The sequence below is a fragment of the Carya illinoinensis genome, chromosome 5, assembly GCF_018687715.1.
Source record: "Carya illinoinensis cultivar Pawnee chromosome 5, C.illinoinensisPawnee_v1, whole genome shotgun sequence".
In the NCBI taxonomy this organism is placed as follows: Eukaryota; Viridiplantae; Streptophyta; class Magnoliopsida; order Fagales; family Juglandaceae; genus Carya; species Carya illinoinensis.
This window is the reverse complement of record NC_056756.1, coordinates 18,460,203-18,528,391: the sequence shown is the minus strand read 5'-3', so window position 1 is coordinate 18,528,391 and position 68,189 is coordinate 18,460,203. Positions and strand designations below refer to the sequence as shown.

General features: G+C 35.4%; 4 protein-coding genes across 4 annotated transcripts; 3 read left to right on the top strand and 1 right to left on the bottom strand.

Moving 5' to 3' along the window:
* Positions 1–7,311: 7,311 nt before the first annotated feature.
* LOC122310162 lies at positions 7,312–13,396 on the bottom strand. The gene is made up of 3 exons (XM_043124041.1): positions 13,269–13,396; positions 11,640–12,975; positions 7,312–11,223 (listed from the first exon to the last, which is right to left on the bottom strand). The coding sequence occupies exons 1-3, from the start codon at positions 13,394–13,396 to the stop codon at positions 7,312–7,314; spliced, it is 5,376 nt and encodes a 1,791-aa protein (XP_042979975.1).
* A 6,979-nt stretch (positions 13,397–20,375) lies between these two features.
* On the top strand, positions 20,376–21,242 carry LOC122310161. The gene has a single exon (XM_043124040.1). The coding sequence runs from the start codon at positions 20,376–20,378 to the stop codon at positions 21,240–21,242; it is 867 nt and encodes a 288-aa protein (XP_042979974.1).
* A 19,822-nt stretch (positions 21,243–41,064) lies between these two features.
* On the top strand, positions 41,065–42,804 carry LOC122311794 (transcription factor MYB1R1). The gene is made up of 3 exons (XM_043126469.1): positions 41,065–41,593; positions 41,699–41,907; positions 42,029–42,804. The coding sequence occupies exons 1-3, from the start codon at positions 41,344–41,346 to the stop codon at positions 42,461–42,463; spliced, it is 894 nt and encodes a 297-aa protein (XP_042982403.1). The 5' UTR covers positions 41,065–41,343; the 3' UTR covers positions 42,464–42,804.
* A 9,957-nt stretch (positions 42,805–52,761) lies between these two features.
* Positions 52,762–55,083, top strand: LOC122310892 (probable inactive receptor kinase At1g27190). The gene has a single exon (XM_043125131.1). The coding sequence runs from the start codon at positions 52,992–52,994 to the stop codon at positions 54,801–54,803; it is 1,812 nt and encodes a 603-aa protein (XP_042981065.1). The 5' UTR covers positions 52,762–52,991; the 3' UTR covers positions 54,804–55,083.
* Positions 55,084–68,189: the final 13,106 nt, after the last annotated feature.

The window sequence follows — 68,189 nt, the reverse complement described above, 5'->3', positions numbered from 1 at the left end:
GACAACTTACCAAGAGACATTTATAAAAAAAAAAATTACTATATTAGAAATAAAAATAATTTTTTTTATATAATTTTAGTGTGGAGTCTAATTTTTACAAAGAACTTCTACGAGACTTGTGTATTTAAAATTTTTATAAATCATTATTTATATTATAATTCACATATTTCATCTTACTCTTAATTGCACAAAAATATTTGAAGAGAATAATTATAACTCCTTTCAATTCATTGTTGAAATTAAATTATGAGAAATAATTTTTACAATGACCAATAGACAAGTTTTGTATAAGTTCATTATAAAAAAGTGGACTACAACATGAACAAGTGTAAAAACAAAACATTTACTTTTTGAGTGAGACCCATATCTTTACAAAATGTCTTTACAGGACTTGTCTATTTGATATTTATACTTAACATTATTTTCAAATTATTTAATTTTTTTAAAAAGTAAATATAAATAATAATATTAAATATTCTTAGGAAGACTGTTATTCATAACATTCACATATATATAGTATACTATTAAAATTAGATCATCTCATTTAAAACACAAAATATAAAATATATTTTTCAAGCAAAACATTTAAATAATGTTTAAAAAAATAGGGATGCTAGGGATCTCGCTGGCGGAACCCGTTAAAGCATCTCGCTGGCATCTTTTTTTCTTTTCAAAATTTTTTTTACATTGTGATTAAGAAAATATTGTTTAATAATATTATAAATTTTATTTTTTTTATAAAAATATTTAAAAGTGTTAAAAAATGATATAAAAAAACACATTTAAGTATTTTTTGCAAATTATTTTTTTAACAATTTTAAATATTTTTAAAAAATGAAAAAAAAATCACAAAATTATTAAAAAATATTTTATTAATCACTAATAAAAAAACTAAAAAAATAGAGTGAGAAAAATAAACGGGATCCCTGTCATTTTCCTTAAAAAAATAAAATAAAACAAAGTTGTGATGTTGTATAAGAACCTGAACTATGTCCATAAAGGTTGGACCATGATTGTGGGCCATTGAAGCCGACCAACATGGTTGTTGAGGTAGCCTGTAGCCATGGTCCCTGGACAGGTTCGACCGCCATGATTATATATGTGCACTATGCCTGCAACACAGCCCTGCATGCGCATGAATTCAGCGAGATGGCATTAGCTGAAAACTGAACAAAGACTCCCAGGTTTTTTTTTTTCCTCAGCTTCTCTAAGCCGTTTTTATGGAAATCAAACCATGTTCCCGTCAAATTAAGAAGTTACTCAAGTACATCTATTCATGAAGTAAAACGGATTTAGGGGAAACCAGCAGTTGTATGCTCCAGATGGTATACATTGTGGTTAATATCCACCAAGAAAAAGATAATCGCAAACACACATCCAGTGGAGGACTTAATTGGTTAGGGATGTAGAAAATAAATAAAAAATAATAATAAAATAAAACATAGAAAAGATAAGGGAGATGGAAAGAGAGAGAGAGAGAGAGAGAGAGAATGAGGGAGAAACTTTGAGGACTATCTTTGCTATTTTGAATTGTACTTTTTTTTAAAAATAAATAAACCTCAATATTTCATATATAAAATCATTGCATACTTCTCCTATCATGTTCCAGACCATGAGCAATACAATCTGGATCCTCTTCTATGCAAACTTTTTCCTCAACAAAGCTTAAGGTAGCCTTTGCCAAAGTATGATTCACTTTGTTCCTTTCTCTATAGACAGATTGTAATAACCAATCCTTTCTATTTTTCAAAACATTCCTAATATCATCAATTAAGGGACTTAGAACAGACATATTCTCTTCTACACTCTTCACAGCCTCTATAACTGTCTTTGCATCTCCTTCGAAGATCACTTTCTGCACATTAAGATCACTACTGCATTGCCTTCCAAAGAGCTTGACATTCTACTACCTCTGCTGTATGAACATTCAACCTGCTGTCACCAATTGCAAGTAATGCCTCACCATACTTATCTCTCATAATCACTCCCATTCTCATTTTCCTCATCTTAATATCTAAAGAGGCATCACAGTTCACCTTAACATACTCTACAGAAGGCCTAGCCCATGTCGCCATATTAATTGTTTTGGATTCCTGCTGAGTTTCTATTCTATCTTCTGTTGGCCTGCTTGAAGTCTTCAAGAGTCTCTGTTGCTGATAATAACAATCGTCTTGGACATGTAAGTCCGTTCTCAAAGACAAAAACGTTCCTTCTCAACAAAACTTTTCTGAGCTGGACAACCACTTCTTCTAATTTATCTTTATCAAGTCCTTCAATCAGTTTTTCCCCAGAAAATCTCCTCCATCCCTTTTCCACTTTTGTACCCCACTCAAACTATTGGCCCAAACGTCATTAGCTGCTTGGCACTCTCATAGTAAATGCAGCACTGATTCTTCCACTTTAAGGCAGATAGGACAGTAAGAACCCTCCACTATCTTTTTTTTTGAATAAATGGTTGAACCAAAGATTCCAGATTCATGTAATTATATATATATATATATAAGAATTTTGATGATAACAAACAAATCAAATATAAAGGAGTCTCAAACTCAAACTGTCTACACAATAGAGTCAAGCATGAGCAAGAAGGGAACAAATTCACATTAAAACTTATAGAGTAATGTTGTAAATCTCTTGAAAAATTTAAAATTAAGATTAAGGTTCAAAATTAATATTTTATCATAAATCATTAAAATATATTTTTCACATGTGCATGAATATTTTGAATATTTAAATTTGAAAATTTTGAAAGATAATTGATTGTCATCCTTCATGTGTGTATACTTTATTTGAATATTTTTAAAAGTGATTGATGCTCTTTTTGACTTATGCAAAATGTAGATAATTTTGTTTGAAAATTTTGAAAAGTAAATAATACTCATTTTGTCATATGCAAAAAGTAAAAAGATTAGGTTTGAAATTTTTAAAAAGTGAATGATGTTGTTTTTGACAATTGAAAAGGAAAAAAATTTTATTTGAATTTTTTGAAAAGTGAATGTTGTTGTCTTTGACAATTGAAAAAAAAAATTATTTGAATTTTTTTAAAAAGTGAATGATGTTGTCTTTGACACGTGAATCTTTTTAAATTTGAATATGAAGTCTCATATGCCTATAAATAGATCATTTGAGAGTTTTAAATTTACAACACCAAAAACTTACGCATATCATTGCAAGTTTTGCAACATTCATTCTAAGTTTTCAATCTCTATTCTCTAAGTTTTGAACCTTAATCCTTGTTTATTTTGAAAGATATATAGTTTGTATTGTATTATTCTTATTTCACTCATTGAAGAGTGTTCTCTGATAACCTACCCACTATCAGCTCTTGTATTAGTAAAAGGGTATGTATAACCCTTGTGCGTGTAGAAAGTGTTTTACATAGGGAATAATTGAATCACTATGTGTAAGGTGATTGCGAGTATAGAGAGCGTTCTACAAGGATCATTTGTAGTAGTGTTATTCAAAGGTGTAATAGGTTGCTATCTCCACTTGAATGAGGTTGAACAGTAAATTTGGGGATCCTCAAGGGGTAGCTTGAGGCGAGAACGTAGACAGTGGGGCCGAACCTCGTTAACATACTGAGTTTGCTTCTCTCTTACCCTTACTCTTTATATTTATTACTATTTTATATTTTATTTATATTTTATATTGTATATTTGATTTATAATTTATAATTCTTAAATACAACTTAATTAATCTCCCATCTTGTGTTAGTCATCTAGGCAACATAGATTTTTCTTTTTAGGAAGCCACTCATTTGCTGCCTTCCACAAGAAGATCTTCACCATGTTTGGCACTTCAAAATCCCACACTCTCTTCCATCGATTACCAACTTCTCTCTCATTGGATGATTCTCCTTTGCTCACTCTTCTTCTATCAAGATGCAAGAAATAGGCGCTTCTCATGGTAAAGATCCCCTTCTTTGATGGCTCTCCCATATTACCTTATCTTCATTCCTTTCTCTGCTAAAAGATATGCTAAATATTTGCCTTGCTTCTTCTTTATCAAAGATAGCATTTACCATTTCCTCATTCCACTCTCATTTATTCTCTCCCAATAACTCTTCTACTTTTGAATCTGCTTTGAGTACTAAAATTGGGGACTGAATTGAGAATGAAGAATGAGTGTTCAACCATTTATGACCCCAGATTTGTATCTTCTTTCCATCCCCCACCCTTCACCTCATCCCTTCCTTAATCAAGTCTCTTGCACAACATATGCTTCTAGATATCAGAGAGGATTTTGAATTGTACTTTAATATATAACATATGTCCCTATTTATAAGGGAATGAGGCTAAAGAAATAATGGAAATCTACTTTATACAATAGACTAAATATGGTAGAGAATAAGTCATATTACCATACATACTAAAATATTATGAAATTATTCTAAGTATGGTAATATTCTATCATCTTCCCTCAACCTTAGGATGAAGAATTTTGAAATCATGAGTTTGAAATTTGAGTGTAACTTTCATATCTATTAATGTTAGCATATGAAATGGTGAAAAAAGTGTTGGAGACGAAGTGACTCACAACTGAAGCATCAAATCTAGAGTTATGGCAAACAATAGGCTCTATATGACCATAGTCAAATATAGGACCAAAATTATAAGGCCGAAATCCAATTAAAAAATGAGAAGACAACAAATAATGATACTCCTGATGCATGGATGTGATGACGTGTGGGATTAGACTTTCATAGTCCAAATGATATGTACCATGCCAACTTAATTCTAATTTTTCCCCCCTAAACAAGCAACATTGAAGGTTGGAAAGCATCGAGTGGTGACAGGCTTGTCGAAAAAGGATGCTGGAAAAATACCATGGCATTGGGATCGAGTCTTTGGTTTGTACCATGCAATCTAAAATCCAAAATTTGATTTCAAAACAAGCAGTGTTGAAGGTTGGAAAGCACTGAGAGACGACAAGCTTGCCAAAAAATGATGGTGGGAAAATACCCAACACACCATTCTCTTTACATACCATCTTTTCATACAGTGGAACAAGATTAAAATGACAAGAACATTAAGAGAATTGAGGCCACCATTGTACAAATGAAACGGTGAAGGGATTTGTCAATGGAGGTGTAAAAGCATTCACATCTAGTTTCTTATAATTTTCCTTAAATTTTAGCTAGAAATCACACTTCCTATTATTTTTTTCCTAAATTTTACCCATCTTTAAAAAACCCCCAACATCTCATTCACTATCATTTCTCTATTATATTAAAATAATATTTTTCTATTATTTCTTTATTATTATTTATACTACTTTATTTTTACATTTTTAACTATTTCTTATAAAATATATATAAAAACTAATTTAGGAGATGAATAGTAACTCCCTAAATTTTTTTTTTGAAGGGGGAAATGCATCTGCATTCATTCATAATCGAAGTTACAACTGTGACTTATCAATACAGGAGACCCGACTATAAGTCAACTAACGCAACTGCTCAGGAGCTTCCCCGTCAACAAATTTCTTTGTGACGGACATTGTCTAAACTTCTACACCCTCTCTCCTGACAACAAGTCAGAAGAGAAAGCGCTCTGTCAAAACCAGAGCTTAAACAACCTTCCTTCCGAAGAAGAGAGGTACACACCTGCTCCATCCTCCCAAGGAGGAGGAAAATAACCAAACTCTCTCCTCCCAAGGAGGAAGAGTACTAACACCTACCTTCCTCCAAAAGAGGAGTAGGACTAACACCCACATTCCTCCAAAAGAGGAGTGGGACATAAACCTATTTTATTATTTATAAAACTAAAGCATATTTACTACAAAAAAACTAAAAGTAAAACTAAGGGCCGGTAAAACAAAATAGCCCAGCCTGAACTACAGGCCCTGCCCGAGCTAGGGATCCAGCCCGTAGGGCCATGGGGGCCCAACCCGATTAGGGTTTCATCTCAACACAAGCCGCCGCCACCCATCTTCCTCCCCACAAGCCTCTGCATCCTTTCCTCGTCCGGCCCCTGCTCAGCCCTTCATCCCTACAGGTTTCGACAGAAAGTTTGGCCGCTCCATGGAGGATGCGGCGTACTCCCTGCTCACGGATTACATCACCGTCTCTGTCGCTTGGCCACAATCACCAAACTACTGCAGCTAGATTAAACGGACACAGAGCCAAATCCAAATCCAAAACCACACAGAGACGAAAACCATACAGAGACTAAACGGACACAGAGCCACCCGAGGCTTATTCCCAACCCCTATTCAAAACACCAGATCTAAACAGATCTAACAACCAAATCGAAAATAAAGAAGAACTAAGAAAAAACCATCAACACTGCGACACCTGAGTTCCGCCACCAACCAGAAGAGTAACCACCATGAGAAGCTTCCGGATTCCACCACAACCCCTTTAAAACCTCCATGCAGCTCGGCTTGCACCCCGTAACCACCCTCTGTTTTCCATGGTAAAACAGAGATCCTTAACCCCGCGGGAAGCACCCCGAGCCAACAAGCAAACCATCATCCCCAGGAGCAAGTCACCCGATTCAAACTCACGCCGTAACCCTCTGAAAAACATCCCACAGAAGACTATACAAAACAGTCAGGGATCTCGCCCAAAACCGCAACCGAGAACCTCCACCCCAAAAGAAAAACTCTCCGCCCAGCTGGGTGTAAAAAAAGAAGTAAAGGTCTCGGGTCACAGTCTCTGGTGGAGGCCTCCGGAGCCGATCTTATTTCAGGAAAAAGCATTGAAAAACAGAAAAGAAAACAGAAAAGGTTGGGGGGAGGGAGGGAGGAGCCGAAGCTCCACCTCCCTCGGACGGTTACCTGATTTCTTTTACCTAGAGAGAGGATAGAGCTTCTCTCACTAGAGGGAGGCAACTCCCTAAATAAAATATAGGAAATCACTATTTACATCATAAACCTATAACTTAAAATAGAGAAATGGATGTAGTACTTATTTTGTCAAAAAGTTAAGTTGGTTGCCTAAAATCTAGAGTTTTGGAGAATATAAAGAATTGGATGAAAATGCTCTAACGTGAAGGAGTGGTTGTGATTTGGCTTCAGACTTTTGGCTGCACTATGCCAAAACCAACTTTTTCTAAGACCTTAACAAAAGAAAAAAAATATTTACAATCGGCCCGGGGAAACTGTCAGGACATGCATCCCACGTGGCCAAATTAAAGTACATTTATCTTTGTTTCGTCTACTCCTTCATATCCTCATAGAACTGCCGAGAAAATGGTGAGATTCTTATCACTTCCTTACATGGAACTTTCCGTGGGTTTTGTAAAAGTGAATTTCTTTTCAATTGTTTTCTTTTTTTTTTTTTTTTTGAAAAGAACCTCTGTAAAACTTTCATTCATCTTCCTGTGTTACATCTTTATCATTCTTCAGACATCCCACAATAAAGCCTGGGACCTCCTCTATCCAAACTTGTTCCCCTTTCATAACTAAAGCTCTTTTAGCTAAGCTATGAGCAGTCGTATTCTTAACTCTAGACACAAACTGTATAGACCAATGTGGTCTGTTACTAAAGTATAATCGTATGTCTTCCACAATAGGACTAAAATTAAAAGAAACATCATCCTTGTCAATCACAGCATGAACCACTACCTTTGCATCTCCCTCGAAAATGGCCCTTTGGATATTAAGTTCAGAACATACCTCAACTGCTTTTCTCAAGGCATAGCTTTCTGCTACTGCTACTTCTACCACATTCAGCTTCTGATCACAGACAGTTACCAAAGCCTCACCTTGTTCATCTCTTATCATGACTCCTATTCCCATTTTCCTTCTCTTCAAGTCCAAAGATGCATCCCAATTGACCTTTACAAAATCCCTCTTTGGTTTCTCCCATTTTACCCTTTCTGTGTCTGTTTTCTGTACCATCTCATTCTGATTTGAAGCCAACTGAGAGGCCTGAAACTCATGCAAAGCTGCCTTTGTAGCACTGAACGAGTTCTTAGGACATGCCATTCTCCTTTCAAACACCCAATCATTTCTTCTCAGCCACACCTTCCTCAACAATATAGCCATCTCCTCCATCTGGTCCTTTGTGAGTCTGTCCATAAATTTCTCCCATAGAGACATAAAGTTCCATTCAGTTCTGGCCCACTTTTTGACACAGCTTTCATCATTTCCCCACAAGTTATTGGCTGCAGGGCACTCCCATAAAGCATGCATAATTGTTTCCTCCTCTGCATCACACAAAGGGCACCTTTTTTCCTCAATCACCTTTCTCTTGTACAGATTTTCTTTTGTGGGCAGCAAGTTATTTGCAGCCCTCCAAATGAATAACTTGGTCACTCCTGGTACCTTCAAGTCCCATATTCTGTTCCATCTATCGTCCCTCTTCTCTTCTACTGAGCTTTCCCCTTGGTTTCTTCCCCATAACTCCAGCTGTAAGTAATATGCACTCTTCACTGAGAAAAGGCCTTTCTGAGATGGACCCCATACCAATCTGTCTTTTGTTCCTCTACTACTTAAGGGCATACTTAGTATTATTTCAGCTTCCTCTGTTACAAAAATTTCTCTAATCTTGGCTTCATCCCATTCACCTTTCTGAGTATCAATCAACTCCTCAACTTTAGCATCTTCCTGCAGCACCTTCACTGGAGATTGAACAGCATAAGAAGTAGGGCTTGTCAACCACTTCGAACCCCATATTTTAATCTCCTTTCCATCCCCTACTCTCCACCTCAACCCTTCTTTCAAAATGGTCCTAGCTGAGCATATGCTTCTCCATATGAGAGATGGCTGTGATCCCAATTTTGCCTCCATAAAGCTCCCATTTCTAAAGTATTTTTCTCTAAAAATCACTGCAGCCAAACTAAGAGGATACTTGAGGATTCTCCACCCTTGTTTTGCAAGAAGGGCAGAGTTAAAACTCTCCAAGTCCCTAAAACCCATTCCCCCTTTCAGTTTCTGCTCACTCAGCCTTTCCCATTTCCTCCATATCAGCCCTCTACCTTCCTGCTTTTTTTCCCACCAAAACTTGGATAACATCCCATTAATATCTTTGCACAACCTACTAGGAAGTTTGAAAACCCCCATAGTATAAGTTGGGATGGATTGCAGTACAGCTTTAATAAGAACTTCTTTCCCAGCTTGGGACAGAAATCTATTTTCCCAACTGACAATTCTCTGCCAGATCCTCTCTTTTAGGCTTCTAAAAGTGTTGAATTTAGATCTTCCTACAATAGTAGGGAGCCCCAAATATTTTTCATATGTTCCACAAACATAATTCTGGCCTGCCTCCTTTATAGCCTGTATTTCAGCTGGCTGTGAGTTGTTACTAAAGAACACAGCAGTTTTATCTTTGTTGAGGAACTGACCCGATGCCCTTTCATAAACTTGTAGCACTTCTTGTAATCTTCTCCATTCTGCAATTTTTGCTTTGCCAAATAAGATGCAATCATCTGCGAAGAGGAGATGATTGATGCTTGTCCCTCCTCGAGCCACTTGCACCCCTTTGATCCAATGATTCTTCTCATAATAGTCTAACAGACTACTTAATCCCTCAGCACATATAATGAATAGATAGGGTGACAAAGGATCCCCTTGTCTCAACCCTCTTGAAGGCCAAAATTTTAATCCAGGGATTCCATTAATGAGCACTGAGTATGAAGCTGTTCTTACACATTTCATCACTAAATCTACCCATTGAGTACAGAAACCAAGTTTATACAGCACAGCCTCCAAAAACTCCCATTCCACTCGGTCATAGGCCTTTGACATGTCTAGCTTCATGGCCATGCTTCCCACCTTCCCCTTCTTCCTATTTCTCATTGAGTGTAATAACTCATAGGCTATCATAATGTTGTCATTGATCAGTCTTCCAGGCAGGAAAGCACTTTGTTTAGGGGAAATTATTTCAGCTAAAACCCCTTTGAATCTGTTTGTGATAGTTTTAGAGACTATTTTGTACAAAACATTACACAAACTGATGGGTCGATACTCAGTCACTTTTCTAGGGGACTTCGTCTTTGGGATCAAGGCTAAGTAAGTGTAATTGAGAGTAGGATCCAAAGGACTACCATTCAGAATTGCCAAAGCTGCTTTGTTTACTTCTTCAGAAACTATTCCCCAATGATTTTGATAGAAGCAAGGTCCAAAACCATCTGGTCCAGGTGCCTTCAGAGGGGCCATTTGTTTCACTGCTTTCTCCACTTCCACTGCTGTGAATCTTCTTGACAGTTTCTCATTCATCCTCTCAGTCACCCTTCCACCCATACCCACTAAACATGCTTCAATCTCAACCTTGCTTGGCTTTATAGACTGAAAAACAATGCCAAAGTAATTTCTGAATGTTTCTTCCACCTGTTTGAATCCACAAACCATATTGTTACTTGGATCTTCTATTTCTTTAATGAAATTTCTTTTTTTCCTTTGATTAGCACAAGCATGGAAATACTTAGTGTTTCGATCTCCATGCTTGTACCAATTTGTTTTAGCCCTTTGTTTCCACCAGAGATCCTCCTTTTCTAACAGCAGATGCAGATCTGTAGTAGTCTTCCTGATCTCTTCCACATTACCCCTGCTTTCCTCAGCTTGTAGTCTCTTTAAATACTTTGTTTTTTCTTCTATTTCTTTCCCACTCCTCTGCCTCTTTGACTTACTCCATAACTGAAGAGCCTTTCTACTATTATTCAGTAAACCCATAACAGTTTGGTTATGTGGTCCATCTTCTCCCCAAGCTTTCCTTAAGACCACCTCACATTCCTTCTCTAAAGCCCAGCAAGCCTCATATTTAAAACCTCTTTTCTTTTGCCTGAGTTGTGCCACTACCCTTTGATCTTGTCTATTTAAGTGCACTAACAGTGGCTTATGATCCGAAGTTCTAGCCACTAACACTTCCACCCAAGCTTCAGAGTAGATGTCCATCCATTTGGGGTTTGCCACAGCTCTATCTAACCTTTCTTTAGTAAAAGTTGAGTTAGCATGTGAGTTGCTCCACGTGTACTTGTCTCCCCTCCACCCCAGATCATGCAAATCTCCTTCACTCATCACCTCCCTGAATAACTCCATTTGTCCATCTGGTCTAACCTTTCCTCCCCACTTCTCATCAGCAGTTAAAATTTCATTGAAATCCCCTACTATCAACCAGCCCTCACCACCCTTTGGTTTCAAACTCTTAAGCATGACCCATGTGTCTTTTCTTTTAGCTGTTTCAGGTGCTCCATAGAAGCACGTAAGAAGCCATTTACTTACCCCCTCCTCTATTACCCAAGCACTAATATGTCTTTGTGAATAATTCACAATATCCAGCTGCATATTTTCATTCCATAACAGAACCATACCACCCCCTTTTCCCACTGCCTCAACTTCAAAACAACCTTCAAATCCCAGTCTTCTTTTTATTTTCTCACATTTCATCTTTCTAAGCTTAGTTTCCATTAAGAAAACTAAGTTGGGTTTATTACTCTCTACCATTAAGCAGAGGTCCTGAACTGTCCAAGGATTCCCCAATCCTCGGCAGTTCCAGCTTATCATTTTCATAATAATTGGCGGGGCTGAATTTCAGCCTCCGCCATTCCAATAGGGACATCAAAACTGCCACTCCACTTCCCTTTCTTGTTTGCACCCCCTCCTTCTTCATCAAACATTCCCCTTTTCTTTTTGGTTTTTTCTTTTTTAACTAACTCTTCTGTTTTGTGTTTTTCTCGAGCTCTCCTCTTCCATACACCTAGTTTTTCTGACCTGCTTCCTTCCACCCTTTCACCCACTTCCTTGCTCCTCAACTCACTACCAACTTCCTTCCCCATGGTCTCAAACTGCACTGCAACATCCTGCAACCCCGTTTCCATATTTTCTTTTTGACCATGCATAGTAATTAGCATGGTTGATTCATCCCTTTCCTTTACTCCCTCGACCCCATTACTACTACCTAATTCCCCACTGTCCTCCCCTTCCTTAGTTTTTTCATTCCCCTTTAATCCCCTTTCCTTCCCTTTTTCATTCACCTCAATTCCTTCTACACTTTCTTCCCTAACTCTACTGCCCCCCTCTTTATTACTTCCCCCACTACCTTCAGCATAAGGCATATTCTCCTTCTCCTTCCACCACCCATTCCTTTCCTCATTTTTTTGCATTTTCACAAAGAAATTATTTCTATAATCTTGCTTGGCCCTCAACCATTGACCATACTGATTTTCATCCCCTACTATCCTGCCTCCTTCTTTACACTCATTTAGACCATGCTCTATACAACCACAGGAGAAACATATTCTAGGCATCTTTTCGTAACTAAATGGGATCCAGATCTCATTGCCTTTAACCATCAGAGTTCTCCCTCTTGCTAGAGGTTGATTGAGATCCATATGGATCTGAACTCTCAGAAACTTCCCCCATCCGCTGCCATCTCCCTGCACATCCACCCTTTCCACCCTTCCCACTGTACTCCCAATCTGTTCACCTCGGACTTCCGTCATACAAGATAACGGTAAGTTGTGAAACCTTACCCAAAAACTTTCTGAGGTAAAGTTCACTTGTTTCAATGGCGTAAAGCCATCGAACTCCTTCAACACCACTAACTGGTTGTCAAACAGCCATGGTCTGCCTGACCAGACCTTCTGTTTATCAGCTATGTTACCAAACACTATAGCAAAAGTATTCGGACTCACCTCAGTGAATTGTGCCTTCTTACTGATTCTCCAAATTTTTGCCAGTGTGCTTTCCATCACCTCCTTACTAATCAGCCGGTTCGAACAAAGTTTTCCGAGTAAAGACCTCTGTTCTTTCATCAGCAGATCTCCCGATACCTCATCATCAATCTCTATTACCATTTTTTCCTCTTCTCTCAACCGTAGTTCCTTCCATTTTTCCTCTAGGTCTTCCATCACGTCGTCACCTTCACTTACGCCTGAATAATCTGCTTCCCTAACCGCCTTGACCTCCAATACCTCTCCGCACCTCAGCCGCACTCTGCTTCCACAAACCTCCAGAGTTAGCCGAGGCCACCTCCAGATTCCTTTTTCCGTTATAACTGCCTCCAGCACTACGCACTCACACCTTCCACTCCTTTTTCAGAGAGAAAAAGAGTGACTGTGGCTTTTCAATTGTTTTCGGGTAATGAAAAACTCTACTAAATTAGATTCGCTGAAAAAAAAAATAAAACTTTGGTAAAAAACCTTTCCTGGACCACAAACATAACAGAGTGTTGGTGAAAAATAAAACTTCGATAAAAAAGCTTTCATTTTCTTCAATTTAGGAAAGAGCTTTCTTCAAACTTGAAGACTCACAAGTTTTTTCTCTTATTTTTTTTATGTTTATTATTATTTTTTAATATATTGACTGACACATCAGTAAATTACTTGACGGTTTCACCGCCAGTTGTACATAACAGAGCTGTTAACAAAAACATTGTTGCCAAAGAAGACAGTCCACCATCGGTAATTAAAGAACATCCTTGCAAATTCAAAGTTCTGATAGAACCTGCCATATTCCCAATCGCTACAAGAGCTTTATCTGGAATCAAATTGCACCAACTCAAATCCAAATTCGTCAAAGCTGGAGCCAAGTTTAAAAGCTAAACAATTCCAACATCCCCTATACTCTTCCTCCTCCGTTGTAAAAGTTTCAACAGTTAGTAGAATATAAAAATAAAATAATAAAATAAGGAGATGAGGAAGGAACGTAACTAAGGAAATTTTGTAAGATTAATGCTTGCGAGAGAACTTTAAAATAAACAGTCTATAGAATCGAGCATGGCCTTAGCCAAAGGTTCTAAATTCTAATACCATATAAATAATAAAAATAAAATAAAATATAGTAAAGAGAATAGAGATAGAGAAAGAGAGAGAGCTACATCTTTGGTTCTTTGCTATTCTGAATTGTACTTGAATGCATAACATATATTCTTATTTATAGGGAAACGATACTACATAAATAATAGAAATACAAAGAATCAATAATACTAATTAATATTGATTAATTTATGCAATAAACTAAATTTAATAAAAAATAAGTCATAATTTAGGGGTGATACCCGCATAGTAGCTGGGTGTGGACGAACAGAACGGGTAAATGGGGTGTGGGCCCCACTGCCCACCCCTAAGTCATATTACTGTACATATTAGAAAATAGAATATTATGAATTATATATTCTAAATAATATTCTAACAACGGAATCTTGAGATTCAAAATGGCACTAATTAATCAATTAATAAAAGCAATTACGCTATAACTCATAATCTCCAATTGGTTACACAAAATTAAAATTTTTATCTCATTTCATCTTAATTCATTATTACAATTTTTTTAAATCTTCATACAAAATATAATAAATAATTTAATTTTTTCAAATTTTAATACAAAATTAATATTAAAAAAATTATATTATAATAATATTTTATTCATTACTATTTAAAATATCTCATTTTATCTTATCTGTATAACTAAACGGAACCTAACTCACAATGGCCGAAAGCAGATAGCATGGCAAGGTCATTACCTGATATTGTTGAAAGGAATACTAAGCTGGAATTGAGCAAGTAGTATTGGAGCCAAAGCATGACCTACAATACCAAAGTAAACGTTCAAAACTACAAATCACGCACAAATTTAACCAAAATGCTGACAATTTCTCGTAATATAAATCGACCATATGCTTTAAATATAATATATATATATATATATATATATAAAACATTTTATCATAAAAATTAAAAACTAAAAAAAGAAAGAAAATCACTCAAATATTATTACTAAATTTTAATGGCCTAATAAATTTTCAATATTGTTTTTGATAAGTATATAATTATATATTAGTATATAATTTATATTAATTACAATTTACATTTTATGACCTAATACGAAATACTATCAATATAGTCTATCAATAATATAGTTATAATAAATTAAACTCACTATAACAATTAACAAATACTAATATATAGTTATTCTAATCACTATAATTAATACTAATATTTATAATAATAGTACTATAGTCTAATACTATATTACTATTAGTAGTATACTTTAAGTTTATATATAAATTAGTATATAAATCACTCTACTAAATAATCACATATAAAATAATGATATAGTAATACCAATATTAAATTACTATACTAATACTATCACTATAGCCTATCAATAATATAGTTATAATAAACTGAACTTACTATAATAATTAACAAATACTAATATATACTTTTTATAATCACTATAATTAATATATACTAATAGCCTATAATGATACTATAGTATAATAATATATTACTATTGGTAATATACTTTAAATCTATGTATAAATTAGTATATAAATCACTATACTAAATAATCACACACTACAAGAAAACTCACTTTTTCCATCGATTTTGTGAATGCCAGGAATAAATTCGTTGTTATTGATGTTTTTTACTGACAATTTTATCATTGTTGCAACATTTCGACGCAATTTATGGGAATTAGGTATTGTAAATTGTGCAAGAATTTTTTACAGCGACTTTGCAAACATTTGCAGTGGTTTTTTGGACACAAAATCTTTTCTTCTATTGTGTAAAAAAAAAAATACAATGTAAAAGCACTATTGTGGCAACCCAAAAAATCGCCACAATAAATGGAATTCCCGAAACGACATTCTTGGTATTTTTCCTTCTTCAAGAACTTTTCACATCGAGTTTTCAACCTTTTGCAACAAGTTTTCCGATACAAAATATTTCCTTTTATTGCATCGACAATAAACCCAACGGAAAAACACTATTGTGTTGAGAAAAAAAAAATCGTTGTAATAAATTGAATGTATATTGATCCCTTTGCCGATCAACATTCTGGGTATTTTTCCTTCCAATTTCGAACAACCCCTGACTTGTGGTCGAATGTACTTCCAAGTGTAGAAGTGTCAAGTTGTATCAAGGATAAGTCCAAGATCGTATTCCACAGGGACAATGGGTTATCAAAGCGTATAAGAGATTTGTGAGTAACAAATGAATCAAGTATGAGAGATGAAAATAAAATTCAAATGCAATGCAAGAAGATAATTGAAGTTGAAATTAGAGCTTCTAAAACAAACAAATTAACGAACACTTGGGTTGGGTATGAGACTTTCTTTATTTCGGATTCTAGATAATTTTCTCGATTAACAATCCAATCAAGGCATTGCTAATCGGAAGATACAAATTTAAACTCAAGTTTTGCAATATTTTCCTAATAGATTCTCTATTTTACTAGTCAAACACACATTAACAAACAACTGAGATAGGCCTTGATAGTTTTCAAGCTTTTGTTGTGCCTTACGTCAACAACAAAATAAGAGCAAGAGCCGTAATCTATTTTCAATTTAAATCCGACTAGTAATATAGTGAAATCAACAATCAATCACAAAATATTGCATTAAACTAGAACCTAAAAATAAATTAAATATCATTCCACAACCCAAGTTTAAGAAATTAGCTACGCATAATATTTCTAGCAATAAAAAGTAATCTAAGTAAAGTCATATTAAAAATTAAAGAAAATACCAACATAGAATAAATCTTAGAATGCAAAATAGATGGTCTATAAAATATCCAGCAGTTCAAACGGTCAAAGCTCAAAGAAATAAAACAAATCAAAACTATAAATAAATAAAACTAAGAAAATTAAATGAAGCTTCACGCTGCCCAAAGGAAATGAAAAAAAAAACAACAAGCCAAATCCACTAAAAGACCAAATGAAATGAATCCGTAAATGAAATTCTTATCTAATCCAAATAAAAAGTAAAAGCAAGAAGAAAAATAGAGGTTGAATAGCTGCCACAAGAAACAAAATTGAAATAAAAATAAAAATGAGAGAGTTCCACCGTTCAAGATGAAAAAGAGCTAAAAAACTAGAAAAAAAAAACTAAAAAAAAAAACAGAAACGAGAGAGAGCCCTCCGCTACTCCCTACGCCGTCTTCACTACTGCTGCTGCTTTCCCCTGGACAAAAAAACAAGAATGAAAATTTAAAGAGCCAAAAGCTAGCTGCCCAAGTCTTCCCCTAGCTGCCTAACGTCTCAGCTAAAAATAGGAAGTAAACAAACTACCCCACCACTCTACCCAAGTCTGAACAAAAAGCAAGAGAGAAAAAAAAAAACTACCAGCTAAGCTACTCAACTTTTCCCCTCCTCTGCTGTTACCGAACTTAAACGAAAAAAAGAAATGATAGAACCAACTAACAACTCCAAGCTAAGCTCCCTGCTGTCCTGCACGTCCGAGTGTTCTGCTTGTGCGAGTGTTCTGCAACATGCAGGTTGTGTGCTGTCCGAATGCTTTCTTTGCACTTTTCTGCATGTGTGAGTCTTCTTCTCTTGCTGTAGTAGCTGCTGCACTTGTATTACATGTGTGAGTCCAGATGTGTTTGCACTTTTCTGCATGTGTGCATGTGATCCGAATGTTTTGCTGTCTGCTGTAACGTGCTGCCCGAGTGGTCTTGTTGCTGCACATGTAAGTTCTCTTCTCCTGCTGTAGTAGCTGCTGCACAACCGAGTGATCTGGGTGTCTTTCTGCTGCTGTATGCTTACTGATCTGCATGTGTACATATGTGCATGCATGTGTGAGCTGGTCCACGTTTTCTGCATGTGTGCATTTTGAATGAGTGCTGTCCGAAGGGTCTTCTTTCTTTTGCTGTAGTAGCTGCTGCACATGTGAGTTTTCTGCAAGTGCTGTGTTTGTATGAGTGCTGTCCGCTGCATGTCTGCATGTGTTGGTTTGTTGCATGGTTGCATGTGTTGGTCTGCATGTTTGCATTTTCTGCATGTGTGCATGTGTTTGTCTGCTGCATGGTTGCATGTGTTGGTCTGCATGTTTGCATTTTCTGCATGTGTGCTGTGTGAGTCCACTGCATGGTCCGAATGTGTGCATGTGCATTGTGAGTCCACTGCATGTGTGTGTCCGAATGATGCTTTTGATCTCTATTAGATGAGATTCCATAAAACCATAGTTAACTTCTCTTTTTTTTTTCATAGGTCCCATTCTTTCTTTCCTTCCATAAATGCCCTACAATATATAAATGAATTGATATTATAGTTTAAGTATTTCAAGGGCAAATATGAGACTTTGATGTGCAAAAATATTGGCATCAATTAATTTGACATTCAATATTGGAATTTGATGCATAATTAAGTGTTCAATTCTTATTTGATAAAATAAATCACTCATTTAAACAACTTAATTATGCAATTCTAACCCTTTATCAACCCCTTCTAGACCTAACCCTACCTCTGTTTTTGTTGCTTCCATTCCCCCCCCCCCCCCCGAAAACCCCTTACAGAACTTGCTTCTCCCCTTGAAAGGCCTTCCTTGCATAGTTTTGTCTCTATCTCGCCTTTTCAATGGCGTTGATTTCATTTGGACAAAGGTTTACACAAACATCAAACTTGGTATTGATGTTTTTAATTGATATCTAACTTGTTTCTTAGTGAGTTCGTATAACAGTTTGAGGTTTCACAAGTGGACACTAAAGAGAGATTTGATGTTCCATAGTTTGCTTTGACGAGGAGTTCATCCGATTTCGCACCATCAAGGTATTTCTTTCGCCCAACTAATCCTACCAGCAAAAACCATTTTTGATTTATATCCCTAATCAATGCTTGATTTTGTCATTCTGTATATAGTCATAAATAATGGCGAAGTGTATTGTGAATTGTCTTCTGTTTTGGGTTTCTGTGCTGTGGTTTGCTAATTGGACATGCAATTTTCTTATAGTTCTAGCAATTCCCATAGCAGTTGTCTTAATCCCAATTGGAATTGGGGTACTCTCCCATTTCAATTTGAACTTGTATTAAAGCCAATTGGAATGTTTCATTCCTTTCAATTTAACAAATTTGTTTTGTGGCCTCAGTCCCTTGCTTAATTTATCTTATGATATTTCCTCCATCAATCCTCAATCTATCCATACTGCTGATATACATAAAACCCGAGACAGAGGATATTGTCATTGGCTTTTGTTCTATACTGTCTATTGAGTTTCTGTGATGTGGTTTATTAATTGGATATGCATTCTATTAAGTGTTTTAATGGAGTTCCCTCGCACTTGTATTAACCCCAAGTTGAAATTAGGGTGCTCCCCCATAAGGTATAAACATATAGCCAATTTGTCTTTAGGATGTTTCATTCCTTTCAATTTAACAATATTTTTTCTCAAGTCTCATCCACTTCTAATTTTTATCTTATGCTATTCCTTCCCCCCGCCCCAACCCACACTCAATTTGTGCCAACAATTTATACTTTCTTCTTTAGAGATTGTTAATTATGAATGCCACCTTAAAGTTTGGGAGATCATTGTTCATTAAGAATGCCTTAAATATATGTGTGGTAGTTACCTTTCAGAAAACTTTTCAAAGGTTTGCTTGGTTTTGATCTTTGTGATAAAGACAATGAGGAGGCTAATTACCAGTGTGATGGGAAAAAACAATCTCATGGCCAAATTGTTTGTCCTGTGGTAGCTGAATCTAAGAGGGATGATAGTAGAAACATATTATGTAGCTATTGTAGTTTAAAAAATATATATCTACTCTGGTTGGTCGTTGCCCCTCAACTTTTTTCGCTTGAAAAGTATAAAGTTGAGGCACCATTACTAGGGTCTAGAGGAGTCAGATGTGTTTCTATAGGATTAGAGTTTTTTCCTTTCTAATTTTTTCCTTTACTTTTTGGAGTGCCCTTGGTCCATTTACCCCGAAAGCCTCAATAACATGATCCTACTACTATCAATAACTACTACAAATCTAACTACTACTATAGATCTAACTACTACTATAGATCTGTTATTTTATTATTTTTTTATAAGTACTACAGATCTGTTATTTAAGCAAGGGAACCTTGAATGAGACTTCAAAGGACTGCAATTACCAATGGGTCAAAAGCAGCCTAAGCATGGTAGGTGGGTTTGGAAATTTGGTTACTAAACCTTATGTATATATGTGCAAGTCTAAGGACTATTAATATCTATAGGTTCTGATTTGTTCACTAGTTAGTTTGATGTTAGTTTGTGTGATATTTCCTTGTTGATATATACAATGAGTGGCCTAGTTTCTTAGTTCATTAGCTTTAACCTTGAAAGGGAATCTAGACATTACACAATGATCCTTAATTTGGCTTTTTGTATATCCGAGCCATTTTTTTCTTGACCTGAACCCCCTGATAATGAAGCCCCCATCTTTTTCTCGTATATCAAATATCTATTGTAGTGGGAGTGCTATTCTGAACATAAACTACCTGCACCATGTGGTACTCTACTGTAAACATCATTTTAACTTAATATTTCCCCTGAACAAGGGGGAACTAGCACTGTATGTCCAAAACGTAAACATCAACTTTATCTAGATTGTATAAAGTTTAGATAAATTTCAAGAAACTTACAGTTATTGACAGTCCAAGCATGTGTTCCAAGATATATAATTTGTCTTCTATTTATTCAATTCCTACAAAATAATATATCATGTCCATTCCTTTTTTGAAGATGGACAAAAGTTGGATGAATCTCCATGATAGGCTTAGATCAGCTGAATATGCAGAAGGTGTTGAGCAGTTCCTCACATTGGCAAGAAACCACGCAGCTGGAAGTGACCATATTCGATGTCCGTGCCGTGTATGTGCTAATAACATTTGGTTACCTATAAGTGAGGTGGAAACTCACTTGTTCATTACAGGGATTAATCCTAACTACACAGACTGGATATTTCTCGGGGAGGAGGAAGTATGGAATGTGATCGATGATAAAGATAATGTTGAGGCCGTTAGTGATGAAGCAAAATACATTGATGACATAGATGAGATGTTAGATGACTTCAAGGCTGGGACGTTCGGTGAAGGAACCTCGGGCAACCCCATCCATGATGGCCCGACTCCTATACCTAACATTAATCAAAGCAACGCATTTGAGAAACTATTAAATGATGCCCGACAGCCACTCTTTGACGGTTGTGCACAGTTTTCCCAACTCTCCTTCATTGTGAAGTTGCTACATATTAAAACAATTGGGGGCTGGTCAATAAAATCATTTGACATGTTACTTGAGTTGTTGAGGTTTGCATTTCCTAATGCTCTCTTGCCACGCTCATACCAGGAGTCACGATCATTGCAGCGGGGTTTGTGCTTTACATACACCAAAATTCATGCTTGCCGTAATGATTGCATTTTATTTTGGAGGGAACATTCCAACCTAAATGAGTGCCCTCAATGTGGGGTTTCACGGTGGATGTCAACCACACACAACAAACGCCTAATCCCTCAGAAGGTCCTACGTCATTTCCCCTTGAAACCAAGGTTACAGCAGCTATTCATGTCACAGAAGGCAGCTTCTGATATGAGATGGCATAAAGAGTAACGAACAGATGATGACATCAATATGAGGCATCCAGCTGATTCTGAGGTCTGGAAGGCATTTGATAAGGAGCATAGTTGGTTTGCTCAATATTCTCGAAATGTTCGGCTAGGTTTAGCAAGTGATGGCTTCAACCCTTTTAACAATATAGCTAAAGCTTATAGTATATGGCCTGTAATCCTCGTTCCATATAACTTGCCTCCATGATTATGCATGAAAGATGCCTTCTTTATGACATCTCTCATTATTCCTGGTCCAAAATCACCAGGAAATGAAATAGATGTCTACTTGCAGCCTTTGGTAGATGAGTTGAATGATCTTTGGGAAAACGGGGTTGGTACATACGATGCCTCTACCAAGACTAATTTCTTACTTCACGCAGCTTTATTGTAGATAATTAACAGCTTCCCAGCATATGGTAACCTTTCTGGGTGGTCAACCAAAGGGAAACTGGCGTGTCCGACATGCAATTTGGGCACAGATTCTATGTGGTTGACCTACGGCCGAAAGCATACATATATGGGGCATCAATGATTTTTACCACTTGATCACATATGGAGAACTAAAAAATGTGTGTTCAATGGTAAAGAAAATCATCGCTTACCATCACTTCCTCTAACGGGACCAGAGGTTATCAATCAATTAATTTATCTTCGAGATGTGCACTTTGGCAAGGGTGTGAAGAAGCGCAAACATACTCCAGAGGAATTGAATTGGACAAAAAGGAGCATATTCTTCACTTTGCCATATTGGTCAACAATTAAGTTTCGACATAATTTGGACATTATGCACATCGAGAAGAACATTTGTGACAACATATTGGGCATATTAATTAACATTCCCAGTAAAACAAAAGATAATATCAATTCACGTCGTGACCTGTCCAACCTTGGTATTAGAAATGAATTGCATTTGATCCATGATGGAGAGCAGTGTGGTATGCCACATGCATGTTTCACATTATATGGAGATGAAAGGAAAAGATTTTGTGAGTGGATGTCGAAAGTGAAATTTCTTGATGGCTTCTCTTCAAATATCACCAAATGCGTGTCTGCACATGATTGCAAAATCTCAGGGTTGAAATCGCATGATTGTCATTTTTTATACAAAGACTACTTCCTGTTGCAGTTGGTGGGTACTTAAGGAATGATATTAGCTTGGCGTTGATTGAGCTTAGCAATTTCTTCAAAGAGTTGTGCGCAAGAACACTTGATGTGAACCTATTGAAGCAACTTGAGAGTGATATCGTGGTCATTCTATGCAAGTTTGAGATGATCTTTCCCCCTTCATTCTTCGATGTTATGGTCCACCTAGCAGTTCATTTACCTCGTGAAGCCTTGCTTGCAGGCCCAGTACAATATAGGTGGATGTACTCTTTTGAGAGATATCTTGGTAAATTCAAGCGGTATGTCAAGAATAAAGCACGTCCTGAAGGATCAATAGCTGAAGCATACATTCACGTAGAATGCTTGACATTTTGCTCGATGTATCTTCATGATATTGAGACAAAGTTCACTCGAGAAGATCGTAACATTGATCGATCAGAAGAGGATAACAGAGATGGCTTCTCAATTTTTACCCAGAAAGTTCGACCCTTGGGTATGTCAACTAGGCTCCAAGTAGATGATAAGTTTATCAAATCAGCACGCTGGTACGTCCTCAACAACTGTACAGAAATTGCACCTTACCTTGAGTATGCATCCATCTTCTCCGCACTTTCTTTTTTTTTTTTCATTTGGGTATTATTTACCTTACCTCGCATCGTTGCATGGTTAATATCTATGTTGGAATGATATGCAGAGAACACTACAACATTTGTAAGCTAAACAACCCACATGCTCCCGATCGTATCCATGAGAAACATTTTCCTGGATGGTTGAAGCAACGTGTACGTTGACCTTTAATAATGCCCATAATTTGTTCATCATATGCATAGTTCCTTCAATGTAGTTGAAACTAGTCATAATTTCCATTGATGGTTTTGATAGGTTCAAGAACAACGAACAACCGAACCTAGTGACATCTTTGATGATTTATATGCATTAGCTTGTGGTCCTGATCCACGAGTCGCATCGTATGCCGCTTGCATAGTGAATGGCAAAAGGTTCCACATAAAGGATCGTGAACAACATCAACGAACTCAAAATTGTGGAGTGTTCGTAACTGGTGAACATCAATCCAAATCGGTAGAGTTCTACAGTGTTATAAATGATATTGTCGAGTTACATTATATGGGATGGCGTCGGGTATATTTATTCAAATGTCAGTGGTTTGATGTTGGTGATCGGAGAAGAGGAATATGAGTAGATAACCATATGATTAGTGTCAATATTGACTGGACATGGTATAAGGAAGAACCTTTTGTTTTGGCGTGCCAAGCTTCACAATGCTTTTACTTAAAAGATCTAAGGGTGAAAGGAAATTGGTATGTTGTACAGAAGTTCATAGACCGGAATATGTATGACGTGCCACCAGGGCCTCTCTCTGAAGAACATGATTTGGAGCCAAACAGTGGTGATGCATACTAGGAGGATGAGTCTACTAATGTTTACACGACTGTTGAATCTACTGATGTTGGTGTGGCAACTCCACTAAATAGGAGTGACATAGAACCAAGCCCCATTGATTACCTAGCGATAATCGGCGACATTAATCATGATGACCTTGCAGGGGACTTTATCAATGACGAAGATGCTATAGATAGTGAAGAAGATAGAGATGGTAGTGATGAAGATTCAGATGACAAAGATTTTGATGATGATGATGAAGATTCAGGGTGATCAATGTGAGTTTATCCACAAAAGATAATATATGACCATATGTTGCGGTTAGAAATCGGATAAGAGAACTGTTTATATTTACTTACATACTGCGTATGATCCTTAGGCATATACCCTTTCGTCCCCAACCTCAATTCAGACTAACATCCAAGAGGAAAATTGTTCAAATTAGTAGAGATGCATGTGGTACGATCCCCATGGTACATTATAAGTTACATAGTGGCATGAACTAATATATTCTTGCTTTAATGAACTATGACATTCGTGGCTGCTATATGCACTGATTGTCTATTCTTCTTTCAGGTTTGAGCTCCAACAAGTTTGGATTATCCATGAATACTTGCCAACTTGGTATTATTGGGAAATCATTTGATTCATGGACTCTATTTTTGTATTTCATATTGTCTAATGACTCACAGTTTTTATTTGTGATACTACCACAGGTATGTGGGACGTCTAGTGAGCTGGATATTGCACCATTTTGAACTAACTATATTGTTGTAAAAATAAAAACACCGTACCCTCACTCAATCTATTTATTGGGCCACTTAAGCATGGTGAGAAGGGGGTTGATTATAGTACTATCAATACTGTAATTAACCATTAATCATTAGTACTCATCAACCTTGTAAATATATAAAACCAGTGAGAATGTGCATGTTATATGGAATCCCGTTAATCTCAACACTAGAAGAGGGATATAAACATAGATCATTAATAATGCCTCCCATGCTTTGATTCAAATGGGAGACACCAAAGATGAAAGTTCATTACTATTATAAGTTATTGCTACAAGGATATGCATGCCAAGAAAATCTCATGACATTAGTGGACATGGATTATGCACGTAATATATTGGCACTCGGTTTCATAATTATACTAGCAATGATACCATTTTTTGCTCTATAAGTGCAATGCAAATCCAGTCAACAGTTGGTTTTTGAGGTTTAATGTTAGTCCAACATGAAAAGTGTCAGGGTTCTTCATTCTGGCCAACCCTATTCATCATAATGGGAAAATTAGAAATTTGATCAAATTAGTAGATGATATTGCCTTAAGATTGAAAATACATTAATCAAATGCAATATTATCCAGTACGTCGATTTAATATAAAATCTAGTTGGATTAAATGGTAGCTTGTTAACGGTGGAATGAAAGACCCATGCTGAAAAGTATGGGCTTGGTGATTGGGGGCTACTTATATTAAGGGCGGGAGAGGTTGGCGCCCTGGAGGGAAAATGAAAAGCTAAAAGGGCTGATGGGAGATGCCAATTTACTTTTAAGCCTTTAGAAGTGACAACTAAGTACTCAAGTGAAATGACTTACCTGCAGTAGAAGATGTGACGCCCCCAAATTCCGTTTGGGATCGAACGGACATTTGAAGTGTCGAGACATGCAACACAAGGTTACCTGCCCCCGTTCATGACATATAAGATGCAATATTCCTAACATGCATCTAACAATATGCAATATTCGCAGCGGATAAATTTTTTCTTTAGCAATACTATGCACCAAATTAAAAATATCCCAAATGCTTAAAACATACTTCATACATAAAAATCCATTGAACAACTAAGATCACAACACTAGTCCAAAATGGTTATGATCCAAAAGGTAGTAGAGATGCAACTCAATCGTACAAGTAGTAATTTACGTTAATTACTATATCAACATTTATGTCGCACCGTCACTTAGTCAACTGTGTCTAGTTGATCAGCTCCTGATTCTCCTTCAGGTCCTGTAACAAGATCTACCATTCGGGGGGAATGGTAGTTGGGACTACCAAAGTGAGATTTGATTACAAATCTTAGTAAGTTAACAAAAAACTTCCACACAAGCTAATGATGCATGGATGACAGTAAAAGCATAAATGCATAATCAAATTCATAAGTAATTAAAGCATAACTTGGAGTACAACATAGCATAATTGACATAACTTAAATTGAAACATGAACTGAACTTGACTTGACATGAACTTGATCTGAAACTTGACTTAGTATGAACTTGCTTTAAAACTTGAATTAATATGAAAAATACATACTCCATAGTTGTTGTGGCCCCATGTATTTTACGTGTAAATACATACTCCACAGTTGTTGTGGCCCCATATATTCTACGCAAACTTGACTTAACATGAAAAATACATACTCCACAGTTGTTGTGGCCCCATGTATTATACGTATAAATATATACTCCACAGTTGTTGTGGCCCCATGTATTCTACACAAACTTGACTTAACATGAAAAATACATACTCCACAGTTGTTGTGGCCCCATGTATTCTACGCATCACAATTGTAGTTAAATACATACTCCACAGTTGTTGTGGCTCCATGTATTCTACACAAACATAATGTACTCAAGATGAAACGTGACTGGAATACAAAAGGACTGAAGCCCTGACGTAACATAACGTGACTTGAACATAACTTGAAATACATGACCAACTTGAGATAGAAACATTTCGTAACATGACATAACATATAATAGACAACATATTTAACATGACATATTTGCAACAGTGAATATTACATGACTTGACATACATGTAATAGATGGCATACTTAGCATGACGTACTTGTAATGTACAGTAATACATAACAGAATATATTATGTAACAGATAAAAATTGATGACAGAATAAATTCTGTATAATAGACAATTATGTGATAACTTGGCATGGCATGACATATATGATAACACACATACATACACTGTAGTTCTTTTACTTAGCACACATACACAGTAGACTGCTAGTAAGTTAAAAGCTAACTTACCTCGATCTCTGCGTTTCTTATAAAACTTCAAGTGCGATCACGGGAAACTGTAATTAGTGATTCTAAAAGTTAGAACTAAATCACTAAAAATTTGAAATATGAAAAATACTAACTTAAAGAGTAAAATTTTTATTTTACTCTCTACATGTGGGAAAATGACAGTTTTACCCATAACTTAAGGATTTTGCATACTAACTCCAAAAGTTTCCAAAATTTACATTTCTCATGTAAATTTTGTCCTAAATTTAAATATCAACTCAGAAAAATTTAAAACAAAACACAACTATGAAGAACACAATATGGTCGAAACATCCATAGGCCATTTCCCTTTATTTTTGTTGCAATTCTTTCCAACTTCAAAACTCATGCTTAAACCAAAATTTTACAACAAACATCTTCCAATCCTAAGTTCAAAACTATACTTAAAACATCCATTTAGAAAAAGCTAATAATCAACACCAAACTTTTTTGTAAAAAGATCCAAGCACTTGAATCACAAGTTTTGACCTTAAATCAAAACATCTCCAAGAATTTCAAAAATCAAATCTTACTTCTAACATATTCATAATATCATCCTAACATCAACCATGCTTTAAATCATCAAACTAAAGTTACCAAAATCACAAAATAACATTTGGAGTTTTTGGTTTTACACTTAGTCCAAAAACAGAAACTTTTTCCTCAACTAGTTTTGATAAATCTCATGATCTATGACTTATAAATATATGATCTTCAAACCAAACCATTACATGGTTTAAAAAGATGTCCTAAAACATATACAAGCTTCTAATTCAAGATCACATGGTTAGAAATTAACCAAAACATAAATTTAGCCAAGAATATCCACACTTTGGCTTATCTGAATATCTTTTTACATAAAATTTCATATCTTTGAAACTAACATCAAATATCTTCAAAATAATAATATAACATGTATATAAGATGTTTAGGATCCTCCAATAAAATTATCAAAGTCATTAGAATAGGTTTAAACCACCAAAGAGTTAAACTTTCTCAAAACAGAAACTGTTTTCCTCTTCCAGTTTCTAAGTTTCTAAATCTAAGAAAATCTTTCATCAAAACCTTTAATCATGCAAAAATCCTCAACCAATAGTCATATATACATGTTAACAATACTCCATAAAAATTTCGGACCAATATCTATCCATTAGCTTGGTCAAAAACTCCAAACTATAACATATTCTCCAGTTTATCTCCCAGAATGACCTTTCTATAGTTTACATAATATTTGACTGACCAAATGATCTTCAAATGGGGCAAATAAGATATCCATGTAAACTAGACTAAAAAAGGAACAACTTATATGAAGGAGACTTTATGATAAAACACTTACAAAAGCTTCAAAATGGGTGTACAAAAGACCTCCTAAAAGCTGTCCGAGAGAGAGTGTTTGATATTCTTTTAATGGAAAGTGTAAATGAAGATAATTTCGTGGGGAGAGGTGGCTGGAGATACTTATGGATGAGATATGGAAGAGATGAGGCTGGAGTTGAGAGTTGAGTGTAGTTTTCTCCTACCCAAAAAAAATCTATAAATGATTATCTTATAATATTCTATCCAATAATATCTAAAAAAAAATCAACTTAAGATATTTTTATCTAATAATATCTATCAACTCAAAATATTTTTACCCAATAATATTCACGAAAATTACCTCAAGATATTTCTTTTTATCCAATAATATCTACAGTTTTGAACAGACGTTTTGTCCGAAAATATGAAAAAATGTTATTGCGCTATAAGACTTTAAATAATCCTCCGAGTCTAATGGCACAAACCATAATACATTTTGACACTTCTAACTATCTCCAATAATCAAAAATACACTTATGATACCATAGTAAATAATAACACTAACTATATAGTTAGACAAAAACCTATACGATTAATGGATTCGTGAAAACTTATAAGGTTTTCACGAGGTTCTTAAAGTTAATAAAAATTTCACAATTGAATTTCTAGCGGGCTGTTACAGAAGATCAGTACTTTGATCTACTTTGCAACATCGGCTGAGAGTTATCAGGAAAGAGAGCTCTTCTTTCTAGTGTTACCAGACTCTTCCTTCATTTTGGCTATGTTGTAGGGTCAACAAGCATCAGGAGGTTAGGCCTGGGTTCTTCACTATTTTAGTTAAGCTTAAGGTGAGCATCATCTCTACCATGGTGTATGTACTCAGGTTTTTAAGTTAAATTTCTGTAGGGCTTCTCCACTGTTATATTTCTTCTGACTATAATAGTAAACTGCAAGTGAGTTTCTGATGTTAGTCATCTTTGGGAAAACGGCTCACATTTTTTATTTGTTGCTTCCCTTTTTTTTCTGGCCAGGTAGCTGATTGTTCTATGTTTTTATGTAGGCTAGAAGCCTTCCAAATAGCAAGTTCAGCATATGGCTCACAATATATTAAGTAGTTCTCTGGGTCTAGGAGGTAAGTCCTGGGTTCTTTATTGATTTATCCAAGGAAAAAGAAAACTAATTTCCAGTTTTGCAAAGCATGTCTTATGTATTGTACCAAGTAAATGTAAACTCTGGTATATTATATGGAGAATATTTGCACAACATGATATAAATGTTTAATAAGTTTACTAAATATTTTTATGATAATGTTCTCATACCCATAAAGCTGGCCAGAGTAGTGCTGAAATATGTGTCAATAGATTGTTTATGGTTTCAACGGTAGGAGTTTTTAGAACTTTATCAAGTTTTTGGTTATTTAAGCTTATCGCGTTTCTTGAAGTGTTTAGAACCTGGTTACTATGCGTAATTACTGTACAGGTTGACTAAATGTGCCAAGTTATATGGTTGATGAGGGGATCTTTCATTTGTCTATGATGTAGGGTAAATTTTATGAATACTAATTCCAACAGTATATTGTTTCTGTTAGTGGATAATTACTCTTTCTAATTTGCTTTTTTTTTTTTTAAAGCTAAAAAAATAAATCTTTGTAATTTTGTGGTGATTAACATGAAGATACTCTATGTTAACCTTTTCTAGCATGAATTGCATGATTTAAAATTTCTGATACATTGTGGACACGTTAGACTAGCCTAAGATGGCTCCAAGTGGACGAGGGAGAGGGAAAGGACGAGGTGTAGGCAGTAGACGTATTGGGGCTGCGACAATTAGAAGACCATCACAGCATCCACAAGTTGAATCATGGACCCTACGAGATCATGACAGTGAAGAAGATAGCTCCAATGACTCGCCACAGCCACCAAACATGGTACAAGACACTGATTTGGACAATCCACAGGTAGATGCACAGCCACAACCGAATGTAAATGATGTTGGTAAGCTGCCATAATCTTAACTGTTCTAATTTAAATTGGGTCTATCAATTTATAGAATTCCAGTTTGGGTTCTTAGTACTTAACATGCTTGATGGATCTACAGTGGCGGATGTCGGCTCGATGCAAGAACCATCAATGCTACCTTCCAAGAAACGAGGACGCGGACCCGCAAAGTGAACCGAGTTTGAGAAGCTACGAAAGAATGGGAAGATTTCTTTGAAAATCAATGATGGCCAAACAGCACCATGTTGTGAGAATGCAATTATGTTTACCACAAGAACAACATGGATATTAAAGCATCATGCAGACATGAGTTATGCTCGATGGACTGATGGACCTGAGAACGTGAAGGATGAGCTTATCGACCGTGTAAGGGTAAGAGAAACTACTTCCATTAGATATATGTGATGAATTTGTCATTGTTTACTGACATTGTACCATTGTATACGTAGGGTGACTTCATATTTGACTGGGATTTGGAGAATCACCGTAAAACTGTTTGGAAATAGCTTCGCAAACGTTTTAATGCATTCCACCATTAGCTACACACGAAATATTTAGGATACGCAATTCATGAAGAAGCATTAGCCAAAGGATGTGAATTGGTGCAACCATTGGTTTGGATTGGTTTGGGTTAAGTTATGTGGTAGGTGGGGAAGTGAAGCATTCAAGGTATTGTATGTTCCTTCGACATCATATATGTGATCTACTCTATTTATTCATATTTCTCTTTATAGTATATGGGCTACACAAATAAACTGACTTTGGTTACTATTTCTGATGGCAAAAACTGTCAAGGCAAAATAAAGATAATAGAGCGATGTGTACTACTAATCACACAGCAGGAAGAAAGTCGTTTGTAAGAATACTAGAAGAGAAGGTATTAATAATTTTCTTGACAGCTTTTGATATATAGAGACATGTCTTGATGGTAATCATGTTGAGTGTTTTTTGGGCTAACCATGTCATGTATGTTAAACTTAATAGCATAGCTTATAGTAATTTTATTTTTTCACGTTGCATGTATGCAGCGTGAACCTACATCGAACTTAGTGGAGTTCTACAAGGAAGTCCATTGGTCTAAAAAGAAGGACCAATTTGTGTCATCTACTGCAGAAGACAATTATGTGAGGCTTACTTCAATTTAGCATTATTATGTACTAATATATGTATCATCAGCTTGAATTATTTGTTCCAACTTGCATGGTTGTGCTGATGTTTGAGATGGGCTTACACCAAAGTTGTACTTATTTGTGTACTGCAGATGAAAATGGTTGGAAAGCTAAGTGATTTAGAACCTGAGGTTCTTACAAGAGAGACAGAGATGGGGTGTTTAGAGAGGTTTTGGGACATAATTCGGGGTACGCTAAAGGGTTAGGAGAGATGATAATGCCGGAGTCTACCCAAAAACGTGAGCGAGAGCACGATAAACAATATGTTGAGTCTGTTGAGAAACATAAAAAGGATGCTGAGTACTATAAGGGTCTCCATGATGAATTAAGGGATAATGTGCGAGTCCTGTTGGAAAGACAACAGGAGTATGACAAGTTTATGAAAACCATGATGGCTGAGAGGCAGTCCCAGGGAAAGTCTCTCCCTACTGCCTAGGACGTGGGGACAAAGTATTTTGCCTTTTTTGAGATTGATATGCTAGCCACTCATTTGCAAATTCTGACACATTTGGTTTTTGAAATAACTTTAAGATGTATGATGCAGTGTACAATCACTTTTGAGGGCTTTCTTTTTGTGGTAGTGTTTTGGGGGGGGGGGGTCGTCCAGGTGTGGTATGGTGACAATACTGTAGTGGCTAAATGATTGGATGCACAGCTTATGTGAAATGAAAATGGAATACTTGCAATATGCCCCACTGCTTGTTGTTGACTTTTGTCTGGTAATGTGCAACTCTCCCAGTTTGTGGCTTTTATGGTTTTGTATCTTATTAAACAAAGTCAAAAATAATGAAATTTTTTTCCATTTGGTTGTAGGTGTTTTGATGTGATTTGATGATGTCGTGGCATTCACTACTACAGAAATCTGGGTACATATGATGCTATTTTGGCTTTAACTTCTATCAAATATATATATATATAGATATATATTTGATAGAAGATTAGATTTCAAATTATCTCTTGGATAGCTGCTGTTTTTATTAACTTCACATATCTAATGTATTACTAATCTTATATATGTGTGCAACAATTTTAATGTTTTAACTTGAACTCATCTGTGTGTAAAAATCATTAAGTACACAAAACCTACATCCTTGAATGCACAAGGCTAATAATCCATCCCCTCATGGGACAATCTATCCCCTTCTATATTTGTGCAACAATTTTAATGTTTTAACTTTAACTCATCTGTGTGTAGAAATCATTAAGTACACAACACCTACATCCTTGAATGCACAAGGCTAATAATCCATCCCCTCATGGGACAATTGAGCTTTTTTAGAGTGGATGGATTTGGTATCTTGTTTGGTATGTGACCCAGGTAGTAGTTGGGAGGATGAATCAGTCCACGCTATTGCACCCCCATGTTTCAAACTGATTTTGTAGAAGAGCTAAATATGATGGCCATTCTTTGAAGGTTAATTTGGTCTTTTATTACAATGTAGCAGTAGGCTTCTCTCATTCAAACCTGGCTGCAGTACAATGGATATTGTTTGGTTTTTCTATTCATACCTCATACTGTCACAAATTGCACCATGTATGCTGAATAACTAATTACATTGCACATTTAAGCTTCAACAATCTCTCTAGCTGATTATAGTAAAATCTGCAGTTCCATTCATCAGAACTTAAATGTAGTATAGTCCATGCCAAGTTCATGGTACATTGCTTTAAATATAATTTAAGGTTGTCTGATAATGGTTGTAGTAATGACTCACAAGTGGGCTATTGTTCTAGATAAATGGGGTAAAGAGGATGATCAAGTTGGTCACTGAACTTCCTGTTGGAAAGAGGATGATCAAGAGCAAAGGTAAAGAAGTCCATGACTTCAAGTTGAGCAAAGCAGCCCTGCTATTATATACTTTTCAACCAAAGGTTAATTATGCTAGCATATCAATGCTTTATTGTGCACTTTGGGAGTCTAAGACTCTGAATATGAATATCATGATCAGACTTAAGTAATAGGATTGATGGAATGTATCTGTTACAGTATTTGACACAGATCGATTTTAATAGTTCATCAATGAATATTACTAGGTACTTTTATATGATGTTGGCAGATATTGTGGCTCGTTGGTTTGGTATTTTTTCCCACTAACTATGGCTATGTCTTTCATCCATGCTATTGTATTGCCAGTGAAATAATATTCTGGAAAGTAAGGCACAATTATAATAGAAAATGTTATTTTATATCTGGATTTTGGGCACAGAGCAAATTTTATGCATTTGCTCATGACATATAATTAATTGGATTGAAAAGTATTTTATCATTATATAGAATAATGGCAACGAAAATTGAGGAAATAACCAATTCAAGTTTTATTGAATTGATCAAAATTAAGATATATTAATTTTATGGTTCTGGAGAGTACGTAAATACATCAACCAACCCCAAATATGTCCAATTTTATGGTTATAGCAAGAGTAAGATTATTATTTCTATTGATTTTTCATACTATTTTCCTCGTTAAAATCCAAACGCTTGTTGATAAAGCTTTATTCCGATTAGACTATGGAGTGATAGAAATTTTTTTTTTCCCAACAATAAAACAATCGATGACAACAACTACTCGCATCAAACCAAAGTTCGTCACGCGTATACAATTGAACATTTGCTTCGATTTTTGTGTTGTCGTGAAATTGAAATCGCAACCAGTTTAATTTTGACATTTAAGTTTTTTGCATCAATAAGTTTTCGCCGCAAAAAGATATATATATCGATTGTATTTCGTATTGAAAAAATAATTTGCAACGGCTGAAACTCAAGTGCACAACTTTTTTGCAACCATTATAAAACTTCTTGCATCGCATATTATTCGTTGCAAAAAAATTTAATCAACCATTCAACATGGAATTTGAACATGTTATTGCATCAGCCAAAAACTATTATTGCAACGGTAAATGCAGTGATGCAAATATATTTTTTTGCATCGATTTTACTATTTCGATGAAAAAAATTAGTTGCATCCCAACATTAGCATCCAAACTGCATCGGAGCCAAGGTCAACAAGAAATGTTTTTTGCATCGAAAATATGGGATTTTTGCATTGAAACGCACCGCTGGAAAATGCCACTTCTCTTGTAGTGACATGTAAAATAATGATATAGTAATACTAATACTAAATTACTATAGTAATAATATATTACTATCACTATAGTCTATCAATAATATAGTTATAATAAACTAAACTCACTACAATAATTACAAATACTAATATATACTTTTTATAATCACTATAATTAATACTAATAGCCTATAATGAAACTATAGTCTAATACTAAATTACTATACTAAGACTATCACTATAGTCTATCAATAATATAGTTATAATAAACTAAATTGACTATAACAATTAACAAATACTAATAGTCTAATATATACTTTTTATAATCACTATATTATAAGTTATAATTATATACTCAAAAAAGGGCCTCGTTTTAGTACGTTTACTTTTAGCCTTTAGGGTAAAACAAAAAAAATGTAGCTCGCCCCTCTCCTCTCTTAGATTCAATTTCTACCACCTCCCTTCTGGTCCCTCGCAGCCCCTCCCCTGTATGTAGCCCCTCTCCTCTCTTAGGTTCTCAATCTTTGCTACCTCCCCTCCCACTCTGCCCCTCCTGCACGTAGGCCGCAACCCTTTCTTACTCTCAAATGCTCGTCGCTCATCTCTGTCCGCAGCCCCTCCCCTGCACGCAGCGGCGTAGCCCTTCCCTTGTTACGTAGCACCTCCCTTGCATGCAAAGTCCAATTTATCTTATACTGGTTTCTGTTGATTATGGATTACATGTTGAGGGATTACGCAGGTACCCTCTCTGTTTAATATTTATTTCTTAAGTTTAGTTTAATTGGAGGTTGCAATTGTTCCTTATATTTATGCGGAAACGAGCTAAATTTTTATTTAACTTTGCTTGTGTTAGACATTTGAATTTCAACTTTTTGTTGTATTGGATATTGGTTTTTTTTTTTTTTTTTTCAATTCGCTTATTAACAAGATCTTCTATTTATTAACTATGTTTTAGTTCATTGAGAAATCTATCATAGTAATTTTTTAATTTGACTTTTTGTCATTGGTTTCCTATAGAAAGTCCGTATTGATAGCAAAGTGAAGTGGGTTTTGTTGGGATTTTGAGCTGCTAATGTTTGTTTTCTTTGGTTCATGCTACATTATTGAATTAGCTTCATGAAATTCTCAAAGATTTTGAAGTTCATTAAACTGTATGATTTGATTGATGTGCATATATAGACTATCATACAGAAGGGTACAAAGTTTTATTAAACTGTGTTGCCTATTAGTATATTAGGCTTGGTATAAAAAAAGATAGAAGCATAGTGTTTTGATGTTCAGGTCATCTTTAGTCATTCCACCATGAGGATACAAGATTTTTTTTTTTTTTAAGGAACAACTAACTTCTAAAACCAGAAAATCGGACCGAACCGGGTTAAAAATTAGTAAAATTAGAATACCGGTTTAAGAGAATAATTAGCGCATAATCGATTTTAAAAAATATAAAACCGATACTTATCAGTTCGGTTCTAAATTTTTTCTAAAATCAGACTAATTATACCCCTAATTATAACTCCTTTCAATTCATTGTTGAAATTAAATTATGAAAAATGATTTCTAGAAACTCAGTAGAGAAGTTTTGTATAAGCCCATTATAAAAAAGCGGATCACAACTTGAAAAAGTGTACCAAAAAAAAAAAATTATTTTTTGAGTGTAATCTATATTTTTACAAAATACTTACACCAGAATTATTTATTTAAAACTTGTATATAACATTACTCTTAAATTATTTAATTTTAAAAAAAATACAAAAAAATATAAAATATATTTTCTAGTAAAATATTTTCAAAACTTAAATAATTTTTATATTTAACAAAAATTCAATAAAACAAAGTCGTGATGTTGTATAAGAACCATGTCCATAAAGGTTGGACCATGATTGTGGGCCATTGAAGCCGACCAACATGGTTGTTGAGATAGCCTGTAGCCATGGTCCATGGACAGGTTCGACCTCCATGATTAGATATGTGCAACATGCCATCCTATTTTATTTGTTGTTCACGAATTTTTAGGTCCATCATTAATGTCTTGCAAGTGTCTAGTTAGATCCTCACATGCATCAGACTTTTACTTCATTCAAATAGATCCAAACAGGGCAAGAATCTAAAATCTATGAGGTTGATTTGTTTTTAGAAAGTATCTATGAGGTAGAATTCCATAAATCTCAGTTTCCTTTTTTAGATTTTTTTTTTTTTTTTAATACCATGCTAAGATTCAAATATCTTGCACTTTAATGCTTATTATGTCTACCACAATTAGTCTGAATTAGTAAGCGATCAAATACTAATTAGAAAAACAATCTATCATTAAATTTGGAATCATAATTGAGGTTTTTTTAAATTCACTTTGAAAAATGTTACTCTTCCCAGTTATGGTTACTGCTGGGAGTTACCACTTGGACTTTTTTATTTTATTTTTACTATTTTTTTACTTAATAATTAAGTCAATAATTTTTAATAATATTATGATTTTTTTTAATTTTTTAAAAATATTTAAATGTGTAAAAAAATACATGTAAAAAAAGAAAACAAACACAAAATAACTAGCGAGAGCTCCCAGCGGTGAGAGTAGTACCATCTATGAATTTTTTAAGAAAAATAAATGTTTTAGTCATATAGAGATATGACAAAAGTAAACTGATTAAAATAAATCCACAAATTGATACGGTTTGATGTGATATATTAACTTATAAAATTATTTTTATTATTTAATGTATCATATAAAAGTATGTTAATTTATAAGTTTACTTATAAAATTTTAGTCCTCATTTATGAAGATAATTATTCTAATTAGGTGCAAATCACACGTAATTGGAAACCCTCCACTGGTTAGCAATGCTCCAAAAGGATATATTCGGCCGCCATGATATTTTATATGGATTCATGCACAAAAATTTAAAGTGTTCACATCACTCTGATGCACAATGTTGGAGAACATATTAATATTGACTTTGCAATTTGCATGCAAAGTGGATGGCCCAATTTAAGAATCGTGAAACAGTATCTGATCTACCCAAGAGTCGACATCACTTGGTGTTTTGGTCCCTTAAGCTAAATATGTGTGCTACTGTATCGAGCGTTGATTGAAATTAAACGTGGACATGCAAAACAAAAAACAAAAACAAAAAGAAGAAGAAAGGGACGGTCCTGATCGCTTGACTAGTCTAGATCGTCATGAAGATTTTATGATGGGTTAGTAACAGCAGTCCACATGGAGGTTTCTTTGATTTGAGGGGATATATGATGTCTTCCTTCAATCATTCTGGTTCAGAAATGCCAAGACAAAATGCATCCCATCAAAAGATTAATGTAACTTTCAGGGAGATTGCTGCATGGACTTGTTGATTGGATGCCTATATATTATTTCTTGGATAAAAGCATCATCCCCACTTAACCTTTTTCAGTCAGTGGATATGAGACGTATCTTATCTTTTCTTTTATTTTGTAATATTAATCAAAACATTTGAAGATTTAATATGATATTTTTTTGTTTTTGTTTGGTCCCCAAATTATGATTATTTCTCAAAGTTATTAGTTTTTGACAATTTTGATGATCATTTACTATTCAGTACCGTAAACAAACGTGGAATTGTATAAGGCAATTGCTAAATGAGGTCAGATCCGACCATAGAAGTTGCTGATTGATTATGTTATGATTTTGGATGAACACGCATGCAATCTGTCATCATTTTTGTATTTTATCTTATGACATTAATGAATGCAAAGTTTAAACAGATTAGACCTCCTTTATTTTTATTTTTTATTTTTTTTAAAAATGTAGATTCGAGAGTCAACCGATTAGATGTTAGGATAAGAGAGATGTTTTTAATGTTGTCGTTATCAAGGCCTCTCTTATATAATAATTAGATAAATAATATTTAGAGAAAATCTTAAAATAGGAGGAGTGAATCTGTAAGATGTACACCTTCTAATCACAAAGAGACATATTAGCAGTTTCATAAAATTTTCTATAAAATCACACCGTAATTTTAATTCTCTCTCCTCAATCTCGACAAACTGACTCTCTTCGCAAGCTCACTCTTCTCACTGTTAGAAAACTCTCTCTCTTTTTCCTTACTCTGAGCAAACTCTCTATCATCCTTTTCAATAAATTATTTCTCTTGAGGATGTTAATAAAAAGCTTACGATCATGCCAATTTACGTAATTTTTTTTTTCCCGAACCTTGGATTTGCATAAAATTGTTGGACGTTTGTTCGCCTCGTTGTTTATAGAGCTCTAACGTAGTCCAACGAACACTGTGCATAGCAATATCTACTTGGTGAAGCTAATAGTTTAAGGGGAGAGAATGCTTGAGGAGAGAGAGAGATGATGGTGGATACGGAATGAAGTCATTTGCCTATAATTTCATTTGATCTGACATAATTGAGTTCATAGTCATAAAATTAGATGATTGACGTGGCCGTGCTTTATAGGAGGGTATAAACTCCGGTTATACACCACGTCCGGTCTGGAGGGCCTCCCTAATATTTATAATTTTAAAATGTTCTAATTTCATGCATTTTTTATATTAAAAAAGAAAAATGAAAAAGAAAAAAAGTAATAAATCTAAGACCTACAAGTAAAGGTATGCTTAAGTGGTGGTAAAGGTTTTGAGTTTGAAGGTATGCTCTTTACATGTTTATGGCTTATTAGGTGCAAACAATGTTTAAAAATTATTCAATTGGAGAATTTTCTTTTTAAATTATTTGAAATGTATTTACAGAAAATTTGTTATTAAGGGCTTATGTATTTTCTAAATTAGTAAGAATATTGTTCTTGAACATCTACTAATAAAAAAAATATTTTTTAAAGGATAGATTTAATATTTTTTTAGAGTTAATGTATGAAATTTGCGTGGCCGGTCTAGTTATTCCATATCCCTCTTATCAACAATAATAATAATAATAATAATGAATTATAAATTATATCACGATGGCATCATCCTATCTTCGAGTTGAAGGAATTAATTTTTAACTTTAGAGAGTAGGTCGGCAGTCATAGATGCTTGAGGTAGAAGTGGTCGACGTTAACTATAAATCATAAAAGAAAAAAAATAAAGGGATAAAAAAATAAAAAGAAAGAGAAGATAAAGTGATGTTTATTTGGATATAGAGGGGCTGAAAGATGATTGGGTGGAGAAGAGTGTGCAGCCATGGAACATTGGCCGCCACACAACATCGTGTGTATCAAAGTGGCTTGACGACGACGTACGTACCCATGGATTCGGAGCATGTGACAAGACAGATTCGAAACAAAAGCACCGTAGACAAATTGGACAGATCAATGGCATCGATGGCGGCAGAGTTAGTGAGAAACACGTGCTTCACATCGTGCAAATACAATGTCACCCCCTACTTTCAAACCCGGATTATAACAGCCTTATTATATGCAGACAAGTACTCTGTAACTTTCCACGCGGTTCAATGCTTTTGGGCCTCCCGGATTTTATGTCTACTCAAAAGGGTTAAAAAAGAAAAATACTACCCACACTTATAAAAACTCACCATAAAACCTACCGATAGGATTTATTTTTTTATTATTTATTTTTATACTTAACAGTTAAGAAAGTATTTTATTAATAAATTTGTAATCTTCTTTATATTTTTGTTAAAAATATTTAAAGTATTTTAAAATAATTTACTGTTGTTCAGTGAGGATTTTTGATTGGTGTAGCATCACCCTTAAAAAATCAATTGATATGTTAAATAAATTTTATTTTATAATAAAATAAATTTTAAATTTTAATAAATCATATCAAGATATATTAATTTTTTTAATAAAAGTCTAATAAATCTCAATTCATTTTTTTAATTTTAAAATAATAATAATATTAAAAAATAATATTTTAATAATATTTTATTTTATTTAAAATCATCTCATTTCATTTTTGAATTCAAAGTTGCCCTTAATAATAAAACAAATATTGTAATTTTATATAATTACAAGAAGACTGATAACAGGTAATGAATTTACACCTAGCATATTTTTAAGGATATTCGTTGATAGGCAGCGAAAAAGAAAAAGAGAGTAAAGAGGCAATCAGATTTAAGTCTAATAAAAAAAAAAAGAAAAAAAAAAAGGAAAGCAAAAGGCATCCACCCATTATCCCACCACTCACGGCCACATACAAAGGTTGAGGAAAAGCGACGTGTGTTTAGTGTCAGTGTAGGTGATGGGTGGGCTCCACAAAGTTTTACTCATCTTCCACAACCATACACCCCACGGATGAACGCAGAGACAACCAAATCTTCCCCAAACAGACAGCGAATATGCTAATTTGACGGTGCACAGAGGCTTCCCTTCTCCACCATCCTACCTTTTTTTAATTTTATTTTCTATTATACTCCATTTTTTAATATCAAATCTAGGTACCATATTTGCCAACCAGTTTCCATATAAATGCAGACAGTTTCAATTTCGAGATAACTTAAAAAAATTAACACATCTCAATCCCAATTATATAGACCTCATCATCTCTTGTTGTATAATCGATTGGTCATTGGATTTTGGAGGACTATGCACGTGTTTCAAACCTGGACCACCCAATTACAAAGTTGGTGGAAGCCTGCGAGTAATTACCTCTCAAACACAAATTAATATCTGGGAAGGAAAGAAATATATGTTGTTGGACGGTAGAGATAGTAATGACTAACATCATGGGATATTACTAAAACATTTCTTCTTGTTTACACCGAGGAGGTGTGACAAAAATTGAACGGTCCTGGTTCATGATCTGTAAAGTTGCCCTAGATATATATAAATATAATTTATAAATATATATATACAATGCTATCTCCTCTCCAGCCAAACCAAGACCCAATCTAATATATATTTCCTTCTAAACCCAAAAAGTCCGTGCCCAAAGAAACACCCCATTAGCAAGCGCAAGAGCAAGCGCCTTCTGTATACTGCTATATCTATCTACCAAAGCCAGCCCTCTACCTTCCAAATACAGCTCTTCGCTACAATATTGAAGCCGATCTTCGACGAGTGAATAGGAGGAAGATGTCTCGCACATGCTCGCAGTGCGGGAACAACGGCCACAACTCGCGCACCTGCACGGACGCCGGCGGGGGAGAGAGCGGAATCATGCTGTTTGGCGTGCGGGTCACTGAGGGAAACTCGTTCAGAAAGAGTGCCAGCATGAACAATCTCTCGCAGTACGATCAGCAGCCTCAAGATTCCAACGCTGAGGCCGGCTATGCCTCCGACGACGTCGTTCACCCCTCCGGTCGCTGCCGTGAGCGCAAGAGAGGCACGCTTCTTATCTTTGACCTGGCTTATAAATACTCTTCTTTTTTCGGTTTTTGGATTTTATTTCTGATTATTTTTGGATTGGTTTCTGTATCTGTGTGTGTAGGAGTGCCATGGACTGAGGAGGAGCACAGACTTTTCCTGCTGGGCTTGCAAAAGGTAGGAAAAGGAGATTGGAGAGGGATTTCGAGAAACTTCGTAAAAACACGAACTCCAACACAGGTGGCGAGCCACGCTCAGAAGTACTTTCTCCGCCGCACCAACCAGAATCGGAGACGCCGGAGATCTAGTCTCTTTGACATCACTGCTGATACGGTAATGATAAATACCGATACAGAAGTTATATTTATACTTGGATTATTACGATAACCCCAGTAATAAATCTCAACGAATATTTACATCCCAATTTCCTCTTTTGTTTGGTTTTATGCGACAGTTTTTGGGTTCCTCCATGGACGAAGATCAAGTGCACCAAGAAACTGCACCGCTGCCGAAGCCACAGCCACATCTAAGCCATAGTCATGGTGGGTTTCCGTTGTCAAGTTTTCCCGTGGCGCTCGCTCCGGCTGTGGTAGCAGTACCACTTGCTGTTGAAAACCCGTTGGAAAATCTCTCTTTAGGACCCAACAATCACGTAAGGATGTCAAGCAAGCCCATCAGGCCGATACCTATGCTACCAGTCCCTCCATCTTCAAAAATGGCCGATCTTAATCTGAATCAGAAAACGCAAGCGGACCCATCGCCTTTGTCCCTGAAGCTCTCTATAGAATCGTCGGGTGAGCAGTCACCACCGGCAACACACTCGTCAGCTTTTCAGGCTATTCCCGGCAACTTCAGCAGCAGTGGAGATAGCATTATCAGTGTTGCGTAAAGAATATATGCTGAAGACCATGCTGTAAAGGTTGCAGACCAAAGTTGGGATTAGTTATGATAAAATTTAATTCAATTAGGCTGGAAACTAAAGAAAAAAAGGAATCAGGTTATTAGGTAAGTAGGTGATTAGTTGCTTGTCTGTACAGATTTAGAGAAAATCTATCTAGGTAAATAGGATGTCGCTTTCAGTGTGGTGGATTCTTGTTTGAATGTCTGGTTGCTTTTGGAGTGAAATGATAAGAGCATCAGGTACCTTGCCTATTATGTGTTCTGCTCTGGTTTGTTGGAGCTTCAACTAGGAAAAATATCTGAAAGTTGAATATTCTCTTTATCTGATAATCCTATCTTTCTTCTTTGTTGCTTTTTGGTGCATGCTTGGTAATTTCCAAGATTGAAGAATGATTTCGGCTGTTTGCTGTAATGATTAAGTAGAGAAAATACTGTTGACCCAGGAAAATTAGTCGAGAAAATGGTTTGTTGTATCTTCAAGGCAAGTAGCCCTCACATGACTGAATGAATAGGTAGGTACGAAATACCTGTGAAGTTTCTATGAAACTAGGGGCGTTGTGTCTCAAACTTTGCTATTATTTGATCGTCTAATTAAATGGGAAATGTTTATGGCAAAAAATCATTTGACTGCCTTTAAGTTGAAAGACCCACTTAGTAATTAGATCTAATATCAAAATAAACATTCTTTTTAAAAGTTGCTTTATTGATATATTAAATACGTTATTGATGTGAATTCATCGCACTTTCACTGTTAATATTAGTATTTGTTTATCGGATTATATTAAAATGGCTTCAAGTGACTTTATTTTGTGAAAAATAAATAGAGGTCAAGTCATCGGCTTTAGATTTATCTTCTTTTATGTTTATTTCTTATGTTATATTTACTACTTTGTGATGGATGTTGAGATATTCTATCTTGTTGACTATTGTATCTTATAACTATTAAATATATCTATAATATACTTGCTTTTTTAAAAAAAAAAAAAAACGTTATTGATGTACTAATGTCTATTAATATAAAAATATTTTATATTCTAAATTCAAATTTATCACCGATGCGGTCTTGTAGTGAGAATTACATTTAAAACTAACATATTATTCTATTTTTAAGTCGATGCATGTATAAAACACATTATTTACATCACTTAAATGATAAATTTTGATTTGTAACATTCAAATTATAAAATTTCTTTCTTAAATTATCAAATTATGTCATGAAAGCAATTAGTTATGTGTATTATGATCTATACTAGCTTATAAATGGAATTTTTCTATCTAATGTGTCTCTCTTTTAATGTAAATATTGGTAAGTAATTTAATTTACACAAATTAATAATCCCGAAACATGTAAAGATTAAGAGTTAAAAATACTCTACCAAATATCCAAACACCCGAAAATAAGTGAAATATTCAATCAACAATTAAAGATCAGAAAACCTTAAAACGCAACATGATTTGATGCCAATTAGTTTGTATAAATGAGTTACTGTGCTAATTTCTCACCTAACAAACACATTAATTAGTAATTTATTTCGTCTTCAGTGTGCACTACGTCTCCTAATTAAAGCCATCACATGCTGCATCAATATTCCTCACGTACGATCCAACTTCAAGTACTGGAAATTAGGTCTAAGAAAAAAGAAAAACTTTTGACGGGTCAAACTAATTTCTAATAAATCAAGTTGGTTGGATTCCCAATCACATCACAACTCAATTGATCAAGCAATGAGCTGCCTGCCAATTAGTTTCCTGATGTCAATGTACGTAGTTGCAATGTCTGAATGGCGCGTTCTAAATTCCAATAGTAATTAACAACCCCTACAAACTTATATATATGTATATAGCTAGAGAGGTCATCTAAGAAGATGAAGCGTTTCTTAGCATGCAACGATGTCAGCAACCTTGTCAATGATAGTTAAAATATGTAAAACTGATTTCCTTATTCTTGAAATGATGGTCAATGTGATTTTTTTGGCGTGACAAATGGACGTTTATATTGTATTGTAAAATATGAAGACAATAATATATATATATATATATATACACACATAGTTTTGCAATTACAAGTGGCATAGATTGGTATTTGATCGGCCTCTTGCTTGAACATTAAGGTGATGTTTATATAGTAAGTTGAGATGAAATAAAAATTGAAAATTGAATAAAATATTGTTATAATAGTATTTTTTAATATTATTTTTGTTTTGAGATTTGAAAATGTTAAATTGTTTATTATATTTTGTGTAAAAATTTAGAAAAATTGTAATGATTAAATGAGATGAGATAAGATAAATTGATATTAACTCTGAATCCAAACAGGATCTAAGACACAACTTGGCCTTTTGCTTCTTTGCACTCCCATGAGATGAGCCAAGAATCGAAAAAAAAGAAGAAGAAGACCCCATACCCCATAGTCCCATATATAATTATATTAAGGCATCGTTTAGTTGTAGACTCAATTGAAATTAATTCAATTCAATCTAATTTTAAACTGAGTCTAACATTTAAATACACAATTTTCAAATTATTAAACGTATCTCAAGTCAAAATCTTTTTACACGTGAGACTCATAATTTTTTTTAACTCAATACCTATTTATATGTGGGATCCACAATATTTTTTAACTTCACATAAATAGTATTAAAATTATCTTAACATCTAAACTCGTTTTAGATGGATCCCATATAATTTATTCCATCAACTCAGCTCATTACTATTCATAAAGAGTTTAACTTAGCTCAACATCTAAATACAACATTAATCATATGGTTTGCAATCCTAGTCCAATATCCAAATCATAGATACTTCAAAAAGTAATTATATTTTTATCTAAGAAATAAAACAAGCGAAATTAAAATGTTCTGGATGACCTTTTATAACGAAAATGCTAGTTTTTATATTTTGCATCTTAGATTAACTGTAATCGGAGATACTATTATTTAAGGTATAAAAGTTATTATGAAAATAAAAAATGACCCCACCTTTATAAAGTTCAGTTTGAAGTATTAATTTACGAAATTGCTTAAAATCATTTATTGTCACGTGAAAGACAAAATACTTATGATCATAATTGACGTAGCGAGATATAAAAAATAACGCAAGTTGCTCTGCATATCTTGAAAACTGTATTAGCTAACCGATTTCGTAGCTTCCAGGACGTATTGCATTAAAGGAACTGTATTTATAGGCTGATTGGACGATTCTTGGGCCGTTCTGATTCTGCGGAACACTTGAGTTGTGTTTTATGCACAACATGGATTCAATATTGTTTATGAAAGGTTCATGTGCAGACAGGTGGATGGAATATTAATGAAAATATTTACGATTTTGGAAGCTAGAGCTACGTGAAAGCGCATTAATTTCGAACAAAGTACGTAGAGGAGTTTATGGAGGGGACAAACTCTCGCGACCAAATAAGAAGCTCACCTCGTCAAAAAGTCTATGCTAGAAAATAAATGAAGAAAAAATAAAGAGAGGGTCGCGAGAATAGATTGTGAAGGATGTATTAACCAAGGGGCGTATCGGCCGGTCCAGTCGGAAAAATTGATTAGATTAGATCATGAGTAGGTCTGGTCGGTCTCGATCCTTTTGTTGGACTGATTAGTTCAGTCCGGTCCTAGTCTAGAAATTTTTACTCTAAATCAGATTAGACCAGACCGAATGAATAATATATAATATATTTTATTATTTATATAATATTTATAATTGTATATAATTAATTATAATTTTTATCTAACCTAATAGGCTAATATTTATAATTTTATACAATACTAATATTCATACTAAGACTAAATTACTAACAGTCTAAATTAATACTAATATACTATTATATAGTTATATAGTATACTAATCATAAATTCATAATAACTAAATCATTATAAGTCTATAATTATATCTAATAGTATTAGTATTATTTAATTTAATATCTAATATGCTAGTATTACTATATTAGTAATAAGATTATAAGAGTATTAGACTATTAGCATTAGTTAACTTAATATCTAATATGCTAGTATTAGTAATAAGATTATAAGACTCTAAAAGTATTACTCTTATTTAATAAATTAATATAGTATTACATATTAGTAAATGTGTTGGCTTTGAAAACAATGAAGAGATATATATAGTAAATTAGTACTAGTGTTATTACATATTATTAGTTATTAGTTATTACATCTAGTTATTAGTTATAGTATTAGTACTAGTGTATTATTAGTTATAGTAAATAAGTTAATAACTATTACTAATTTACTATATACTAATAGATTAATAGTATTAGTATTAGAAGATTACTAATATATATATATATATGTAATAGTATACTATTAGTTAAATATATATATATATATATATATATAATTAATATTACAATATAATTACATAAATAGTAAACATATTCCCTTGGATATAAAAAAAAAAAAATTGTCAATTGATATACTCTAACTCTCTAAGTTAGTAATAAAGTAACAATTAACATCATCAATATAATTTTAATTAGTGATTTTTTAATGAGTTAATTAAATAATACACATTAAATAGTTTACTTAATTTTAATTTTACTAACTTAATAATTTTTTTTATTAATTAGAAGTGAAAATCACATCTAATCTTAGTGAGAGATTGAAAACGGTGCTGTTATAGTAAAATTGGACCTAAACAGCGCCATTTAGGTCTAGTTTTAGAGGGACTTTGAAACTTAGTTGCCGTTTCACGCCACTCATATATTTTTCTTCCAAATTCATGTATTGAAACGACGCTGTTTGGTAGTACACGAATTTGGGTCTTCCCCCCCTCCCCCTCGATTCCCTCCCATCCCTATTCACTTCTGTTTCTCTATTAACTCTCATCTCAGAACTCTCTCAAAACCCTAGCCCCGAGCGCATCCCCTCCAAATCGTAACCCCTCCGTCGCATCCCAATCAAACAACTAGCCCCTCCGTCACGACCAACCTTTGAAAGCTCTTGCCCTCTCCAACCCTGTGCATCGTTTCCTCCCTACAATACGAGGTCTCTCTCTCTCTCTCTCTCTCTCTCTCTCTGTGTTGTATCTTACCTATTAGTTATTGTTTGTGTTAATTTGCTTGATATTTGTGGATATTAGGCTTGTTTGTGTGCTAGATAATTGTGGATATTAGGCTTGTTTGTGTGCTGGATAGTGGTGGATATTAGGTTTGTTTGTGTGCTACGGACCACAATGCTACTGTTCATAACACTTTGGTTGGTTCTACGGTTCTACTATGTGAACGAAAAAAAAAAGTATATTATACTTATCTTATTTTTTTCCATATTCAAGTTTATGAAGAATACAAAAATTTGATTGGTTCGAAGATGTTTTGCAATTGCACGGCTTCTGATTTCCAGCATTACAAAATATATATATATATATATATATATTAACTGGTTTCATGTATTTTCTTTTGACTTGATGATCATTTTAAACTTCATCCTCATTTTGCCTCCCTTTCCATTTAGCATCGATCAGTATATATGGTTTATCATTGGGCAAGTAACATTGGGGATTGTTTTTGGGAAGAAATTCAATATATAATGATTTCCCGGGATAATCATACTCGTGTTTACAGCCAATATGGTATCCACAACCCATGGATATGATATTTCCTATTTTATTAGCTGGATTGCTGATCTAATAATTAAATCTCAGATATCATAATTAACTGCAAGAGCTTCAAGTTTATGAAGAATACAAAGATTTTAAACTTCCATAATAGATGAAATCAAAGTTAGGATTTGCAAATATTTATCTCACTTGTTTTAAAAATGTTAATTGGGTTTGTTGAATACTAACATTTTTCAATAGTTTTCTTCTACAAGTCATTAAAATCATACCCCTACCAACTTTGATCTGGATGGATGGCTATATGTATGAGCTTTCTGCATTCAGTCCAGTGTTACTATGAAAGGAATTGCTTTTTCTAATTGCCATATGGTTTGATTTTGAACATTTCTCACTTCTAGTTGCTTTTTCTATAGATGTGTTTCCTTGTTTATTTGTTTTTTTTTCTCTGTTTTTTATGATCCCAATCTGATAGTATTCTTGTTTGAATTGCTTAATACTATGTTTAGGTTGTTTCTCCTGAGCTCACCTTCTATGATGGTACAAAATTTTCTTTGGATGACTCGTCCTATGGTGAAAAACTTCTCCGTGCAAAATTGGTTTTGATTTTCATGTAAGAGCATCATATTTCCCTTGTGCAATCTTTGTATTTTGTTATGGTGCTTGTCCATAGTGCTCATGGGTAAAAATATCTTTGGAGGGGTTTTAACATATGTTTGAGATCCTCTTGTGCAGATGCAATTTATATGCTTTCAAATTTCTACCCCATTTCTTAAAATATCACTACAAATTTAGCTGCTTATCATGATCATGAAGATTAATATAGCTGCTCTTATATCACTTTCATAACAAATCCATTGATTAAGTTTAGGTTTTAGAAAAAAAGAAATTAAAACAATTGAAGCCAAGCATGCATGCAGCTATCACAAATTCACACGCTATAATATTAATGTGATAACACTTATATATACTAGAAGTTTATTCATGACATTTTGGTGCATATATATATGGTAAATTGATAATTCATTTATTTACATATTACAGAATATTATGAAAAATGAAAATATGCTAGCCAAATGATTTAGCAGTTGCCAAGCCTAATAGGATAATTATTATTTTTTGAATTGATGTAATCATGTAAACGCTTTATGCAACCACTGTTATAGTTTTTTTTTTCTTTTTTTTTATAAGTAATTTATGCTACAGCCTACTGTTAAAGTGTTATTTCAATTTCATATTTAAGAGCTATGTTTTTTATTTCAATTTCATATTTAAGAGCTATGTTTTTATTTAGAACTTTTGATGTAAATTACTAATATGACTTCTAGTCTCCTACTCTTCTAGACTTCTAGTTCTAGTCTTCTACTATTATTTTTTTTTTAAAACCTTTTAATTTTCAGCTTTTGAAACTTGTATAATTTTCAATTTTCATTATCTATGCTTGTGAATGGTTTTTTTTCTTTCTTTCTGTTAGAAGCTAGATTTGATATATGGTACCTTGTTTAAACTTGTTTAAATTGTTTAGATAGATATAGAAAATTTTGATTTTGATTTTGATTTTTTTTTTTTTGTAATAAAATCTTTTATTCAGGTTTATTGGGCCATTGGGCCAAAAATTATAGAATAAAAATATTGGATCATTGGCCCATTTGGACCGACCTGGCCAAACCATCCTGAATGGTACCAGACCGGCCCAATTATTAATGAATTCAGTTTGGTCCAAAATGGGAAAGACTTGGACTGAATAGGTCTGGTCCGGTCCACAAAACCTCCCGGGACCATCCCGGACCGGACCGGACCGAACCAAACTCTCTCCTAGTGTTAATAGTAACAGAAAAAGAGAAGAGTAACCCTATAACCTGGCCAGCCCTTGGGTCCGACCCAGGCATAGGTTCGGCGAAATGAACCCAACTTGACCTGCTTTTTAAATTTATTTATTTATTATTATATATATACACATATTTCATAAAAAATGTATGTTTTTGGCCCCAAAAACGATATTTACACATTGAGAGAATGAAAGAGAAGCCATTTACTACATACATAGAAAAGATAAAACAACACAACATACACTAATGAAAGTTCACGCAAATCAGCTTTTGTGAGGCTTATCCTTTGTTTAAAAAATAAATAAATAAATTCTAGAGTCTTCCTCACCTTTAAAATCTAGAGGTTGTCAACGGCTTTCTCACCTGACTCTTCCAAGAATTAGCTTATCTTTTATTTTTTGTTTTTTCTAAAAGATCCAAACTGTTCCTCACCTTTAAAATCTAGAGAATGGTTTCCTCGAAGATTCCACCAGACTCTTCTTCCATCTCCAGTGATGAAGAATACTCTTCCTATGACTATTTTTCTTCCTTTTGCTTCATCCGAGGCCAAATTTAGAAGCTTGATTTTTTGTCAACCTCTTCGTCTTCGACGTCTTGGAAGCAGAATCTCCTTTTTTGAAACAGAACAATGGGTGCTGGTTGTTTCACAATGGTCGTTGGTTGTTTCCTCGTGTGATCGGTTTCGATCAATATTAAGTATAATAAATCTGGTATTGGGTTTGACCCAATGAACTCGACTGTAGTCGGATGGGCCCATGTTGGGCCTTTCAGATTAATTGGGTCAAGCTTTTTTATACACATGCATAGAGGGGTGATAGAAAGGAGAGGTAATGTGTCATAAAAGAGAAGTGAATGGATTTAAAGTTGGTAAAGGGTGGATGATAAAGAAAAGAGACCAGATCACTTCCAAGGGGGGACTGACTTCTTCTTCGATTAAAACTTCTTGAGTTTCTGTAAACTCTCGACTAAGACTACAACAACAAGATCTCCATTGTGCTGTGAGAAAGAGAGACTATTATAATGGACTCTCCACTCCCTAAAACCCCATAGACATAGGCGTTAATCCGAACAATGTAAATCTGGGTGTCATTGTCTCTTTATCTTCTCTATATTTATTTACTGCTTACCACAATGTATGTATATATTGATCTCATATAGTCGCACCGGACCATCACCAGGGACTTCACTCTACATCGATTAAGGCCCAAACAATCTTAGCAGGCCTAAAATTGATTTGTCTCCCCTTCTAACTTATTATGCTGTATTTAGGCGTTAACAATTTCTTACACTGCAATCGTCTCTCCCTCTCTTCCCCCCCCCCCCGCGGGCGCCGGGCCCCCAAGCTATTCAATTGCTCCACGAGAAGTTCAAACTTCCATTTGATTTTGGCAGATACGCCTCGTCAGTTAGAAAAATAGAAACACCTAGTTAGCAGCTTGTGGACATGCATGCAAGATTCCTAACTGATCCTTTTCTTGTTTTCTTTAGCTTTGCTTTCTCAATTCTTATCTCCCCACTGTTTGTCAGAATCTCTCCGAGTGCTGATATTACATGATATATATAATGTCTGCAGGTAGTGCATGAGTCTATTTACCTTTGCATGGTCCCAAATTCTTCATCTTCATCGCCGTTAACTGAATGTATGCCCACGCTCTAGATTTCAGCTTTTTCTGTGCATATTCTGTGCTGCTGCATGCCTCGTTTTCTTTGGTCAGATTCTGCAGCTGAACTACTTTTGAATAACTAAACATATATAATTATTAGCATCTCTGTCAACCCATAACGACACTTTTCTTGTCCGAAGCTTTACTTCAGCCGCAAATTAGAGCAGTGGATTACCAGCCCTCGCCACGGGCCAGACCCGAGGGTTTGAGTCTGATTTGTAGCCAGAACCTTGGGCTTCCGGGCACCTTCAAGGCGCTAAGCCCGATTCTGAATGACAGAAATATATAGATATTAATGAAGTTCATTTATTTATTTAAATTAGAAATCATAAGTACTTGGATTTTTGTAGAAATAGTGTTTTGCATGGACTGATGTGACATGTCATATTAGCAAAGTCAACTAATTAATGTTGCTTGTGCTGACGTGACAAGTACCGCATCTTATAATGTCTTGTAGTATTGGTAATAATTTTTTTATTTTATATGTAAAATTATATGTTTTGAAAATTAATTTTAAATATGAAAAAAAAATTTTATATTAAATTATATATTTTTTTATCAAATAATAATAAAATATTAAAGAAAAAAAGAGAAAAAAGAAAAGAGAGAAAAAGAGAGAAAAAAGAGAGTTGAGAAGAAAGAGAAAAAATAATAAAATAATATTTGACTAAGAAACAGAATATCTTTAAACATGAATAATGACTATTTATAATTATTTAAAATTATAAAGATAAATAAATTAATATAGATAAAATTATGATAAGTTTATCTAAATTTAACTAAAAAAATAAAAATAAATAAATCATTACTAGTACTCTTATGGAATGAAGGATAAATCTTAATTCATTGAATAAGGAAAATTATATGCATATTTATTAATAAATTATTAATAATTATATAATAAATCCAGGGGGCCAGTTCCAAGCCCAAACCTCTCACAATCATAGTATTAATTAAGCAAGTAGATCAGGTACAAACGTCCCCTGATTGGCTGATAGAGCCCAACTAAACTGGTAATTACTCAGCTTTCAGACTTCAACCCTCCATCTTATTATTATTAATAATATATTAATACACGTTGAATAAGGATCAACGTGTCTGTCACTAAAGACCTCCCAACTAAGATGCCCTTGTAACTGCATACGTGTCGCTCTAAGTCCGGCTGGCGGCTTGAATATTAAACGTCGTCGCTTTTGTATTTCTCGATCCTAAAACAAATTCAAACAAGCAAGTGAAGTTCGACTGGCAGTCAAAAGCTGCATTCTCTTTTTGTGTGCGCGCACACCGTTATACCGTACCGAACGTATTCGCTGTCCGCCATATCTCTCTCGTCTCCCTTATCCGCCGGTCTCCGCTACCGCCGCACCGCCCTAGCTAACAGCGCCAATAAAGCGAAGAGAGAAGGGAAAGTCTAGACGAACCAGGTCACTGTAACTCTTTTAACTCTTGCGCCATGAAGATTGTGGTTCCTTTTTTAGCTTCAGTCTTGCTTTTGTGCTCGTTCCCGTGCAATTCCATCGAAGACGATGTGATGTGCCTCGAGGGCGTGAAGCGCTCGCTCTCTGACCCGACGAACAAGCTCGGTTCCTGGACTTTCACCAACACCTCGGCTGCCATAATCTGCAAGCTGCAAGGGGTGACCTGCTGGAACGACAAGGAGACGCGCCTGCTCAGCCTCGAGCTCCCGTCGATGCAGCTTGCTGGTGGGGTACCGGAGTCTCTTAAGTACTGCCGGAACCTCCAGAACCTCGATCTCTCCGGCAATTCTCTCTCCGCCCCCATCCCTCCTCAAATCTGCCAATGGCTGCCCTACCTCGTAACCTTAGATCTCTCCTCCAACAGCCTATCTGGACCGATCCCTCCGGAGATAGCCGATTGCAAGTTCCTCAACACCTTGATTTTGAGCGGTAATCGCCTCTCTGGTTCGATCCCTTACGGCCTCGGCCGCCTGGATCGCTTGAAGAAGCTCTCTGTGGCCAACAACGATCTTTCGGGTTCTATACCATCAGATTTGGGGAAATTCGACGAATCGGTCTTTGATGGGAACGGTGGGCTCTGCGGAAAGCCCCTCGGGTCCAAGTGTGGTGGACTGAGTAGCAAAAGCCTCGCTATTATCGTCGCCGCCGGTGTTATAGGTGCCGCCGGGTCTTTGTTTATGGGGTTTTTGACTTGGTGGTGGTGCTTCGTCAGGACTGGGGAAAAGCGAGGCTACGGTGTCGGTAGTGGTGGTTGGGGTGATGGTAGCTGGGTCGAGCTGCTGAGGTCACACAAGCTTGTGCAAGTTTCTTTGTTTCAGAAACCCATCGTCAAAGTCAGGTTGGCGGATTTATTGGCGGCGACGAACAATTTCAACTCGGAACACATAGTGATCTCGACAAGAACGGAGGTTTCTTACAAGGCCGTGTTGCCGGACGGTTCGGCCCTCGCAATCAAGCGGCTTAATGCTTGTAATTTTGGCGAGAAGCAATTCCGGTCGGAGATGAACAGGTTGGGGCAGCTTAGGCATCCCAATTTGGTGCCGTTGTTGGGTTTTTGTGTGGTGGAGGAAGAGAAGCTTTTGGTGTACAAGCACATGTTTAACGGGACTTTGTACTCTCAGTTGCATGGAAGTGGCAATGCCAATAGTCAGTATGGTTTTCTGGACTGGCCGACGAGGCTGCGAATTGGTGTGGGTGCCGCCAGAGGACTTGCTTGGCTTCACCATGCATGTCAGCCACCGTATATGCACCAAAACATTAGCTCCAACGTGATTCTCCTCGATTATGACTTTGAAGCTCGTATATCGGATTTTGGTTTAGCGAGGCTCGTGGCTTCTCGTGATTCTAGTGATAGCTCGTATGTCAATGGGGATTTGGGGGAGATTGGTTATTTGGCTCCCGAGTACTCGAGCACAATGGTTGCGTCGTTGAAGGGTGATGTCTTTGCTTTTGGGGTGGTGCTTTTGGAGTTGGTGACTGGGCAGAAGCCTAGTGATGTCACCAATGCAGGGGAAGGATATAAGGGGAATTTGGTGGATTGGGTGAGTCAGTTGTTGGTCACTGGTGGGAGCAAGGATGCCATAGATAAAGCTCTTGGTGGAATAGGTCATGACGATGAAATTCTGCAGTTAATGAGGATTGCGTGTACTTGTGTAGCATCCAGGCCAAAGGACAGACCTTCTATGTACCAGGTTTATGAGTCATTGAAGAACATGGCTGAGAGTCATGGTTTCGCCGACCAGTATGATGAATTTCCGGCTGACTTTGGCAAACAAGATCCTGCTTAGACCGAGTAGCCTTGGTTGGGAAAAGATGAAGAAGCACATAAGAAGCCCTTGCGTGCTTTGAGAATTGCGGCATTGAGACGCATCGGCATTCTATTTTATGATCTGATAGGTGTTTATAGCAATTGGTATGGTTTCCACTTGAAGACCATGATTCCTGTTCCAATGCAAAATTTTTTTGTATAAAAACAGGCATTATGCACTGTAGCTTTTTATTACAAAAAATATCTGTTTCCGCTTTTGATAAAAATAGCCTCTGAATCATTGTGGTTTGTAAGATTCAGTTCTAAGACTTTTACCAGTTTTGTTAAAACAGAATGGGGTGCCTAATGCCTTACCCGCGCGCAAGGAAACTTCATTAACCTGGTTTTATTGCCACACATGATCAAGCTTGCTAAGCTCATCCCTGTAACCCAAGGGAAGGATGGCTTCCTTTTAATTTTCTTCAATATATATAATGGATCCCTTTTTCCCTGCTTCCTGATGAAAGTTTGTTAAGAACTGGTAGTAGGAAAATTATTGCATTGATTTAACTTGGAATGGGTCACATTAAAGTTTGGAAAACACTACTCCTGCCGAGGATGTCCGCCGACTTTTTGTACCGTTTTGCTTTTTATTTTTATTTTTATTTACTTAAAAGGTTAAAAAAATATTTTTTTAATGAATTTATAATTTCTTTTAAATGTTTAAGGGACGAGGACTTTGGAGTTTGGATGGCTTGGTAGCATCACCTTAAAGTTTTGATAGAAGTTTTTCTTTTTCTTAGTTGCCTTTTTGGTGAATATGATTTCATTAACCATGGGTGCTGTACATGAAGTCAATTGCTCAAGCCTCAAGGCATTCATTACGACCTCTATAATGTATTAGTATTTCAACCACAATAGCTGGTTGGGTTACTCTTCCATGGGGTATATGAAGTCTCTTTTATCCATGGAAAACATGAATTTTTTTTGGAATGTATGCCAAGCTACATGGAGAGGATAAAGCGTTTTTCGGCGTGGAACCCGGCCGTAGCTCACGGTGGATGTTCTCAGGGATGGTCGGAGCTCAAATGATGCAGAGTCAGACGGTTTTCTCAATTTTTTTCATTTTATTTCTGTTAGCTCTGTTTTTTCGGTTGTTAAATCTGCTAGCTCTGTTTGGTTGTGGATGTCTGGAAATAAGCTCCCGGTGGCTTTGTGCATGGTTGTTAAATGAAGATATGAAGGTTGTTCATCTCTGGGTTTCACCTATGCTAGTCCAAAACGGAGGTTGTCCCAATCGGAGATTACTGGTAATTGGAGAGGATGATGGTGACACGGCTAGATTCCTGGACTGGGAGGTGGGCATGGGAAGCAGTGGGCATGGGCATGGGGACGAGCACAGGTAGCAGCTGCTGTGCAATTAGTGGAGAGCATGGGCACTCTTGATCAGAAGTGTACCAGAGCATACTATGCAATTAGTGGGCATGGGTTGGGTAGTAGCGTACAATACTTTTTGTTTTTTTATCTTTTCAGTTAGGGCTGTCGGTGGTGTTTTTATTCGTTATAGTATCTATGTTAGGTTAATGAAAATAAATTGAAATATGTAATTCCATTTCCTCTTTTGGAGGAGTAGGGTAGTGAGTTCCTATCCTCATTTGGAGGATGGGGGTAGAGAATTCTCCCCCTCTTTGGAGGGTGGGGTGAAATGAGTTGTTATCTCACAGACAAGTCGAGATGGATACCTCTGTTTGTACAGAGTCTTGAATCTCAGAAAGGATGTGTCATTAGAGAGTTTTTTAAAATTTTTTAGACAGTGTTTGGCACAATAAAAGTTGTGTGCGTGGAGCTTATAATAGATGTGTAGTTAGTTTGTAATCAGGATTTATACTCGGACTTATTGGTCACAGCTGTAACTTCTTTCATTCATAAATTGAATTGAAATCTATTTAAAAAAAAAAAAAAAAAAAGGTATTTCAACCACAACGCTACGCATAGAAAGCCTCTCAATGGAGAATTTGGTTAGCCAACATTCAAAGGAAGGATAGTCTTCAATTACTTCCAACTCCCAACTTCTTTTTGGGTCATAATTTTAGTTGTTAAGCAAAGACACAGGTATTCTTAAACTTTGTGAAAGTTATCAAATCGCAAATCTCAGCCATCGTTAATAAATTTAAAATCTTTTTATAAGAATGTAATATCCTAATTTAACCTCTAGAGTAGGCTCTAGGAGTAGTCTTAAGTGGTAGTAAGGGTTCGTCTTGGTGGTATGCTTTTTAAGTCTTAAGAATTGAATTTTTTTGATACAATGAATTGATAAGGGCCATAGTACGGGGAGGATTTCCGTTGAATGATTTGGGAAGAAATTCTTTATCGAAAACTGTGCATTTTTGTGATTAATCGAGACATAATTTTCACCTAATCAATACCAACTATGAAAAAAAGAAGAAGGTTAGGACAATTTAACATACAATATATTTATTTTGTTTTCACCTATATTTTTTCATCTTTCGTACCAAACAAACATTCATGATGGAAAAGTATCTTTATTTTTGTTTTCCTGTTTTCCATCCTCATATCTTTGCTTTTCTCTCACTTTCCATCCTACCCGTCAAACAAAACTCGATGTTCAATGATTCCACTATAAGTGGTTAATCCCTGTTTGAAGAGTCCAGCGCAGGTACCATTGCTTTTTATACCTTTTGGAGGCGTTGAAGAATTAAAGTTCTCTGGTTGAATCACATCGGCACGAACTCTTAACTTTTGTGCTTTATGCAATGCAAGGAAAGTTATCTTGTTAATAGACAAATGGATTTTAGCTCTTTTTTTTTTTTTTTTATACTTTTTGGAATGCATGTGTGACTAGTTACATCGAATGAATTATACAAATAGACAAATGGTCATGACTTCAACTGCAAGAGAAAGTAAAAAAATTGTAAAACATGATTTGGAGACAAAAAGGTAACATGATTGTTGTCTAAAGCACCAGTATAAATAGTATTATTAGGGGCGGAGAAAAAAATGGGTAAAGTGAATCCCATTTTCTTATTTATTATATTGGATTAAACTGGACCAAACTCATTTATATATATTTTAATTTTTTATTTAGTATAAAATATTTTTTATAAGATTTTTTTATATTATATATAATATATATAATTATATATAAAATAATTTTATATTATATAATAAATTATTAATTAATATGCTTTTAAATTTTAAAATCCTATATCAGTATTGTTAATGCCAAAAATCGCACAACAGTCCAAAAAGATAGAAGGATCCATTCCTAGCCCCGTTGGGATGGTTTTGGGCCTGTATCGTTGTTGGGTGGGCCCCTAGCAATGGTTCGGTATGGTTGTACAATGTTGGTGCATAAGCCTATCTTGGTGCATAAGCCTATCATGGTAAACAGTAAATAAATGCATAGAAAATAAAGAGAGATGAACACTCAAATTTACGTGATCCGGCATTGAGCTTATAACCATAGGGGGTTCGGGGATGGAAAAATACACTATAATAAGCTTGTTTTACAATTTCTCATAATCTCTCATCCTCATTGTATAATGAATTTAGAAGGTCTCTCTTCCAACTGCTGACTCCATTGTTGGAACCTATGTCTTGAGATTAAAGAAGTCTTCCTTTAAAAGCCTGGCCAAAAAAGGTCACCCAAGTCATAAGCTTTCGTCCTTTTTATCTCCTGCCCTTTCATTCATTTATGTCATCTTACCTATTTTCCTCATGACACCTTAACTCCTTGATACCTTCCTTTACCTCTCTGTCCCCTCTCCATCTCTCTTCCTTTATCCTTTAGTGATTGCCCTTTGATGTGCTGGGCTTTAAAAACTATTTTGGGTCTTGTGATATTTTACCCCCTTACAACTATAGTCTATTGTATTAATAGTTATGCTAATATTATATCATTATATATTATAATATATTATTATGTATCAGTATATTTAATATCATAATATATCACTATAGTTTATAATATAATTAAAATATATATTATAATATATTACAATATATTATTACTATTGTAAGGGAATTTTCCCTCTCGGGCCGAAGGCCCAGAAGACAAGCCCAAATATGGGGAGCTCAGCCTAACTAGGCAACCCCTCAGCCCATTGGAGGCACTCGGCCGTTCAGAGGTTGGCTTATGGTTATAATCAAGCGAGAAGACTTCCAAAATGCAAGGAAAGATGGGACACATTACCTCGGCCCACTCTCGAACCATAATTGCATAGAGCATCAACTATGAACCATATAATATATTCTAGACATGCTAGAGGTCATCTTACGTTGGGGATGAAACTGCCCTGACACTCCAAGCTAGCTCCCAGCCTTTCTGTATTAATCTTTCTTATACACGTACCTTCTCAGGTGCATGTATGTATGCATGTACCTATGTATATAAAAAGCAACGGTCGACAATATTTGGATTTGATCAGCTTGTGCCATAAATGGGCATAAATCCTGACCCACTTTGGCATGCAAGGGAAATGAGCTAGTCCTAGCACATATGGCTGAACAAAAATTCAAAAATCTGATTCCGTTTCAGCTTCGGTCTAACTCGAAGTCGAAGTCGGAGTTTTTTTAGTTCGAAAGTTGGAGGTGGAGTCGGACTGACTTTGATTCGACCACTTCGACTATTCGACTGTCACACATTGCCATCCGACTCCAACTCTGATATTGTACATATGAAAAATATATTTTATATAAATAGAATTTATATTGTCAGTTAAATTTCGTAGTATACTAGTAGTATGAGTAAATTAATATAAAATAATCTACGTATACTATAATATAAATAGACGAAACTGAATAATAATAGTTTAGTATATATAAACAATGAAATTAATGTATATATACTATTACTACAATGTAATATTAATGTATAATAACACTAATATAATAACATGTACTACTATATTATAATAAGTTAATAACATGTAATTAAGCATTATAGTACAAGTATATAATATGAATAAGTTAGACACTAGTATAATAAAAGTATAATACTAATGTATATTAAAACTAGTATAATAACATGTAATAAGTTTTTTATATAATTAGGTTAGACACTATTATAATAACATGTAATTAAATTATAGTACAAGTCTATAAGATGAATAAGTTAGACACTAGTATAGTACGAGTATAATGAGTTAATGAAATGTAATACTAATTTATAATAACACTAGTATAATAAATTATATTTAAACACTATAGGACAAGTTGATTAAAATATTAATTGTTAATAATCAATGCTAACAATTAAATTGAGTGATAAAAAAATTACAAGAACTATAAATAGAAATCAATACTACCAAACTATAGTATGATAATTTATATTTAGAAACATTTATAAAAACCATAAATTAAAAAACTTAGAGCTAAAACAAAAATTAAGATTAAATTAAATTTAGGAATAAAAAAAGGGGCATAGTTTAGGGTTTAGAGAAAAAAGAAGAAGCTCAAAACAGGAGAAAAATTGGGTTTAGAAGCCCAAAACCTGAGTAGCCTAGCCTAAAGGGTGCTACCAGCCCAAATTCAGTCAAAATGGCACCGTTTTTTCCAAAAAAAAAAAAAAAATGGTGCAATTGCCTAAAAAATACTGCTTCACCCTTGTTGTCTGACTCACTCACTCACTCACTCTCAAAGATGTGCTATTTCGTTTAGGATATCAAGACATCAAGAACCGTCAAAGCAACCAACACCATTGAGCACAGTTGATTAAACGATGAAGCACACGGATATGGAACTGGAGCTACCAACACCCCCTGCCTCTCGATCTGTCTCTTGAGTCTTGATCTGTGTCAACTTTTTCGGGTTTAAGTTGTTAGTTTTAATCTTAGTTTACATATGCATTTTGGTTTGATTTTCTAGGTGATTTCAATGATTGGGTGATTGTGATCTGTGATTGGGTGGTTGTGAATCTTGTGATCTCAGATCTATGATTGAGTGGTTGTGGATCCGACTCTGCCCCGCTTTCGACTTTGACTTACCGAAACGAGTAATAGTACGTGCAGTCCCCATTTGGAGATTGCAATGCAGGCATAAAAAATTTCATCTTTAAAAATTTTTTAAATTACTAAAATATCCATCTTAAAATGATGTTTTTTCTCTTTTAATAAAGGGTCTGCACATGTAATTCCCATGTGTAGGTCCCAAGTGGGGGCTGCAAATAGAATTTTTCTACCTGAGTCTATAGTGGTCGGGATTGACTTTTGTAAAACTCAATGTAATAAGGACTGTAATTAGGGTTTGCACTCACTTAGAGGGTGAGAATCCTCCAGAAACTTTAGAGAAAGAGATAGACAAAGGTAAAGGTAACCCCAGGACGTATATTTGTGTTCTGGATATTCATGATGATGCTATATTACATGCTTACTAATAATTATATCAACTATTACAACTAACGGCTTGACAAAGATGTTAACCAATCAAAATAGCATTTGGATAACAAACACAAAGGGTAAAATAGTAAATTATAGTAATAATATGCCATTGAAGGCCTAAGATATACGAACTGGGCTCAAGCCCATCTGCATAACACTCTTGCGACTTGGTCCAAACCTTTCGTGCCCCTAGCCCACAAGCAACCTAGCCTTTTAATCCTGTACTAGCCCAATGCATGTGATAGAACACCCCTCCTTAGAACACCTTGCCCACAAGGTGTGGGTAGGTTTTCTTCAAGTCATGGAAGGGTTTCCGCAATGCAGCCTCTAGATGATGCCCTTACCAATGGATTAATAGCTCCACCACAGCCTGGTTTCGAGCCTTCCTCATCCTTCTGACTCGGATCTCTTTTGGTTTTGGTTTAATCACGCCTTTAGTGTCAAAGGTAGGCACTGGGTGAATGGAAGATGATACGTGGAACAGTGGGTGAATGGAAGATGATGGTGGAAGATCCAGCCGATAGGCCACCTCGTCGACCCTCTGTACCATCTGGTATGGCCCATAAAATTTGGGTGAAAGTTTCAACCTTTGCCAATGAACCACAAACATCTGTCGGTTGAAGCTGAAGGTAAACACAATCTCCCACTTCGAAATTTTGCTCTTTTCTTTTTAAATCTGTGATTGAACTAAAATATTGCATAGTTTAGCTATTTAAAATCAATGTATTTTAAATTCTTCATGACATTATTATTAGTTGTAGATGAAAAAATGGTTAATAAGCATAAATACGAGTTGTGATTTTTAATTGATTGATATCGTGTTTATGCTTACTTTTATAATTATGATTTAATTGGACAATATTTCCTCACATATATAATCTATTTTTTTTATAATCTAGTTTTTTTTTTAATTTGTATTTGAGTGCTATTTTTATCTCTTATTTTCAGCTCAAATAAAATTCACATGAAGGAAGCGGTTTACTTCTACAACTAAAAAAGAAAAGACGAAGATTTTTGGTGGAGTGTAAATGTAAGAGACGGTAGCTTGTTGATGGCTTCCGTTGGTGCAGCTAAAGTGGACTTGATTGAAAGTGCTTAATCCTTTGGTGCTGAAAACATGGTAGTTGATAGTCAAGCATAATCAAATAAAGTTGATGGCTTCCGTTGGTGTAGCTAATTTGGAGTAGAGTCTCGTTTGGTGTCTTGGAACTATGAAAAAATATATATATATATATATATATATATTACACACTCTATTCGGGTGAAAGGGGATTGATTTGCAGGAGAGGTGTTGTGCTTGACTTGGAAGTCTGAGGGAGTTGTACATTGAATCTATAGTGAAGAGTGCCGTGCTTGACTTGTGGAGAGGGACACAATTGGTGGTGATTGTTTATGAGAAGTCAGCTGGAATGAATTGGGATTGGAGGAAGGAGTTTAGCACCGACTTGAGGCAGCTATATATATATATATATATATTGCTAGACAGAAGTGGAGAGTAAACTGGGGAAGGTCAGTTGGTCAATAGGTGGGGACATGTGAGTGAAAGAAAGAAGGAGTTGTGTTGTGCTGGAATTGAAGAAGGAGTTATGTCGGTGCATATTTTTTCTGGAGTTGAAAGGAATTGGCTGGAGTAATTTAATTGGCTGAGGTTTATTTTGGTTGATTGTAGAGGGAAGTAGAGAGGAGAGTCGGTCAACTGGGATTAGTGTAAACTTTTGTAGGAAGTCGGTGCAGTAGGTACGTAGGGAGTGAGCTGTGCTTGATTGATTAAAAGAGAGAGTCGGCTATTTTATTTTGCAGGCGAGAGAGAGAGTTTTGATTGAAGGAGTGAAAGAAGGCAGTCGGTGGGTGCATGATTAGAGAGAAACGTGTAGAGTTGGTGTATGATTTGCTGGAGTTGAAGGCAGTCGGTGGGTGCATGATTAGAGAGAAACGTGTAGAGTCGGTGCATGATTTGCTAGAGTTGAAGGGAGTCGACTGGAATTAGTTTGATGTTGCTGAAAGTGCAGCGGTACGTGGGGAGTTGAAAGATGCTGAGAGAATTTTCTGGAGGTGGATTTGAGAGGTGTTGTGCTTGAGTTTTCAACCAAGTCAGTTGGAGAATTTTTGAGTCGGTGTGGGACAGACTCAAATTTTTTTTTTCATTATGTTGGTTTCCGTTTCTTTGCTTTTCATTTGGAGTGGATGTTTTTCATTTGTGGCGTGAAGCTCTCTCTCGTGTTGATTCATTTTCGTTTAGAAAAGACGGATGGAATTCAATCTCTGATTCTGATTTATTCCTCTGTATCAGCTGGATTTTCAGATTTTATTATTTCTAAGTTATTTTCTAATATTTCTCGTGTTTCATTTTAGTTTTTTTTAATGAAAGATATTTATGCAATTTCTATAGTACTTGTAATAAATATATTTGGTTAAATTTTCATACTAAGGTTAGAGGTGAAGTTTAATAATTTAAATATTATTTTCGGATCCACGTAAAATTTATTTGTGAGCTTGATCAATTGAAGGATTTTATTATTGGATATTTTGATTATCTATATATTTATCTTGATTCATTGTGATTTTCGAATACAGTGAATGCTTGAGGAATCCCTGTGACATTCAAATAGATTTGTGAATGTTTTAATCATCAATCATTCATGCTCAATCATAAGCGACTATTTTTCTTGATCTTAAATGCTAAATCTTCCAATTAGACGGAATCGTTATTATAGTTTAATTGAAGTAAATCGATCGGAAATAATATCATAAATTATTAGATGATCCTTGAAACCTTAGTCTTTCTCTATATCAATTCATTTTATCATTTTAGTTTGATTCATTTATTTTATAAATCTTCATCTTTATATTTGGTTGTACGTTTCTTTTAGTAATTTTATTTCATTATATGAATTTATTTTCTTTATCACAAGAGTCAATCCCTGTGGATTCGATCCTGTAAGATACTACAACACCTGTATACTTGCAGTTAAAACTGCACTAAATTTTTGAGTCATTAATTTGAATCAAAGTTTAGACGCAACAATCTGCATACTTTTTCATCGTGCTTTGTGCCTTGTGTAGATTGTGCTTGAGCAATTCTAAAATCTTGTCCTTGGATTCATATCCTCATCCACAGCCTCTAGCTTCGTATTCCCAGGGATGTACTGGATAAGTTTAGGTGGGAAATAGCGGTATAGGTTCTCGAATGGGGTGGTATGGGTAGAGAAGTGGTGGTTAGTGTTATACCATCATTTTGCTAGGGGGACCTAGTGTGCCCATATCTTAGGTTGGTCACCCACAAAACATTTGAGATCATTTTCTAGGCACTTATTTATAGCTTCTGTTTGGCTGTCAGTTTGGGGGTGGTAGGAGGTATTGAAGACCATTTGGATGCCTTGGATCTTGAAGAGTTGTTGCCAAAACATGCTTCTAAAAATACTCCTCCTATCAGAAACAATGGATTGAGGCATCCCTTGTAGCTTTAGGACATATTTAACAAACAATTGTGCCACTATCTTGGCTGAGAAAGGGTGTTTTAGAGAAACAATGTGGGAATACTTTGTGAGCCTATCTACCATAACCCACACACTGTTGAAACCCTGTGAACTTGGTAAGCCCTCAACAAAATTTATGGTTGTAAGGGAATTAGAAGGGGTAGTAAAAGTCCACTTGGCTTGCATTGGTCAGCCTTTACTCCTTGATAGAGCTCATATTCCCTTATAAACTATTTATGGTCAGATATCAGATCAGGCCAATAAAACTCTCTCTTCACTCGTTGCAGAGATTTGTCATGAATGTCCTTCCAAAGGCCCACTGTCAAGTGTTTGCAGTATCTTCAATCTAGAATCCCTTTGATTAGCCACCCATAACCTCTACTTGTAATAAAGCAGGCCTTCCCTTATTGAAAAGTTTATAGGCATTTGCTCTTTTTGGACCAAATTGAGTAGGTTTTCAGTGTAGGGGTCTTGAGTGTTGAACCTTTTAATCTCTTCCCACCATTTTGCGGTGGGTATTGAAAAGGCTGAAATGCAAAATTCCAGGTCCTGTTTGGTGCCCTCATCTCTTCTAGATAACGCATCAGCCACCTGGTTTTCAGCCCCCTTTTTGTATTCCACTCTTATATCATACCCCAAAAGTTTTGAGACCCATTTCTGCTATAGGGGGGGTAGCCTTCCCCAAAGCATCACACTCAGAGACAAAAGGTAGCGTGAAATATGGTAGGGTTAAGACATGTGGCTAGTCATTGCTGCTTTTAGCTTAATAAATACTTTTTTAGCTTTTGTTGAGCAGCAAAACTGGTTCTTTTTTTAACAAGCTGGTTAGGGGACCAGCAATGCCACCATAACATTTTATAAATCATCTATAATAGCCTGTAAGGCCAAGGAAGCCCATCAAGTTGGTAGGAAAAGGCCATTCTTCCATGGCCTTGATTTTTTTAGGGTCTGGCCTCACCCCCTCTGCTGACATCAAATGTCAACAAGCCACTTCAGCACAAGCAAAACTGCACATAGAGGGTTTAGCAAGCAAGCTATGCCCCCTTAGAGTCTCCAGGGTTAGTTTTAAATGCTGGACATGTTCTTCAACTGTCATACTATAGACTAAGATATCATTGAAGAACACTAAAGTGAATATCCTTAAGTATGGCCTAAATATGTTATTCATAAGGCTTTGGAATGTAGAGGGGGTGCTAATTAGCCTAAAAGGCAGAACTAAAAATTTGTAATGGTCGTTTTAGGGATGTCTTCTTCTCTTACTCTGATATGGTGATAACTAGATCATAAATCCAATTTTGAGAAAACTTGTGCCCCACACAACTCGTCCAGCAACTCCTCTACTGCTGGTATGGGGAATTTTTCCTTGACAGTGGCCTTATTGAGTGCCCCACACATCCTCCACGACTCATCAACCTTCCTTACCAGTAAAACACGGGATGAATAATGACTTTGGGAGGGCTAAATCACCTCATTTTTGAGCAACTCTCTAACAATCTTCTTTATTTATTTTTTTGGAAATAGGGGTACCTGTATCCTCACTGACATAGGTGGGGTGTTTGGCAGTAGGAGTATGGAGTTGTCATGGGCCCTTCTTAGTGGTAGACCCTGTGGCTCCCCAAACACATCAGCGAATTGGTCCACAAGTTCCTATATGGGCCAAGGAATCTGCCCCTTCTCCTTAGGCTTCCCTTAATTAATTGTAACTAGATGTCATTCTTTCCCAGTTTATTATACTTGTTTGACCCCCCCATCTTAGTTCTGGTTTGTAGGCTTAAACCCTTCAATTTCACATATTTTCCCCTGCTGAAACTGCATATTGAGGTCCATAAAATCCCATAGGATTGGCCTCAACTCCCTCAACCAATGCACCCCAAGCACCATATCACACCTTGAAAGCACTAGAACATGCGCTTCATTTTGGAAATTGATTCCATGCACCTTAAATCTTAGCTCAGAACACTTCCCTTCACTGGATAGCAGCTCTCCATTAGCTACTTTTATATTCACTTTTTCATTCAATAGCATTGAAATACTTCTATTCTTGACCACTGAAGGATGTAAGAAGTTGTGAGTGCTCTCCGAGTCAATAAGTATCATCACTTCTTGTTCCCCCACTCTGCCCCTCACTCTCATAGTCTTAGCGTTTTGGGACCCCACTAAAGCATGCAATTAAAATTTTGGTTGAACATTCTATTTTTGGACTTCTATCACTTCTTCAACATGTATCTTCTCAGGTTTCACTTCCTCCCCTGAGTCCTCCTCAACTTCTTCAATTAGGAACAATTTAGGGCTGAAACATTTGTGATTTGGACTCCATTTAGAGTCACAATAGTAGCAAAGTCCATTCTCTCTTGTATCCTTCATCTGAGCTGAGTTTATTTTCTGGACAAGTACTACTGCTTTAAGAAGGCCTTTTGTGGTTATATTTGGGTTGTTGTAAGGGTATTTGGGTGATACTGTTTCTAGTAAGGGTAGCAACCCCTTAGAATTTCTTCTTAATGGTTCTAGCTGTTTCTCTTGAATCCTTGCTAGGCCATAGGCAATAAGCAAATTATTTGACTTAAACATTTTTACTTGCAGCCTTATCTCATCCCCGAGGCCACTTATAAAATAGCTTAGTTTGTGGTTCTCTAATAACTCCCTCAGCCTGTTTGATAATGCCTTAAACCTAGATTTGTAGTCCTCTACAGAATTCAGTCGCTTCAATTGTGTTAAGTACTCATCGTATGAACTAGGGCCAAACTTAGTCAAAAGTGCTTGGGTGAATCCCTCCCAGTGGTCAAAGTTTCCAAACTCTTCTTAGTCTTGGAACCAAATGAGGGCTTGAACCACCATATAAAATGATGACAACCTCAATCTTTGTTGGGGTAGTGTGTTGTAGAATTGAAAAAAATGATTGGCCTTAAAAAGCCATCGTGTTGGGTCTTCCCCATGGAAATTTGGAAAATCTTGACATACTGACCTTAGTATCATTTCTCATCCAGATCCCTGAGACTCTTCACGGTAGTGATGATTGTGGTTCGAAGACTCTCCCTGGCGGGAGTTCTGGTTCAACTTCTACAATTCAACAGTCATCGTAGCCAGCTACTGCACGATAGCATCCAATTGGCGTTTCAAGGCCAACATTTTAGCTTCTACTGTTTTAAATTGGGAATATGTGGATCTAATGAGATTTGCTGAGCCATCTTGTAATTGACTCAACCTTGTATCGTCTGCCATTGTTAACACAGTGAGATCAAAATCGCTGATACCAGGTTGTAACATTCTCAATGTAATAAAAACTGTAATTTGGATTTGTACTCACTTAGAAGGTGAGAATCCTCCAAAAACTTTAGAGAGAGAGATAGACGAAGGTAAAGGAAACCTCAAGACGTATATTTCTATTTTGGATATTCATGATAATGCTATATTATATACTTGCTGATACTTATATCAACTACTACTAGAGCCTTTAACCAATCAAAATAGCGTATGGATAACAAACATAAAGGGTAAAATAGTAAATGACAACAATAATATGACATTGAAGGCATACTATATACAAACTAGGCT

Coding starts and splice junctions, on each gene's coding strand:
- LOC122310162 (XM_043124041.1), bottom strand. CDS start 13,396: ATGGCAGGTTCTATCAGAACTTTGAATTTGCAAGGATGTTCTTTAATT. Junction 12,976..13,268: donor ACTGGCGGTGAAACCGTCAA/GTAATTTACTGA, acceptor TCTCTGAAAAAG/GAGTGGAAGGTGTGAGTGCG. Junction 11,224..11,639: donor GCAGGTCAGAAAAACTAGGT/GTATGGAAGAGG, acceptor GAAAATATGCAG/CTGGATATTGTGAATTATTC.
- LOC122310161 (XM_043124040.1), top strand. CDS start 20,376: ATGGACAAAAGTTGGATGAATCTCCATGATAGGCTTAGATCAGCTGAA.
- LOC122311794 (XM_043126469.1), top strand. CDS start 41,344: ATGTCTCGCACATGCTCGCAGTGCGGGAACAACGGCCACAACTCGCGC. Junction 41,594..41,698: donor CTGCCGTGAGCGCAAGAGAG/GCACGCTTCTTA, acceptor CTGTGTGTGTAG/GAGTGCCATGGACTGAGGAG. Junction 41,908..42,028: donor TTGACATCACTGCTGATACG/GTAATGATAAAT, acceptor TTTATGCGACAG/TTTTTGGGTTCCTCCATGGA.
- LOC122310892 (XM_043125131.1), top strand. CDS start 52,992: ATGAAGATTGTGGTTCCTTTTTTAGCTTCAGTCTTGCTTTTGTGCTCG.